A 60,948-nucleotide genomic window follows, 5' to 3' on the forward strand; every position below is an offset into this window, starting at 1 on the left:
ATGGGGAGGTGAGTCTGAGGCCTGAGGGTAGAAAGTATTTGTGAGTGTATTTGTCCTTGATTTCAGACTCCTGTAGCTTCTCCACGACAGCATGTGAAGAAGTTGCGTTGTCCTTGGTGATGTTGTGCGCTCTCCTGATGACCCGGGCTCTCATGCATCGTGTCATTAATGATCAGACTGAACTGACGCAGCAGCAGATGTTTTTGTGTTTAATTCTAATATCCGAGGAACCTGAACGTACGCCACCACAGCTTCTAATTTAAAAGCTCGTATTTAAGGCTCAAGTGTCTCTTTGAGATTTCTTCCAGCTGTAACTGACAAAACTTTTTTTCCCAGTTCATCATTACATAAATTACACTTTAAAATCGACTTCAAATCGATTTCCTAATTGATAAATCTTTTATCAAAGTAGAGTAAATACACTGTGCTTCATTTAAGTGTTACAGTATGTTCATATTAATTGATTCATTGCTTCTTTAATATAATGTAAATGTCCTTTTATACTTGGGGAGTTTCTTCTTCGGGAAATAGAGAAAGTAATTCCAGGAAATGCTTCATGATGAATAAGAATGTGTTAGAAACCAAGGCGCCGTCTTCAGCTGATGGATTCTGTGCAGGAGGATGTGAAGTGTTGTCAGTTTAGGATGAATTCAGACTTTTGTTCATGTCCAGTGCAACAGCTGCAGTGCGTGTACGCCCCCTGGTGGCTCATGGCATTACAGATGTCAGAATGAAGTTCCCAGGAGTGAGAGGATAAAACCAAACTAATGAGCTAGTGCTGAAAACTGCAGAAAAACCTCTTTATTTTCATTATTTTTTATTATAACATTATTTTTTTAAAAAGTATAATATTCTTGACCTACACAGCTGTCAGATATTCACGGATTTCTTATTTTATGGTCTTAATGGTCTAAAATCTCACCTTGTAAACTCTGTAAATGTAATAAAGACAAAGGGAGGTGGAGATCGTCATGTTCCAACACAAAGTCTTTCTCTAAACTCAGAGGGCAGACATACTGTAGATCACAGGCCTAATCTGCCATGAATTGGCACTGAGACCCAGGACTAAACAGCAGCCAGCATCGTGCCCAAAATGCACTTATTTTCCTTACGAAATTTCATTTCTTTAAAGGATAGTTTACTAAATGTAAACATTCTCCTAATTTACTTGTTCTTCTTTGCACTAAAATGAATGGAAAAAGTCTGGAGTTGTCGTTACTTGTAGGCTGTTATGTCACGTTGCTGGTCCTGCTTCGCTTGAGGTCAAATTGGGCCGAATGTGACCCCCGAATTAAAATGAGATTGACGCCCTGGTGTAGATGTACAGCCAACATGTACCATGATGATGCCACCACAAGGGGTCAGCAGAGGAGCAACAAACAGGATGTGGAACAAGATATGTGAAACAAAAACACCACAAGAGTATAACAGAGTTTAGTTCAATTGTCAACTAAACTAACAATCCAGATCTAATATAAGCTGAACTCAAGCTGAGAGGATCAGATAGAAATATAAACACAGAAATCAGCTGTAGCTACAGACAGAAGAAGCTAAATCAATGAACACATCAGCAGCAGATTAAAGACATTTAGATGAGACTGTACTTCAACATGCAAACCTTTAATGAGTCGTCCCAGCAGGCCCCAAAGGATGGATAGGAGCTAAAATAAAGACAAAACCATCTAGAAAGCTTCTGATTCTGCACCGAATAGACCGACATTAACTTGCAAAAATGTCCATTTCCAGACTTTCAACAAGACGTCATCAGAATGGCATCAGTCTGCAGAGAAGCCCCATAACAAACAGCTTTCATTGTCTCAACGGGCATTTAAAAACACGATACTTCATTTGTATCAGTCAGTGGTTCATAGGATGAGAGAGTTGACGCTGCATCATAGACTTTCATGGACAGAATTCTGCACTTCCTCTAACATTCATCTGAACTTAACTTCCAACGTCTAAAACTTGCCCCTGAACATTAAAATATTTGTACACGATAACAAAACTGGAGCTTTTATTCGCCGTATACGAGTACAAGGAAACAACTGCAACTTGATTAAAAACAGATAAATAAATGAATAAATACAAATATTAACATCTGATGTATTTTGAATGAACAACAGCAGCAACTTCAAAAATAAATGATGCATAAGAAGACATTTTTTATCTAAATAAGTTTTCTAGATTTTCTAAATTAGATGTTATCAGTTCATTTTTAATCCATTTTATGCCATTTCTCCACAATTGATTTATTAGTTTGTTTTTACAGTAAATGTGTCCCATTGGTTGTACAATATTTTTCTATTTTCTAAAGTTACATGTGTAAAGCTACAAAGATTTTGTGTAATTTAATCTGTATTTCTGTAACTCCAGTTTAAATGATTATTTCTTTATAGTTTCAAGTCATTAGTTTTGATATTTTGATGAATACTTTTAAATTCAAACTGTAAATGTGGAGTCTCTTTAAAACAGTTTAAAGCTGCACAGCTGTTAACGTTAAATCTTTTAGCATATTGCGCCTCTGGACACGTCTCATCATTAGTGTCACAGTGAGTAAAACCTTTGAATCAGACTAAAATAAAAAGAGGATAGTTAGAAAAATAGAGCATTTTAAGCATTAAGATTACACAGGTCCTGATAGATGGAGTCTGAAGGTGGAGACTTTCTCCACTCTGTGTCCATTTATAGAAAAAAAGTGAGAGGATGTGTCTCTGTACGTCCAACACCTTCAGTTTTGTGTTTTCATCCCTGCATCGTGACCACAGTGCATCCATTCAGAGCTGGTGTCATGTCAGAATGAATCTTTTGGAATTTGTCTACTTTCAGGAACTTTATTAGAATATGTGTTAATCCTAAATACCAGGAGAGAAGCTGGTCGCCCTCACAGGCAGCATGTGGACTTCCCACACCACAGTTTTAGGACTCTAAGACTCTACGGGCAGAGAGGGACAGAGAGGGACAGAGAGGGACAGAGAGGGACAGATAGGGACAGACAGGGACATGCTCCTGGGAGTTGGAGTTTACATTTGTGCATCATTGTCAACACCATTTACTATTTTACTTTTTACACATTACATTTTATTTATTTTAATCTTATTTTATTTTATCTTTATTTTATACTCATTTTTTGAGAGTTTTTTTATGTGCAACAAAGCTGCTGTGACAAAAGTAATTTCCCTTGTGGATCATTAAAGTCTGATCAAGTGTAAATTAAATTTTAATTATAATAATCTCTACAACTTCTGAGATTTCCAGATGTGCAATTTGTAGGTTTTTAGTTAAAACTGAACTTTGTTGCAAACCTGTAACTAATTCATGACGCAATCAAGCTTCAATATCTTTTAAATTAAATAATAAAATGAACCCAGCAGGGTGAAAACAGGACTTATTATAGTTACTCTGGGTAGAAGAATGTTCTTCAGTTTCTGCTGAGGTGAAACAGTCTGATCTGTGCGTTATAAACTGTTACTGTTACTTATCAAAAACACATCAAACTACTGAGATGCTCATTGGATGGAGCTGGATTAATATTATCAGATGAAACACAGTAGTTTATTGGTGAAAGTGAAAGCGGCGACGACTGAAACGACCTGGGCACAGAGTTAACGTTACATGTGACTTATTTCAGCTACGTGAAAAATGATGCATCATTTGGTAAAAAATGTTTTCAGAGCTGATGGATTTGGTCAGAATTACTTAATTTAAACCATTAAATATGTCAAGGTGGATGAGATATATTTCAGCAGCAGCACATGAGGAGATGTAGGAAATACAACTCATAATTTCCATTAATTTCTGTTTTGAACCACATTACTGTGGGAGGTCATGGACTATACACGGGAAAAAACAATAACATATTAATGACAGTCCTGCATCACCTTTCTTCTGTTGTCTAGGTCTCCCTTGTGCCTCCAAAACAGTTGAGACTCATCAGAGAATGGACATGGACCTTGTGCGGGGGTCCTGTGGTGCAGCAGGTACAGGTGGGTCGATGTCATTCACTTCTCCTGTCAGTGGTCATAATGTTGTGGCTGATCGGTGTCCTCTCAGTTTTGCATGTGTTGGTTGGTTTGTTAGAAATGTCTTTGTCCAAACATAGTTTCTGTCAAGGTGTAGTAAACCATGGTTTAAACTTGTCCTTCTGATTCTCTCCATGTTAACCAAACCCACCCCACACACACACCCCCACCACCACCAGCACCACCACCCCCCCACCAAACCGAACCAAACAACACGTGATTGTTCCTCACATGAAGCTTGTGCCCCATAAAAAGCTCTTGGCAGCAGAACCCTGAAGAACTCCAGCTTTATCTTGAGGTGTCAGGTTGTGGCCTCCGTCCTCCAGCCCCTTATAATACTCTCCGGTTTCAAAAGGTTTTCCATAATCCTCACAGACCAGGGGAACGCAGCACATGTCACATCCCCACGGCCTCGCACTCACCGCCGCCTCTGAGCAACAATACACAGTTTGGCATCGGTGCGAGTGAGCTGCAGTCGCACAACAGATGGTTTTCTAACGTACCCACAAACATTTTAGCCAAGCTCTTACAGTGAAATTACAAAATACGTTGTAATTTGTATAAATTTTAGCAGATTTCTTGTTCGGATTTTCTTTTCTAACTAAAATATAATTATACTTGGTGAAAAGTTGTCTTAAGTTAACAGTAAGTGAGTCATTCGATCTGTTTCGAAAGGTAAAAGGAGCATTTTTGATAGTGTGAATCATAACTAATCATCAAGTTTACTGTCAGCCCACTACAACTAAGAATAAGAATAAGATAAGAAAAGTATAAGAATAACATAAACGGATAATAAAGGATGGAAATAAGATAAAAGGATAAGAATAATATGAGAATAATAAAAGAAAATTATAAGAAAAAGATAGGAAAAGTATAATGTAGGAAAAGATAGTAAGAATAATACAGGAAAAATTAAAGAAATTAATAGTTATAATAATAATAACCTTAAAAGGAAAATATAAAAATAAGAATTGCTCTCTCATGTGACCCACTTGCCTCTGAAGGTTTTTCCTTATTATAAAAAGGTGTAGATCAAACCTGGTAGAAGAGACAGTGTGAACATATTGTCATATATTTGTACTGTTTGTTCCTGTTTGTTGTCACATACATTTCTTTAGCATGAAAACACAAAGTTTTGTGGCTTCTGCAGCATCAGCAACATCCTAAGACCCCCCCCCCCCCCTCCCCCTCCTCCTCCTCCTCTTCCTCCTCCTCCTCCTCCAACCTGGAGTTCACCGTGTTCCTCTGACACACACACAGGTGACCCCCACAGGACCACGCGGTGCATACACAACAGCAGTGTACACGCACCCTCCTCCCTCTCCACTGTAAATCGTGGGCCCCTCTGACAGGCCACATTAAGAAGAGTCTGCTCAGCATGAACACATCATAAAAATGGACAGGCAATTTCTGTTTTCACCAAATAGCCAGCCGAGCTCGTTCTGCATCTCTGGTTTTAATACACTCGACAAGCAGCTTAGCAGCCGGGGAGAGAAAGAACTCAGGCCTCAGGGAGGGAGGGAGGGGGGGAGGGAGACTCTGTGTATGTACAGAGAGGGGGGGAGAGAGAGGGGGAGGGAGGGGGGAGTTGTGCCTTGCAGCGCTGCTGAATCAATTCCTCCGTCTGAATTATGAAGCGCAGTTTGATTAATATGTAAATTCAGAGGGCGGAGGGAGAAAGTCCGGGATAATTCTCTTTGTGGATAGTAATTAATCACCTGTTAAAGTAAATTAATACATATATCAATTCTGTCAGGGACGCGCTTAGTTCAATAGCCCGTAAAATTGAAGTTTGAAGTGTTAAGGGGCTCTACAGGAATGTTATAACTAAACATTTCAAATCCGCCAGATTTAGTGATCAATCAAGCTGGGCCCCGTGGCCCCGTCCTGGCGCACAGAGAGGAGACGAGTCCTGGACACGACCACAGCAAAGAACCGGACAATACGGGACGATATAAGACAATACAGGACAATACAGGACAACACAGGACAACAGGACAGGACTGACGATGATGAAATAATCAGTGGACATGTGTTCACTGATTATTAGACTGGATATAAATAATAATAATAACATATTATTAATATAATGTTATTATCCTAATGCCTCATTCACATAGTTTATTATTATTTCACATTATTAGTACGTAATAAAATGGCAATCATAATAATTCCACTGACAATAATAATAAAAAAAATCCCTCAAACAATAAATATATAAATAATAATAATAAGAAGAATAATGTTCACATTTTATTGCTATACTTTATTTAAGTGTTTTTTAATTACTATGACTTAGTGCAGTTATTCCTATAATAACTTAACCCTAAAACCCCAATACACTTGAAGCACAATTTCAACCAAATAAAATGATTATAAGTAGTAGTAGTAATAGTAGTGGGAGTAGTGGGAATAGTGGAAGCAGAATAAATAATTAATTTTAAAATGCTGCTGTAATTAAAAATAATATCAGATATAAAACACACGTTTTATAAAAGTTCAATAAAATTATTAAAAATGTAACAGTGTCAATACTACTTCTACTAATAAGAAGAAACAGAAGAAAAATGTATAACACGCTACTACTACTACTATTACTACTACTACTACTAATAATAATAATAATAATAATAATAATAATAATAAAGCTTGTAAAGACATGGGTCTAATGACAGATTAGTTATTGAGCTGGCAGCTCGCAGCTGGTCCGGTTAGTTGTTATTGTTGAGGTCCATCAGGATTTAAGGCAGGAGGCGGTGTCACGTCCAGTAGTTTAAACAGGGGGTCGTGCATCAAACTTCAATTTTCCGGCCGATTGAATAAATGATCACCCCCATCACCCCCATCACCCACCACCATCACCAGCCTTAAATAAATCCATGTTTTCCAGCATGTTTCCCGATTACTGAATGAAACAGTTGCAGAAAGTCAAATTCAAATTATCTTACAGATATTTTCTCTTCTCTTCTCTCTCTTATATTGTCACCTTCATTAAAACAGCAGAAAAAATCCACTACGAGTAATTAGGAAACATAGACAGACGGTGGAAAACTGGAGCTCAATTTTCTCATCTGAAATATTTTAGATTATATTTACTTTCGTTACTAAAAAGTCAGACGAAACAGAAATGAGTTTATGATGTCTCCTCTGCTGAATAGCTGCTTCCAGCCACTGATCAGATGTTAGAGTTAATTTGTCCGTTTTTGTTTAAAGACTCACAGGATCTAAAGCCAACGTATCCAAGGGGCCTTCATTTAAGTAAACGGCTGCAGATTCTGATGAAGTGTGCGTCTGAGAGCTCTGTGATCTCCAAGTCAATTATTTCAAGAGTCCCGCACAGACACAAAAAGGGTCCGAGCGGCCCTCTGAGCCCCATTCACATTCATGACCGTGTTTTAACACCGCGAGGCCGGCGACCAGCGAGCGTGTCCGCTTTACGCGCGACACACACAAACAAAAGCGGGGCTTGCTACGTTATTGAAAAGACGGGTTAAAGTCAATCCATCAAAGTGACTCGTAATTGAGAGGAGAGTCCTGGAACCATATGGCCTCGGCAACACTGTCCCCTGGTCGCCTTTGTGTGCGCAGAGAGGACCGAGCTGCAGAGAGACAGGGAGACACGCTTGTCTCCATATTGAGCGCAGCTGGAGAGTAGAACCCCCACCACACACACACACACACACACACACACGCACACACACACACACGAAACCTCTCCAAACCTCCTTTTTCTCCCAGATCGTGTCTGTCTTCGAGAAGAATGAAAATACACGCGGGGGGTCAGAGGGGAAGCTGCTGTTTTAAATGACTTTGTTGTAAACGACGCACGGTCCAAAAACCTCTAACACGTGGATTATGAAAATATTCCACCAAAACCGCTTCCAATAAAAATTACAATTTACAAAAATAATTTATGTAAAATTATTTTTATTGTATTATGTCCAAGTATAGACAAGTTTACATTATTTATACAAGTGTCTCTAGGCTATATTTAAAAGGCACTTAACGGGAGGACAAAGCATTCTAGAAACTGATTTATTACAAGCTGCAACACATGTTCTGTGAGCGATGCTCATCTCACTAGAAAATGTCAGAAAGCTAAAAAAAAAAGAAAGAAAGAAAGACTCGAAATACCAAAATGAAACATGCGGCCAAATCTTCCCTGTGATTGTTCCAGCTTGTGTCTGTGTGTGTGTGTGAAGGTGTGAACCTCCGTGTCACTGTTTTCTGCGGCTTCTCTACATCATCACTTTTCGTCAGCGCCCGAGAGATGACATCCTCTAATGTTTCTGTCAGCTGTCATCGCGTTATTGGGACACTTCGCACGGACGTCCGAGGCCACTGACAACGTTTTAGTCATCCACGTCAATCTCCTCGTCTGGATCCTCCGAGCAGCACTTGCTGCTGGGCGGGTCTGTGTACGGAGGAGACGCGGGAGAAGGAGGCGACGCGTGCGGCCTGCTGGAGTAGAGGATGTCGGTAGTGTTATTCTGGGACGTGTAGGACACTTGGTCTCTCTCTGCGCGTCCCGGCGCGGAGACCACCCCTCCGCCCAAACCTGTCTTCTCCAGCTCGGCCAGCTTGGAGAGCTTCTCCAGAGCCACGGCTCCCACAGCCGAGGCCGACTCCACGTCCGCCTTCATCTCCTCCAGGTCCCGTTTAAGCTTCGCCCGTCGGTTCTGAAACCAGGTGATGACCTGCGCGTTGGTCAGGCCGAGCTGCTGGGCGATGTGGTCCCGGTCTGCGGGGCTCAGGTACTTCTGGTACAGGAAACGCTTCTCCAGCTCGTTGATCTGATGGTTGGTGAAGGCCGTGCGGGACTTCCTGCGCTTTTTAGGGTTGTTCCTCTGACCGAAGAAGGCCAGGCCATCTTTGCCTAAAAGAATGAAATATTAAAAGTTATAGAATAAGAACAATAACATTAAAGTTAATACGATTAATACCAACCAACTAAAATTACCTCCAGTCTGAATAACAGAGCATAAGATTCCTGTGTCTTTTTCTGGACCTAGTTCTTAATAAATTCCTCTATCGTGCATTTATAAAATAATAATTATTCAAATAATTAAATCACTAAATGAATAGAAGACTATCACATAATACCTCTAAAATACTACAGGTGTTAATGTGCACGAAAAACAGGGGTGAAGACTGATTTTGTACATTTACACAAATTAAAATGTGGGTTTAATTTGGAAAAAAAAAATGTGCTCAGCTTAATTTTCAACAAAGACAACTGTTAGTAGATTTTGCTGAACGTCACCGCGTTTTTTTTTTGTAATCCAAAACAAGCTGCAGTTAGTATTAACTAATAATAAAAGAAAACGAATTAATTAAAATTTGCACTGTCCCTCGATCTAGACTTTGAATTTTACTCGCATTTCAGATAAATTAAATTAAAAAGATAAACAGACCTAATAGTGACAAAATAGACAAATACTGAGAGTGCTTTTGATTCCCACAAAATTAGACAACGAAGTGAATAAGAGCGGTGTTTACCCTCAGCAGCCTGCAGGACGCTGACCTCCAGGCCCTTGAAGGTTTTGCTGGCCAGCTCCTCCAGTGCGCACAGCGGCGACGACTGACAGAGCAGCGGCCCGCCCGGCAGGCTGTGGCCCGCCGAGAGCAGCTTCTCCCCGGGAGAGATCAGACGCCCCGCTCCGCTCAGGGAGTAGCTCCTCCGGACGGACGGCTTGTTGAGGATGTCCTCGATGCTGAAAGGCGTCAGCGGCTTGTTGGAGTTGGCCGGTGGAGGTAGATGATCCAGCGGACTGCGCCCCCTCTCCTCCAGCTCCACCGGGCATTTCGAGGTGTCCTTAGAGGTCATGGCTGCTCGGTGGGTCGCAGTTTTAAAGAAGAACGCTTCAAAGCCCCAAATGATAGTGGTGAAGACAGTTGTGCACGGAGAGAACAGGAGGAAAATAAAACAGCTCGGATCACAGGTGCCTCTGCAGCCTCATGTCGGCCGCCTGGCTGCGTGGACACTTCTGACTCCCAGTAAGAGTCCCGCCGCGTCTCTGAGCCGCGCTTCCAGAGTAGCGCACAGCGAGTCCAACCCATTTGGTGGACGGCGATGCACAAGGAGCAGCAGCGACCACTGCTAACATGTTATTGCTGGCTGGAAGGCAATCAATTACTACTCTCCCTCCCTCTCTCTCTCTCTCTCGTTTTTTTCTATTTCTCTGTGTGAGAGAGAGACACAGTCAGATCACGGGGAGAGGTAATTAGAGGGTAAGAGAGGAGGAGTCCAATTAGAAAGTAGAGCAGGGCCACTCATCGCTTTCCACTTAGATAATTTGTCACAAAAAAAAAAAAAAAAAAAAAAAAACAAGCAAATGTTTTCTCTCCTCGTCATATTAGCCCCATTTGCTCACACTTTGTAATTGGCACCGGATCATCGGCGAGCTCGAGCCAATTCGGATTAACTCGCTCTATGGCTGCGTCAATCTTCAGGCCAATTACAATCAGAAACACAAACGATGAGCTCTAAGCCGCTCAGCAAAACGGAAGAAAGGAAGAAAATGAAATCAGGCACAGGGCTGTGACACGCGTTATGCTCCAACACAAAACTATGCCCCAGTGCTGCTCACCGCGTTTTTTATGACCTTAAGTTTGATCTTTATTTATTTATTTATCTCATTTTATGTTCGTAGGTCTAAAAACTATTTTATTTGCTTGTACATAATGCGTTTTTAGGTGGCGTGTGCCACTTTTAGTATGAAAAGTGCTTTACAAATAAAGTCTGATTTATTTATTTAGCTTTTCTACTAATTTATGTCTATACAAATTTAACCCTTAAAATATAGCGAGTGTCAGTATAAAACGTTTAAAGTGTCAGTTGTACAGAGGTGTTGATGTTTAAATTTAATTTCTCATCGAAAGTGTGGCCTCAGAGGGAATATACTATAATAACAATAACAGGTAGCTATAATAACATTTGGCTCTGGAAACACGACAGTTGACTGAATAAGCTCTTAGAGTTGCAGCTAAATTAGATTCCAGTGGAATAAGCTTGTAAGGAAATGTGTATTAGTTATTATTAAATAATAATTATTTCATTTTCTTCTAAACTAACTGACTATTTCATATCATTCAAGGGAAATAAAAAATGCATTTTATTGTATAATAGAAGCGTCTAAGCAAAGACTAACTAAAAAGAGACCTTTCCTTAGTTACTAGGACTGAATGGTCTGACACAGGTGTGTTTAGTAGCTTCAGGCTGTAGGAGGAGGTGGTGACATGAAAAGATGAGATGTGAAGTGGTGGAAATAAAAGCTGAAGGTCGCCTCTTTTTGCTGTCTCTACCTGGAGCAAGGCTGTTGAGATTTAGAGAACAATTCACAGAAGAGTTGGAGTTGGATCTTCCTCTCCTGTGAGTAGATGAGCATAGATGACCGTTAAACCTCAGCTATCTGAGCGTTATGTGGGGGAAGGAGGGGACCTGTGATGAATGTGTCGTTACTTGGAGGCTGCTGAGAACAGGATATCTGGAACTCAGAGAACTCAGAGCGAGGTGCTTCACACGATCGTTGGTCCTACATTTATCAGAGTGGAGAAAGGGAGCTCAGATGAACAGACAGGAGACAGAGGCAGAAAACGTTCCTACAGCACAAAGAAGACAGAGCATTTTGGATTTAATTTTATTATTTAAATGTCCTCTCATCAGTATCTCCAAATGGATCCTTATGAAAAAGCCATTGGGGTCATATCAGCTCTTCAACACCAACACAAGCTTAAATATCACTCCAGATGTTGGTTCATTTACACTTCTTTTTAAATTTATCACTTCAGATTATACCTCTCATTAAAAACACTTTCCTTGACCCTGGTGTCCCACTCAACCCTCCTTTTTTATTTCTACGATTCTTTAACAATTCTTTAACAAATCAAATATGTGGCCAAATAAACACGGGATCAGGTTTTAAAGAGTACAACTCATATAGGCCAACATCATTGATCACAATATTATTTTACATCACAAGAAACATTATTGGGGCTTAAGGGACCACACTAGGTTAGTGTGAATCTTTCAGTAAGTTCTCGTCAATAATGAATCTTCCATTTATGTATATAAAAAAGTTACTCATGGAGTTCCACAAGGTTCAGTTCTAGGGCTTTTTTTATTTTTTATTTTTTTAGCTTTTGCCTTAGAGTTCCATGGATCATGTGTAATGTCTTGATATAATAGGAACTTGTATTTGACGCTGTGCACATAGAATTTAATTTACTTTAAATGTCTTTTAACATCACAAATATCATGCACCATTTACATGTATCTTGTGCAGAAAGTTTAAGAAGCACATTTGGACATTAAGCCAGTGTTAAATGTGTCATATATAATTAATTAATACGTTTCATTCGGTCAGATCAGCATGCACAATCTGAACAGACACTGTAACATCATAAAAAATAATCTACCTGTGCAAGTCTGAATAAATAAAAGTCAAGGTGTTAGAGACATGATCCCAGTCTGGGCCCAGAGGGAAGGATGAAGTCATCTTCTCAGCCTTGCTCCGGCAGTCTGCCGCCTTCACAGACCGTGGGCCGTGACTAAAGTGATTTATTCATTACTGATGACTGATGACAATAGACTGATGTGTTCATTAATGGTGAGCGGCACCACCCGACCCTCCTCTTTCCCTCCCTCCCACCCAGCTGCAGACTGTGACAAATCTCCACTTTGATGAGAAAAAAAACTTGTTACTCCAGTTTCAGTGTTCTCCCCTTTTTTTTTTTTGATCTCGATTCGTAGGAGACGTGAAAGACGAGGAGATGGTTGTTTATGTGCTGTATGTGACCTCAGACCCCGTGAAACTCTAAACAGCAGTGGCTGGGTTTCAAGAGTTTAATTTAATTATAGGAGGAAATTTCAATATTAAATATCGGATCCTTGCATTTAGGTATTAACTTTTATATAAAGGCAGGTATTGTTTTATAATGTGTAATTTAACATAAGTCATTAATTGGTTTTGTATACTTTCTCGTCTGTGCTGGTGCAACATGGTCCCTTTAACATTTTGTGGTTATTCGGTGCTGTAAGCTAGCAGGGTTGTGTTGTTGTTGCATCGCCTATAAACATATAAATAATCATACAGTATGTCCAATAAAATGCTCCTTTATTATTTTGATGGTGAATATAATAAGAGTCAGTTGGCTTATTTTAAACAAAGAATCAGTAAGTACAAAAATATTAAAAATAAAAGGAGTTAACTTTAATAATAATGACAACAATCATATAATATATAATAAGCACAGAGAGGAGGCCTGTTTGGGGAGGACCTGCCCACGATTAAACTTTCCACCTTTTACCAACAGTAGACATGTTCAGGCAATGCAATGTCGAATATGATTTTACAGATGTGTCGAGTTCTGCGTCGGTGTAACTAGTTATGTGTCATTTGCATGTCCAGGGTAAGGAAAATGTCACACTTTGCAACAGTTAGTGTTGAACTCTTGGTTTTGTGCCTGATGTGCCAACAACCGCTCTAGCTGGGTTCACATGGAGCCAAGTATTACATTGGGTTTGAAGCCCAAACTGAATGAAAATGCTTCTTATAAACACCTCAATTAGAATAAACACGACTGAAACTTAATTCAGTTTCACAGGGGCAGAATATTCCTTTTCTCAAACTGATGGAGAGTTCTGTCTGAGCATGCTCCGTCTTGATGTAAATGCTCAGTGATGTTTCCTCAACGGGTCTGCGGCTTGTTTTTAATAATAACTCTGGAAGAACTAGACATTATCGCACAATTAGACGTCAGAAAAAAATAGAAATATTGAAAAAAAAGGTCCATCACAAATTAATTGAAGCCGGTTTAGACTGAAGCGTGGAATGAATTCGGAACCACTAGAAAACCTTGAAGACTGACTACTATAAGGCTGAACAACACAATAGCAAAAGTAGATATGACCCCACAAACTTTCCAAATCAAGCTGCTTTAATAATAAAACTGTAAAAACAATAGTAACTACTGCTGATTAGACCAGAGACCTTCACACGTCTGTGTTTCGAACATGTAAAATAAAGCATATCTAAACAAATAAGCAAATAAACAAAATAATCATTCAGGAATGGACACGATGAATGTAAATAACACTAAATGAAAACAAAAAATAATATATTTCTGATAGATTACAGATACAGATTTATTTTATCCCACCCCTTCAAATTAAAAGTAGAGGTCCATGTAAACATCAGCTCAGAATATGGAACAATTTGGGCTCCATATATGTAAGGAGGTTCAAACACGTCATTTTTCAAGCTAGAGACAAATTTGTGGTGTTCAGCATCAGCGCCCTGATCCGAGTGGAAGCAGTGAGTGAAAATGTGTTCCACAGCAGATTTTGCGCATGTGCTAGTTTAAAGAAGTGATCCGTGACAGCTAAAACATCCACTCTCTTCTCGTCGGTGGCAGATGTCCCAAAAGCAACATAGGCTACTTCCATTAGTTCAGAGCTGCAAGTGCTTTCAAGAGGGACATGGTCATTAGACTCTAGGGTCTTTCCAACCGTGCAACAATGATGGATGTTATCACATTCCATGCATGTCCAAGAAAACCTTTGCTGGACAGGAGACAATGTGCAAAGCCTGTCCTTTATGATCGTGATGGAGAACTTGGGTTTTCAGGAACCTTCGAATGACAAACTGCTGAATTGTTTGGTTCATTTTCAACTTTTTCCACAATGAGCTTCCCCGTGATGGAGACCTTTGACCAGCAGTTTCCAAAATCCATTACACTCAGTACAATTGCTGCGTTGCATTTACTTTGGAGGTCGAAAGTCGGAGCTGGGAATGACGTCACACCAGAGTTATCAGCGTTCCAGTTGCAGAAGTTGGAAAACAAGATGGCCGCTATTATTATTACTATAACGTCACATTAAATTTAGGCTGTTTAAGTTGCACAAATTATAAATCAAATCAAATTTGAACCAACAGTTTTTTACACAAATTACTAATTAATGAATTACTGTTTAGACACGGGGCGGCCATCTTGGTAAATGCGTAGTGAGGATTCTCCGACTTTCCAAGTAGGAAATCGAACTTCGGTGGAAGTTCCAGTTGAAAATCCCGACTCGGATCTCTGAAATGGAACGCACCATATGTTCACAATTTGTGGGTAGTACTCCTACAACACTGGATGCAAAATACAACTCTGCTAAAGATGTCATCTTGCTCTTGCAGATTAGCAGGTTGGACCAGTCATGTCCTATTTTGCAATTCCAGAGTTGCAGCTGCAATACGTGGAGAAGGATTCAGACAGATGGTGCATTTCAGCTATCCCATATAACAACAATGCTCTTGATGGTGCTGAGATGTAGCCTGTTTTTATACAGGCTATACATATCTGCACTTGACTTTCATCACATAATAGTCTACGTTAAAAATAAAAAAAAAGGAAGTCGTGCAACCAATAGTGTGCATCCAACCTGTTCCAGTGTTTTCAGTTGCTGGGAATGGAAGTAATTCCACCTTCAGTGGCGCTGACTCATCATGCTCTCCTCAAAGCTGTCCACCTTATAGTGAAATCAATTCACATGTGTTGCCTTAAATTTGCTTCACCCTTTAAATGACAGCGTACAGTCAGCTATCAGCTGGTGAAGCTGTGTGTTGATTAAAGAAATCTTAGATATATTAGAAACATTAATCATCACCAGGTGAACATTTGTAAATTGCAATGTCGCAAGGTTACTATATGGACTATTACTCCTCCTCTGACATCACCACTCTGCAGAGTACTGACTATATACCAGGATAAATCTCAGTGAGCTGCTGCAACGGTGGACATGTGGACTTGAAAAGGTATATTTTTACAGGTCTTGTTCGCCTCATTACCGACAGCATGAGAGCTTGTTCGGGGAATGGCAAAAATAAAGCCTCAACAACAACCTGACCCGCGTATCCTCCGGGATGAAAAGTAGTCCATTTGACCCAGCCTGCACGCCACTGCACCGTCCATTATTAGGACCTGGCAGCTCATTCCGGTGTTACTGCCTTTTCTCATCTTAACCGAATGCCATGGCTATCCAGTCACCGTTCCCTGGATCCTGGGGTTATTTGCCTTTTAGTGTCTCACATGTCGGCTGGGCAGGAGACTACGAGTTTGGGAATTAATAGAAAATCCAAGATTCTAGATTCTGCAGCTTTGGTTAAAAAATTTAACCATTTTAACCATCGTCTTGTCAGACATGTTTATAATTCCTGAGATTTTAAGTTAAAAGTTGGCCTGCCTCTCATCCACACACACACAAACACACTGGGCAGGTCTCTCACACAGTGTGTGGAGGTCAGATTACTATCTGCCTTCGACTGTTAAATGATAGACTATAGTTACTACACACAGCCTCCTTTATCGGCTGATCATTAGGACTGTAGCCTGCACAGGAAGCCAGACAGACAAGGAAACACTGCATGCGTGTCTGTGTGTTTATGAGGTTGTGAAACTGGTCCTCATCTGTAATTCTAACTGGACATTAGATTATTGTTGTGCTCCGTGAAGCGAGACAATCACATAATCTCTACAGTTAACTCTCCACATACAGTATATAATGGCCACACATTACTTTTAACTGTTATTCTTATAGTCAACACTTTGTTCACCAAAACCCAATCAGACATTTTACTAATATTCCTCAGTCCAAGTCTTAACAGTTTAATACATTGTTTCTCAAAGTTTTCCTGCAACCCCCACCCCCCTTTGAACGTAGCTCCTTGCCCCCTAAAAGGGAGCGCTCCCCCTACTTTGGGAACCACTGAGAAATTTCTCTCATTAAACAAGATATTTACTCAATTTGAAGGTGGTAATTAGTCACTGCTGTCCCATTCATGCCACAAGAACAATCTTTCTGAGGCAGGTGTTGATGAAGGGTTGGATTCTGTGTCTCCATGAGCAACAAACAGCAACACAAAGTAGGAAATGTTTCACCAGTTGTGTCAAACAAAACAAGAAGGTGACCAAGGCACCTCTGAGGTCCAACATTTAAAAAAAAAAAAAAAAAAAAAAGCCTTTATTAAAAGTAGCTAATGTATTGTGAAAAATAAAATGCACCAGTTGTGTTGAAGATCCTGATCTCGATGCAGGTGCTCAGGACTGTATCATCTCAGAGGTTCCTTATCGGTAGGAATGTTGATCTTTCCTATTTAGCCTCATTAGTATCTGTTCTACTCTGTTCTTCTGGGATGGAGGGTGATTAAAGACAAACAGCACTTATGTCAACAGAGCAGTAACAAGTGAATCCTTTTTACCTTCTTCTGCACACAAGGATCAGACACACTTTACTTCTCTGCAGCTGATGTGTGCATTAACCTTGTTAGGTCAAATAAGTTTTATTATTTTAAAAAGTCCTGCATTTGTGCAGCCTCTGGTGCATTCATACATGTTGGTGCATTCATAAATTGTGATACATTGCTTCCTCCTACACAACTTCATTGTAATTATTAGCTATCATGTCGTTGCTGGTATTTGTGACTTAAAGCAAACTGTGACATGCCTTTTATTAGCTTATGCTGTATTTTATTGCAGGAAATTAATGAGAAAAAGTCAGATGGGGATAAACTGAACAGAAGCTGGTGATGTTTTAGCTCATTTAATCTGTGGTGCACCAAGGAACCCCAGTGGAACCATCGTTTTAGCATTTTACATATAATGTTTATATTATTATTGATCTTTTTCATGCAAATAATTATATGTACATTCTCTCCAGCATAAAGTTTTAAAATGATCTTTCTCATTTGTTGCCAGACAATTGTAGAGTTTTAACGGTATAACTTAGAGAAGACAGAAACTGAAACGTTTTGTGAGCACAACAAGAATGGAAGCTGAAAAGATATTACAGAGAATTATATTTGAAAATTCGTTTTCAAATTAGATTCCAAAGTTTTGGAGAACAGGGTTCATGTGAGAGCTACATTTTCACATTTCCCTTGCTATTCCAACTCACGATAAAGAAGAAAAAGAAACACAAACTGAATCTTGAGCGAGAACATCGATGGAAGAACAAAGGGCTGAAGAAGCTGATGGTGCGGAATTGGCAGGGAGGCCATTAAAAACAAACGAACAGAAGGGTGAAGCCAGGAGCTAGAGAGTTGTGCAGGGCTGACAGCTTTCAGTGGAGAGGCCCTGACTTTACTGTACACTACACCATAAGTGTCATAGCCTGCACCGCATGACGCTTGTCTAGTTGCAGGGAAAACAATCACAGTACTCAGTCAAGCCATTAATAACTGCGAGTGAGTTCGTGTGTGTGTATGTGCATCACATGTGCCTATTTGTGTGTGTGCTGCAGGGTGTTAATTTCAAGCGATGGGATGAGTCCTTGGCATCCCAGCGTGATTCATATTAAAAGTCAATTGGCCTTAAAATTTGGCCGGCCTCCCAAAGTCTGCACCAGTGAGACATATCTGTCAGCTAATAGCAGAGCAGCCCACAGTCATGCTGGCTGAAATTGAATCTGACCACAGAAGCCAATGGGCCAGAGACAGAGTGTCACAACAACTGACCATTACGCTGATGACAACCTCTCCGCTAACTGGCTCACACTTCCATCCAGACCTCTGTCTTCTCATACATGCTGCTGGTGGACAGTCGGTGGCGCGTCTGCATGCACGCACAATTGACACATTGAGATTTATAAAGAACAAAGCTCCCCGAAGAGCTTTTAAATCTGTAGCGATGCAAGGATGTATTAGCGGTTGTAAGTACAAGGGGAATGTGTCTCTGTAGTAACCTCTTGGCCTGTAACATTAGCGAAAGCTATCAGCATCTCCTTGCTCGTAATTTCTCGCCTGTGTGCCTGTTTGGTGAGGTATGTCAGCGCTGGCTGGGAAATAGAAAGAGATGTAGGCAGAGAGGCTATCACCCTCCTGCTGCTGCTGTGATTTCACTAGAACCTCAACTATAATTACTGTGCACGCTATTTTCTGTAAGAGCAAACTTTACCGCTTAGGACCCGGGCATAGGTTAGCGGTGGGAAAACTTCTCCCGGAAACTCTCTTTTGGAACCGCTACACTTTTGCCCCGATAAAGTTAAAACCGAGGACTAAAACTGAACATTTTAAACCCTTTTTGTCATCAGCAGAGTAAAATGAGACGAGACATTGTCTGCTTTTACAGCTCAGATGATCACAAATGAGAAATTTAAAAAGGTTAAACAGAAGAGCAGTCATTTTTACCATTTTTGGAGGGTAAAAATGACTGGTCAGGAATGGGGAGGGTGACAAATTTGTGTCGTATTTCTTTAACAAGCAACTGATTGTCAGTTAGAAGCAAGGGCTCCAATAATAGCTTGGTGCATGGTTTACACAAATAAATACTGACCTGGTGCATTTATTTCCAATAAATGTGCTTCGTATCTTTTAAACAAACACAAATTTGTGTATCTGTGTTTACGAGACCCTTTGTATTAATGCATGATGCATGTCGTAGCCACTTAATCCCCAACCCTTACTACCACAAGTGTCCCATCTCAACCCCTAACCTTAATGACAGAGTAAACTTTACCCTTGAATCTTAACCCTCAGTAAAAACAAATGCTATGAAATGGTCTCAAACTGTTAATGTTGAAAAGAAAACCAGATCACACATAAACACATCCAGTTATATTTCCGTTTGACATTTGCCAAAAAACTCTAATTGTCAGGTAATTTTATGTAAACGACGGTTAAATTGGAATTTGTGATCCAAGGGACTGCTGCATCTGAAATGAGAAAAGATTTGAGCAGCTGAATAAAATAATATTACAATGACTGCTATAAAATACAACAGTGCATCATATTTCAGTCAAAGCCTAGAGTTCATGGTGAAAACACATGCAGCGTCCAGGCTGATACTAACAGAGCAAATGCACCAGAGTTGGTTTTAATCAAAGCAAACCTGCACAAAGTGGAGAGGCTACCCGTCTATCTTCATTCAGTTTCATCCAGCGCCAACAGCGTCCCCTAAATCCAACCATTACTACAGTGAACGCTCTCTCTGCCGTACATCTACCCTTCCTTCCTCTTGCTTTCTCTGCATCCATCTTGGTAGCAGATGCTCCAGGCCTGGGGCAACCCCCTCTTACTACGTGAAGCGAGCAGCCTTTTGTTAACATTTCATTCTTCTCTTTGCCAGTGACAGAAATGAAGCTCCATGGGAGTGAAACCCCGTGGACTATGAAAAACCCTCGTGTCCCACATTCGCCCTGCATTTTCCTCCACGCACAGCCTCATAGTTTAACAGAGCTGACCATTAAATTATGCTCTTATTAGCTGGGGACTGATTATTTTTCTGTCTAATAGTGTTATGTCCTCACGGAAAGTCAGTTTTTGGGGAAACTGTTGCAGAATGAGGCAGAGAGAAGAGAAAATAAGGCATGTATTGAACGTTTAAAAGCTGAAATTAAAACTTTTGTTTTTTCTGACACAGTGAAGTTAACATGTCCATATATCCTAGCAAGGCTACATGCTAGCGTTTGGCTAATGCCCACACGTGAACGATCTCTCCAGCACTACGCTACCACACGGGTAATGTATTTATCATTAATCTCATCAGTGCTGTCTTTCCACATCATTTCAAAGCTCCTGCATGATTCCTAGCACCAATTTGATGGTAATGAACCCGTCAACGCACACTACTGCTTGATGACTACACTGATAAATCACCATCGGCTGAGTTTTGCGACAGGCCACATTTGATCCTATTAGATCATTAGACCGGCCTCATTCTGTTAAATATGCGTAAAGAAGCTGTGTAGAGACTGATGGAGGATTTGGTTATGATGATAAAATAGTCTGGACGGCAGATTTGTCAAATTATTTGACCGAGTAACAATGGTACACTGTGACACTGTGACAGCAAAATAACAAAATTCATGTAATCTCTTTAAATTCTTATGTATTTAAGCAAATTTAAAGCGTTCTCTAGCTTGGAAGTCACAAACTTCCCACCCACAAATCTGGAATCGGTTTTGGAATAGTTTCTGCAGTTTCTGCAGTTCTCTGTTGTGTCTCTTCTTCTCTGCTGTTTTTCTCTAATTAAGATTTTACAATGCGTAAAACAGCGCCCTCCTGGCCAGATATGGTATTGCACTGTTGTCAGAGGGGACGCCAGGCAGAGTTGGCGCCTCTTGGTGAAGGAAAAAGGATCTGCTGCTGAGTCTGCTGTCATTGGCCAGGACTGTGTCAAATAAAGCCGTCCACCTTTGGCTTCCCTCAGTCCAACGTAGCACCACCATGAGAATAATGTGAGATTAGCAAGTTTGTGTAAAATCTCAGTTCAAGTCCAACAACATACAACTATTCCATTATTTTTGACTCTTATTCCTGTGTTAAAAAACTTGAAGGATAGTGGGGAACCATGTGGGCACATCAGGGTAAGAAGTGATGCAGATGAAGTGATGCCCCCATCATGCCTAGTGGCTTCTTTACAAGCCCGTGGGGTAGGGCTGACCGTATCGATCTAAATATCAATAACATCGATACCATGGCTAGTATCGATGGCAGGTCGATACTAGTGTGATAGGATCGATTCTCTTCTATACGTCCAGTAAATTAATCCTCATGCAAGTTCATGCGAGTTCAACTTCTCTCCAAGTCTGTGTGCGTCAGGAGCTTCTCCATCCTCACCTGTAGCAAAAGGTGGATATGAACAGAGTTTGACACTAAAATCACAGCATCACAGCAGCATCACAAAGCTGGAACTGATGCTGTTACTGAAATGGAGTCGGTACAATGTAGAGAAGAAAACTACTACACAGGCTGGAGACTCTCTTCATTGGTGGACAATGAATGAACCTCTCTGCGCAGTTTTTATATTTATTATTACACTGTTGCTTTTGCTTGCATTGCTATACTTATAATTTGTTACATTGTTCCTTTTTTTCTTATTTTGCACTAATGACTATATTTCCTAAAACAACTGTGTGCAGTAAAAGGGGAACTGTTTGATTTTCACTACTTTTTATTGCAATTAGTTATTAGAAACAGGTTTATTTGACTAAAATATTTGTCCTGTGTTTTATTATAATCACAATCAACTAAAGTAACTAAAAGCAAAATTACGACATTATTCAATGATCATGACATTTCAGGTAAAAAGTATCAGTATCAGCGATACTAGCCGTGTATTTACTTGGTATTGGATCGATACCAAAATTCTAAGTATCGCCCAGTGCTATGATCTGTGGATGCTGAAGCTGCTCTGATCCAGGTTCAGCAACATTCTGCCCAAAGAATGAGGTCAGCTGACTGCCTGAAAAGGCTCTGATCAGTGGTCAGACTCTCCCATCATCAGTACAAGACCTTGGAGAAAAATAAACACAACACCGGAGCTGAGAGTGAAGCTCGGCTGTGCAGACTGGCTCCAGTGTTGTGTGTGTACTTTCCTGTTCGGTGTGAATGAAGACGTCTGTCATTCTGCGAAGCGACCACCAATGGATGAACGGTCTTTCACCGACACTCTCCATGCTACAGGAATGAGGAATGAGAGGCCTCGTAGCATCCTCATTCACACACACACACACACACACACAATTACACACAGACACACACAAGCTGTCTCCCAGCATAACTAATGGGAATATTTCACGGTGGTGACAGCGAGCGGCATGTGTGTGTCTGTCTGAGCATTATGGCTGTTTTACGATAATAATGAGAACAAATGAGAGCCATCCATTTCCTTCCTGACTCCTGATTGGTCCTGATGGCCAATATGGTGCTGGGCAATCCATCTTTGAGTTCCCCCCGCCCCTCCTAACGACTAGCTAACGACCCGCTGGGAGAGCATCAGCCAATGGAGTCCCGGCACCGAAGGCTTTGGATGGGGGAGGCCGTGGTGTGGAATGAGTGGAGAATAACACCTAAACACAGCTCTGACATTAGTGTATTATAGTATTATCATCACCACTACTACTGATGACAGTTACTGCAGAAATATCAGTGGTGTTACAACTTTGAGCACTGGCGTAACAGCTGTTACGTTTCAAATTAAAAGGTTTCATTTATGTTTAAAGTTTGTCCTTCTGCTCTCACAGACAGGACTGCTGCTCGTTCTCCTTGTATAGGTCTTATTGAGCCAAAACATTAGGTACACCAGTGAAAACAGATGCATTCTACACCACGGTCTTTTTAAATTTGTTTAAATGCATATTAACATGAATCAAACACATTTTAGTGAAGGGAAACATCAAGGTTATCTCTCAACAGAGCACAGTTTCCCACAGAGCACAAGCTGAGACCTGTCAATCTCAGCCTCCTGTACACCGTAGGCCACGCCCCTATCACTGCTGAGCCAATCACAAGGCTGCATATTACACGCCTGTTCAGTCCCCAGGTGAAGCCGCCCTATCAAATTTTTAACTTGTATTATTTGCTTAATATTGAATGCAAAATTCTAATCATGTATATTTATGAATAGCACTAGACTGAGTTTAATGTAGGACACATATATTAGGTAGCGGGTTCTTACTTCTTCCCTCCATCAGTTTGCACATAACTGGTGATTTCTAAATATGTGAAAGGTGCAGAGAATCTGCTTTTGCAATAAGAATATGGTCAATGTCATTTACTTCTCCTGTCAGTGGTTTTAATGTTGTGGCTGATCATTAACTTTGATTATCTTGTGACAGTTCAGTGTTGTGCTGGGAAACCTTTGGACCTGACATTCATTCATGTGGATGTAACTTAGACATGTAGCACCCACCTAGACCAGATCAGACCCCCCCACCCCATAGAAATCACACTCCTCAATGACAGCAGGATGCAGCCTGACACACACACAAGAACAGTTTTCGAACAACTTTCACTAGATTTCATGTTTTGGGGGCACAATGGAGACCTGCATAATATTAATTAAATAATTAATATTGCTTTCTACATAGCAAAAAGGGGGCTGCAACAAAAAGGCAGTGCCACTCAAAAACACATGAAACAAAGAAACAGGAGGAACATCAGGTGCATCCAGGATGTGTGAACAAACCGGTGGGATGAGACATTAAACTCATCATTTAATGACAACTCACAACTAACATCTCATCACAGGGATGATCAGCTGTGACTGATTAAAGCTTAAGATTAAATTAGCTCATCTTAGATATCATTCTCATAGACTTCAGCGACTGTTGACGTACGTCTGTAGTCCTTTTGAGACAGAGAAGCTGATTATGATTTTTCTAGATATCTCACAGTTTTTATGGAGCTTAAATAGTGCAGCATTTACCTTTTGACCTGCAGACTACTTGTATCGAAGTTTCTTCTTTTCAAGCTCCTTGAATAACTCAGTTATAACGTCTACATCAGTGCAACCCAGTGGACCAAAGAAGAACGAGGTTCACTAGAGGGCAGCAGGAGCCTACAAAAAAAATTAAACAAAATGGACACGGTCTGCAAGAATCCATGATAATAAACAAAGCATTAATGTACGGAATAAATGAAAGTGTGTGTCGAGTTATTTAGTTTGAATCATCAGTGCTTTCACAATTTATTCGTGAGCAAAATAAATTGTTTCAGGTTGAAACACAAAAAACATGAAACAAACGTGATAAACTGGAACACAAAAATCACATTAAGGTAATTATTGCTTCTAATTTTGAACAAATGCATAAATTTCTCTAAAGTGACAAGGTTAGAGACAACAAATAGCTGAAACTTCATTCTTTTCATCAATTTTACATAAACTCAATAAAGTCAAGGTAAATAATATGATCTATCGAGTGTTTTCCCATCACCCCACTGTTAATGTTCCTTTTGTTGTATTGTACAGTGAATATATTTTTTGTATAGTTTGTATATTTTATTGTATATATGTTTCTGATTTATTTAATTTTATCTTATTTTATTTTTTTATGCAACAAATTCCTTATGTGTATAAATATTCAACAATTCTAATTCTGAATCAACCAGTAAAATAGTTCATGAGATATTTCATGTGCAAAAAAACCTCAAATCAGATTTATTTGACATTTTCTGTATATTTTGTACTCTACGTTGTATTTATTGGCTCAAAGCATGTTCGGTGTTCATGGGTGCGGGAGGACTCAAACTAAAGCTGATTCACTTCCCACTAGTCTGGACCTGGGACTGTTGACAGGGTCCCCAGTGGGTTTCTTGCTTCTGATGCCAACATTTCCTGCTGCTGCAGCCTCGTAGTCACAGGAAATGCGATGAAACACTTTACGTCTTTACTTTTTAACAGCTTATCTGGTTGAGATGTTTCAAGGAGTAATGAGGGAGAAGATGAGGAGCTGCAGGCTGCACTCCTCTCACTTCTCAGCACGGCCCCTTCATTTTGTCCTGCTGTTAAATCAGATCTGGTCACAGAATGAGGAGAAAAGGATGATCATTGACGTTTCTTTTTTATTAAAACAAGAATAATCTGTTTGGCTTCACCTAGAGTTATGTGGCCCATTCAATTAAACCTCATTCGCTTCTGTTTTTGGTTGATTTTCCAGATTTAGGATAAAAGACAACAAAAAAAGAAGAGTATATGACCAGGAACATTGCAACGATAACAATGGAGCTTGTGCTAATATACTAGTACTGCTTCTTTTACTTGAATGACTAGCGTGAATTCCCTTAAGCTTTCAGAAATGCCTTTAATCCTCTCCAGAGGTGGGTGATCTGGAAACTGGTGCAGACGGGGCACATGCCTCGTGGGCTGGAGCACAGAGGCCGACTCCAGATGTAGGTGGAGTTCGGTCGAGAGCGTGGTTAGATGTTCCAGGCATTCTGGTCGGGTTATTTCTTATTTGTTATCTTTCTCTAACTCCCCCATGATGTTGCTAGGCTGCATTTTGCTGCTGCTAGACCTAACGAGAGCCACGCCGCTTTCAATTCAGTTCGGTCTGTCTACTGCTAATGATTAACATGGAGCTGAACTCATGGATGAATCCAGGACAAGTAACCTTCTCACATGTGAGGGTCTGGGACACTGGAAGGGATCTGAGACACGCATACGTTATCACAAAGTGAAGGTTCACTGTTGACAAAGTCACAGCAGCACTGTCACCTAAAGGTCATCCAGCAACACACTAAACCTGTGCATGCAGGAAATGGAAACTGCATCTTACAGTTGTGGCTCAACATTTGTCATGATCTGGTTCTGGAACCTTTTTATTATCCAGTTTGGTTTCCTGCTTTACTTTGTAATCAGGTTTCTTGTTGCATTTAAGTTTTAGTTATTGTCTTTTGTCTTTTGTGTGCTCTCTCGTTATTCCATTAACCTGTGGGTGTGTATACACAGCCCTCCCTTTCTCTTTTGTTAAGTCATCTGTGGTGTTTCCTCTGTGGAGTTCCCTGTTCACTAGAGTTACCACTCAGTTCCTCATTGTTTTGCTGCGTCCCTGAGCATTTGTTTGTTTTTGTGAATATTCTGCAGCACTTTTTATTCATGATTGAGTTCTATTAAACTTCTTTTGTTTCCACCACAGAACAATGTTATATATTACATATTGTACTGGTGATTGCAAGAATGTGGGTTCTCTCCGGGTACTCCGGCTTCCTCCCACCTCCAAAGACATGCTCGTTGGGCTGATTGGTGACTCTAAATTGACCCTAGGTGCATGTGAATGGTTGTATGTCTCAGTGTTAGCCCGGCGATAGGCTGGAGACCTGTCCAGGGTGTACCCCGCCTCTCGCCCGATGCCTGCTGGGATAGGCTCCAGCAACCCCCACGACCCTAGTGCAGGATTAAGCGGTAACGGAAGATGAGATGAGATGACGTAAAAGCCGAATTAAGAAATGAGTCTCGAGCCTTTTAGTCACTCAAGTTTGTAATTGTTTTAACCCCCTAAAATATATTGTCTTTATTTTAGCCCGACTGAAAACTTTAGTTTGCAGTCTTAAAACAAATTAAACCCACCCCTGCAGCATGTGAACCCTTCATCTGTTAATCACTGATTATCCGTTTTATTTTTATTTCATTTTTGCAAGAATTAACTAATGCAAATCCAGACTATTTAACTGAGAGTCTGTTTCAGCACATGTAAAATCTCTGCGGTGTGATTCACTCTAATGCCATTTCTATAATTCTTTAACGTATCGAGTGTTTCGGTTTAATTGGCACTAACGCAACAACCCACTGAATCACCTGCTGGCAAAGCAGCACAAGGAACTCTGTTGTTGGCTTTGATATAATTTAATAGCACATTAGAAACACTCCAAACCATGATGCTATCAGTTCATATTTCGTAGTTTCACTGTGTTAATTCCCAGCGTGTGATCTCGATGGAGGACCACCTACCTCTGTCCTTAGCCCTAACCCTAACCTCCTGGTATGTCATTTAATTTAAGCTTGAAACTCTGCCACTGCAAAATGTGCCTGCATTAAATAAAGTAATTCCATCATGTAGCTCTTGTTCTTGACTGTGCGGGGACGCATGTGAATAAATTCCCTTTCATTAGCTTCAAATGTGCAGATGCATACGGTCCAAAAACATGACCTCACCTTCAGCATTCATGCACATCACCAGTGCACTCGTTCATCATGCTGCATGCACACAACACAGGCATGTTTTACTTTGTTAGTATAATTTGATGTATATCTAAACTACAATTGTGTAGAATTTCTAATCAAAGTTTAAATCCGATAGTCTAGCATTCTGACTGATGAGACTAGTCATCCTGCTTGGACCTACTGTATGTTTGTAAATGCTTCGCAGTCATTGCTCTCATTGAGACACTCGTACACTAATTACAACTCGGGTTGAGCAGAGAAGTCATCCAGGGACTGGACACCAGTCTTGCAAATAGTGGCCACTGTCTGTAATTCCTGAGTGTCCTGTTGATTCATGTGGAAAAGAGGTGGGTAGAGGAAACCGTCTGTGTCATGAGGCAGGACATGGTGACCTTCTTTACCCACATGAAACTTTCTCTGACTGTACAATCTGAAACTTAGGCTCTACTTAACTTCAAAGCTCTCCTTATGCACTTCCTCTCAAAGCAAAGTGAATAGAACGAAGTAGGGGGAGTTTGAAATTCCTCCCGGACACATTTTTAGGTCTTTAGAAGAGAACATGAAGAGATTCGCACTTGCGATGCACCTGATAGCAGCAGGTTATAGTTTGCAGGACTACAGGTCTACACAGTGACATGCAAGGGAAGAGATGCATTGTTCATAACACTGAGAAGTTTCCTCTGCATCCTCCTCTCTGACCAAGGACTCCAACTCCAACCCCAGGACAGAGCCAGCTTTCCTGATAAGTTTCTTGAGTCTGTTGGCATCAGCTGCCCCCAGCACACTAACTCCAGCTACCACATCATGGTAGAACATCTGCAGCATAGCTCTGCTACAGGACCTGAGTCTCATGAGCAAGAACAAGCAGCTCTGATTTTTCTTATGTAGCGTGTCAGTATTGCAGTTTTTCTCAGATCAGAATTGAAATTCTCAAAACTACCTGTTCAGTCGTCACATCATTGTGTCTCTTGTTCAGTTTCTCGTTCCTTTGAACAAGTAGCAAATGCTTTGATGCATCCATGCAAATGATTATTTTTGATTCTCTGCTGTTTCCTACATTATCAGGTGCTTATGTCATGTTGATTAAAATGTGTTATAATGGGTCTCTGTTGAATAGTCTTTGAATAGGTTGTTGCTGGTAATCTATGGTGTTTTGCTATTTGTATGAATTGGTTTGAGAGATGCAATTTCTGTTTCACAAACGTCGAGGATGATTTGAGGATCGTACCAAAGCGACTGAGAAAAAACTTATAAGTCCACTCAGGTTTATTGTCTAGTTGTCTACCTACTTCAACACCCAATTGTTAATTTGCTGCTGGTTCCATCCACCAAAGCTCCTGTACTCAGATTATTACACCACCAACAATAACAGAATCATCAGAGAACCTGAGCAGATGGCAGGGAGCAGTATCTGAACTAGACTATTCTGTTCAAATTAAAAACTAAACAAAAAAAAATCTCAGCCTATTTTCCCAAGGTCTGTGTCCATTGGCCACATACTGTTCAGCAGGCTTCAGGCCAGCTGGTGGAATTTACAAATATTTAGTGTTGAGCTGAGTGTAATAGCGAGCGCGTTAGTTCCAGATGGCAGGATTTCTTCTCCAAACAAAACCAGCCTTTCAAGCCTCAGCACTGGACATAAAGTCATAGGGTTTTGTAAACGTGTAATGCGAGGCGGGTGATTGTTACCCAGTGATCAGTCGCAGCACACACTGCCCCGCTTCTTTAAACTGCAACCAAAATTATGAGCACATGACTGAGGCGGTGGTTGACTGTGGCTAAAATGCATTTGAAGATGAGTAACCTGAAGACGGGACGGTGGAAGAACAGTTTACTTTAAATATTTGAGGGGATTTTTTTTGGTGCATTACATAAATCCCTCACCTCCCCTGCTCCCTACTTTGCCCCGCTCTAATCTCCTCGACCTTCCCCTTTTATTCCCTCCTCATTCGCCCCCTCTCCTCCCATTTCTTTACTTCTTTCTTCTGACGTCTTTCCTCTGCTTTCTTTTCTTTCTAACCTCATCTCACCTTCTTTACCTTCCGTGACCCCTTCTCTTCTGTCATTACCATTGTTCTCATCTCTCCCTCTTTCCCCCTTTACCCATCTTCATCTGCTTCATCTCCTCTCCATTCATCCATTTCTCTCTCCTCCTCCTCTCCTGTCCCATCTTCACTCTATCTCTATCTTTGTAAATTCACTTAGAGGTAATTGCTTCCAGCAGGCTTTTCTCTCGGTCCGTCACGCTGCTCTCCGTCATGTGATGACACTGTGTGGGCTTGTTATTGGGGGCCCGTGGACTTGTGTTTTGGTGGAGGAGAGGCCGGACCCACTGCACATGAGCCGCCAGCCCTGCAGCTTCGACCTGTGGTGACGACGGATGCTGCTACAGCCATGAGATTCTAGATAGAGAGAGAGAGAGAGAGGAACAAACACCCTGCAAGTTTACTTTTTTGGGACCGGGTGAAAGAATTCCTAAATGGCTGAGGAGGTTTTAATCCCGTCATCTGGGAAAATCACATCGGTAAGTTCAGACTGACTGCATGGCCAGGGGCCGTCACCACACTGATCCTCTATTGTTTCAGACGTACAGTCCCTGCAGCTAATGGCATTTACTACCGACTTGTATTTGGCCTGAACTTGGGACATGGCAGAACAGTAGCTTGCTGAAGTGCAAGCTACGTTACAAACCAATCTAATTATATGAAAATATATATATATATGAAAGTTTAAAATGTGAGAGTTTTGATATTTTTATAAAAACTGCTACTTTAGTTTGAAATAACTTACTATGTTCCTAAATCTCATAGTTTTTTGTGTTGCTGAGTCAGTCGTTGGTCGTCATGCTGAGGTTTCCAAAGATTTAGGCCAAGTCGGCCGTGCCATTCACTCAGCAGTCAGTAAAGTAAATAAGTGAGGACTGTGCAGAAATAGCACACTGACTCAGTGAGAAATGAGTAATGGCAGTATGATGGGCAAGGCTGAAGGCAGGAGACTTAATCTGAATCACATCTGTTGACTTTTCCCATCATTTGTGTAGCTGTATATTTTAAAGGCTGGCATGATGTTTCATCCGTTCCCGTTTTGGCCCTCCAGCTGCCTCAGCGCTGGCGCCCAGCCATGCCCTTTGGTTTGGTTGCAATGAGGAATGTGAGCAGCGAGAAATTCTAGAGGAGAAGCTTCATTACGAATTAAGAACAACTCCTCATGCTTTCCAAAAGGACGTCTGTATGTGTAGTAGTTAGACAAACGTGGGAACGAAAACGTTTTCTCTTCAGAAATCTAACGGTCGTCAAAAGTATTCCTTCTGAAAACCTGTTTTCCGGTGTCTGTGTTAATAGTTTATTCAACTATTTATTAATGTCAAGTGTCAAATAGTAAAACCAAGTGTTAGTGGTTGTCTTCAGGGAGAAATCTGCTCTCAAATCTGCTCTTTTCCCTCTTTGTTTGATTTTGTATCATCTGTGAAAGGAGATGTTATCCAACCTTCTGTCTAAATATAATGTAAATGTAGTACTGAAGAAGACTTAAAACTAGTGACTAAGGCCATAGACACGTGCCTAAAATGTTTAAGTATGTAATTCTGACTGTTCCAACCAGTGTAGTCGAGTCTAGAAACAAAGCTGGTGGTTCAACTGTATGATTGAAATCAGCACAAGGGAGAGAGATTTGTGGTTATGAACTCATCAGCCTTCATAATCCAACATTTCTCTCTTTTTGATTTAGTTTTTCTGAACCTTTTATTAGACAATCCTTCAGTTAAAACTGTAAATCAACATGGATACAAACAATAGTTAATAATAATGCCATACAGACTGTTGACTGAGATTAAAGGAACTAATAAGTTAATGTAAATTGTAAGATAATTGAATTATAACGAAGGACTCAGTGTTGTACTCTTCCTCGTTCTTTGACTGCAGCACCTGACCCGCTCTCTGCTGGCGGTGGCGTTTCTTACCTCCTTTGGCAGCTCGATGCTTTATGGCTACAATTTGGCTGTGGTCAACTCCCCTGCTAAGGTAAGTTTTCCACACACCCATCAGATTCTTATTTCACAGGGCATGTTGAAGCAGCCCCATGCCTTACCATGTATGATACCTGGCTAAATAAACCGGTGGTTAATCCAAATACACACCTTATACATACATCCACCAGTAAAAGTTTAACCCCCTAAATGTTTAATCCACCCATGCTTAAACTGAAATGACAAGAAAATCGACCAAGCAAGCAATCAGTAGTAGGTAGGTTTTCAGCTGAGAGGTTAGTAGTCTGAAAGCCACACTAATTCCCCTGTTCACAGTCACTGTACATCAGCAATTTCCACATTTTCAGTGGTAGAAAGTTGACAGCAAAGTCTCACACTTTCCTGCTCTGCTTGGTTGTAAGAATACCCAGCCACATTCACGGTTATTATTTTTTCTCGGTATCTACGCACCACACAATGAAATCCATATTCTGTCCTGGTTAAATTATCACTCTTCTTCCCCGTCATTTAGGTTATCCAATTAGTGGTTAAAGGGATATGCCACCCTTATGTGAAATTTAGTAATTTTTAAATTACTCCAGGCATTGTCCTAAACCGACATTGCAGCTATTAGCTTTAGCTTAGCATAGGCACTGTAATGTAGCCTTGTCAATTAGCCAGTCGTTCTCAAAAGTGATAAATAAATTAACCCCTAACCCTAACCCTTAACCCCTAACCCTATGTTCCTCATTACTTCGTATGATCTGTACATACACACTGAGTTCAAATGTCAATGCAGCTAACATGAAGGGATTGCCCTGCAGCACCTGAAAACCCACAACTTTCATCAACACCAGTAAAACTCAAAAATATCCTTATCCTTTCCCAGTCTTTTGGTCTAATTAGTGGTATTCTACAGATAGTCAGTTGGACTATGTGTGTATTTTCCAGGAGCTTTTTACAGGAACCATGAATCACTCAAACAGCAAACATGAAGATGAAGATTTAGCTGAGTATGCTTGAGCTGAAAATGTGTGCATATACTGTATTCGTGCTTCATGTGCGACAGAGTCTGGTTATGTGTGTCACACATACAGGGAATGTGAGTGGACGGTGAGCTTAAGTGAGTCTGTGAAGGGCTACTTGTTGTGAGGAATGTGAACTGCATGACATACAATGCCTTATTCGAAGGAATGCAGCCTCTGGCCCCAGTTAGGGAGGACGAGGGTACAGTGGAAGGTGTTCAATACTGAAATACTGACATAAGTAAGAAAATGTTTGTCAAACCCATTCAGAAGAAATCGGTAAACGGCTATGTGACACTTCTGTATAAATTGCTGTACTGTAAACAACTGAAATTGAACGCCTTCATACCTTTTTATGGTTGAACTTCCTACAGCTGTGTTCCCTGAGATTTCTATGAGGCCCTATAGTGGTATGTGTTACTGGGCCCTCAGTCCTATAGGAGATTCAGCCTCCATCTACCCAGAGATGCATCCCTACATTCTCCATTAAGGCTTATTTATTGTGGGAGTTGGACCAAGCTTATGTGTTGTCCCCTCTCATGTTTGTGGGTGGGAGAAGAAAGGTGATCTCTCAACGTTTTGCAGATGATGTTCTCTTTTTATCAACTGAACAGTTTGTAGTTGATAATGTCATGCTCAGAATGGTATGGTCAAATTTAAGTAACAGCAAAGGATGGTGAGCTCTCTCCAGAGAAACTGAATGAATCTACCCAAGTGGAGGAATTGAAGTATCTTGAGGTCATATCCATGAGCGAAGGGAAATGTATTGTAGTGTAGATCAGCCACAGGCTTGAGAAGTGAAGTAGATTTTCTTTGTAGGGTGGTGGGACCTACACCTTCAAGACAGGGTGAGGAGTTTTAGAGTCACTAGTCACTCCTTTGCATATAGAGGAGCTAGTTGAAATGATCTGGGGACCTGGTTAGGATGCTCCCTAGCAACCCCATGTTGGAGGTCTAATTGTTTAGAGAACTTGAGCTCGGTCCAGATCCCAATGTTGAGATTTAACCTCCAAGTTGTTCTTGCAGTCACCGAGAAGTTGGTAGTGTGAGTTTGTAGGTAGTGGGATGACTGGACCTCTCTTCTTTTCTGGTTGCCACCATGACCCTGATTGGATTAAGTGGTTAAGAAGTTATACTAACACCATGCTGCTGGTTAAGCTGGAGGAGACAGGGGTTCTGGGCCTGTAGGAAGTATAATTCACTGAAAGTTTCTAACGACCTCCTTACCTCCATCATCTAGACATATGATGTGAACGACGTGATTTGGTGTTGAGAAAGAGTGGACTTTGTAAATGTGGTTATTAGGCAGGAGGCTTAGATACAGACCGTACTAGAGCTCAGTTTCAGGTTTCATTTTGGCTCGACTGTTCCACTTGATAGCCGTCCTCTAGTAATGCCAGTAAAGAAGCTTGGTAGACCAAAACAAAGCTCATACTGTCTGCTGCTATTCAGTGTAATACCTGCACTTAGCCTAGCCAAAATTTTGAGTTATGCAAATATTTGTATCTCCAAACCTCCTCAGTTAACCTTTCCTCTCTTTATTTTAATCTTTGTTGATCCAAAACAATCAATTAGAAAATTGTGGAGATGGAGAGGCAGCGAGAAATACTAAAGCAGAAACAGGCTACTACCAAGTGGACCAATCACAGCTCTTAGGATTTGTATAAGAACTGCACATAACAACAACATTATATGGTTGTAAAAACCAGTTATGGTTCATGCGCAACACACTGATGTTTGTGCATTGGTTAGCTCCTGTCGAACATATTTAACTGGTGCTGGTGCGTCCAAATCACATGACCAGTTTAAGACGACGTAGCAGAAAGACTCACAGCGTCACTGAATCTCCGTTTCAACTTTTGCGTCCGATTGACCAATCATTAAATGATGTGTCAGTGATTGCTAAGGGTAGTTTTGTAAATGGTTGTAAATAGTTCTATAAAAAGGCCTGATACATTTCCTGCATTTTAATGTAAATAGTTATAAATAAGCTTTGTTTTTTTGCTAAATTTGTACATAAGCTTTTCAAATGTACCCGATACATTTACATTCTAAGTTGTAAAAATGGTTCATTAAACTTGTTTGTGGTTTTCACAGAAAAAAAACTAACTTTTTCCTACTGGGATTTTATGGTTTTAGTCTGGTTTTAGGTCCAATGTGTTAATACAGTTTGTCAAAATGAAAAAATAATTGTAAAATGACACAGGTGAGGTTGTGCTGAAAAGAATGAAACCAAACAAGGCAACAATATAAACCATTTTTAAGATGAAATTTAAAGGTAAAACCAAAAGTAGTCAAAAACGGCCAATTATACTCTGGACTCCAGAGGGTTAAACTCACAGGAGGCAAGAGACGACCTATTAATTCATTTAGCATTTACATTTCAACTCATTTTCATCATTTCATTGGTCCTTTAATAAAACTGGAGTAACATCGCTTTAAGTATTTTAGGAAGACATGCAATAACTTGTATTTAAAATAAAAAAGTAGTTTTTCAACTAATTACACTGACTGCGCTGGCGATGAGTGTTATTTTCCATAACTTTCAACTGATCTGAACCCCAGTTCAATAAGCCAGCGAAAGAAACACATATCTCATGAGAAATCAGTGAACCAAGTATTGGACATTTAATGGAAAGACAAACAAGGACAGCCCTATGTTTTAGCATTTATGAGAAGATTAAAATAATTTGATTAGAACTTTGGACATGCATCATTTTCTCATGCTACATTTTGAAAAAAAAAACAAAACAAAAACAAACAAAAAAAAACAGCAATGAATTCTGCTATCAATGAAAAATATTTTTCACCTCAAGCATTTAAACAATTTGGGTAAAAAAAGGTTTTGTTGGTTCATAAATCTAGAATTTAACAGTAACAGTGTCTATCAGCTGGCCTTTCTCCTGCCTTTGGGACAATGTGACAGTGATTCCACCAACATGTGCAATCACATGGTAAACTAATTAGGAGGGTAAGGTCAAAAAAAGTCTCTGGGATTTGATTACACAAAGAGCTGAAAATGTCAGTAAAGGAAAAAAAAAGAGAGAGAGAATTTGTATTGGTCTTGTGAAACCACAATTTTCTCAGCCACATGATTCACAAAGACAAGGATTCCTTTCTAGTTGGGAAGGAGTGTTCTCTGATTTTTTGGTTGAGGTGGGACGGACCAGATGCCAACACATATATACATATACCTCCACACATATATTCAGTATAATGTCTCGTGCCAGGATTATCAGCACTGGGTGAAGGGATAAGCTTCCTGCTGCACAAATTCAGTCGTTTCAGTGAAACAGTGAAAGTTCAGATCTCCAGTCATGTGTACACCTTGGTATCTCAAAAAGTAAAAAAAGGCTTAACCGAACAGAATGAACTCCAAACTTCATGTAATTACCAAATAATCTTGCATTTATACAAACTCTGGCCTTCCCTCCTTATAATTTCTACCATCCCTTTTCTTTTTAGTACATAAAGGACTTCTACAACCAGACAGTGGTGGGTCGTAATGGAACAGGACTCAGTGACAAGACCCTGACCCTCATGTACTCCCTCACTGTGTCCGTCTTTGCTATTGGAGGCCTGCTGGGTTCCCTCATTGTGGGGATGCTGGTCACTCGCTTTGGCAGGTAACAGATTTGTCTTCAGTTTGTTCCTTGTATTGTCTTCACATACTGTAGCTCCATGGTCCTGGAGTAACATCCTCCACAAAAAAAATCTCTTTTGACCTTTGAGTTTCTAGATTACAGACCAATCTTTCCCTAAAAGAAAAAATGTAATGAACCAGATATACTCTAAGTGCAAGAGCCATAGAGGCCGAGATCTACCAGTATAGACCAGACCCAAGATGCAGACTGTGTAAAGTCCCAGTGAATGATGCTAGTCAAGTTAGCATACATGGAGAGGCACAACCACATGGATGGAATAGTGCACAGGAACATCTGTACCCAGGATGGAATAAAAGTATCCAAATCCGAGTGGACTTCAGCTTCCAGACTGACCAACAGGTCCTGACGAACCAACCTGGACATAATGGTGTTGGACAAAGAGCAGAAGAGGGTGGTGGAGATGTGGCGATACCAAATGACGCCAACATCATAACAAAGAAAAGAAAGAGAAAAGGTTGAGAAGTACCAAGGGTTTAAAAGAGCAGTGACGGCCAAACTGGGAAAGTGGCTCCAACAGATCCCAAGAACAACACCTGAATTCTCAGTCCAGTCAACTAACTATTATCCTGCACATGTTACAAATATCACGATAAAGTCCCATTGCTTTTCCTTACAAAAAGTTTAGACATTCAGACAATTCAGCATCTCTAAACTCCCAAACTAAAACTATTTACACAATATTACATTCACATCCTGAATATTATTCCTCAGCAGGCCTCGGAGCAGTTTACAGATCACGACACGTCTCCACTTTCTCCCATTGGTCAAACCAATTATACAGTCTATGGCGCAGATACAGAAACAGTTAGACACTTAGACATTTAGTGCCGCCACCATCTCAACGCACATCACTAACGCATAAAATACTCAGATTCTGAAAGGCATGCTGATAAACATGGCGCTGTATATCTAGTGTCTCATATTTAACCCTTTAAGACCTGAACATCAGCCCGTGTGCAAAAAAATCTTGCAGTATTTGAATAACCATAACTCACCGATAGACAAAATTCAAAGTGTGTCTATACACTGGGAAGTTGTGGGTTTTTTTGGAGAAAAAAAAAAGGTGCCTTTGCGGTAATGACGATGCACTGCTGCTGTCGGCTGCAGGTTGGGAAACACGAAGATGAGATGAGGTAGAATCATTCCTCTGACCTCTGTATTCAGAGCTGCTTCCTCGATCCCCTGTTGTCATTCAGCATCTATGACTTTATATCAAGGGATTGGGGCTAATGCAGCCAACTAATATACTGCTGCTGTCTAGTTCATAAATATCTCAATCAAATGCTTTAATTCAGTTTAGTTTTATTTGTCATGCAAAAAAAAGATAGTTGCAGTTGGTTATTACTGCAGAAAGGTATAGGGACAGAGGAGGACAGAGAGGTCAAAAGCAGAAACTACAGGAGAGACCATGACAGTGGAGAGGTGAGAGTAGGAGAGCTACTTCTGGTTCCCTGTAAGCGCAGACATACAGCATCAAACCTGGAGGCTGGTTCATTTTGTCTACTTGTGTATCTGTCTGTGTTTTCAGGAAGGGGACAGTCGTAAACACAACAGTGCTGGTGTTCATCGCTGGCACACTCATGGGCTTCAGCAGGATATGTGGCTCACCAGAGATGGTCATCATTGGCCGCTTCATCACAGGAATTCACTCAGGTACAAGCGCACATGAATAAACCCAATATCTCTCAAAGCCAGATCCTTAATGAGGGATGTTTGTCTGCCCGTTAACTTGACTTTATACCGATTTAGGTCGTGGCACCAAAACTATTGAAGTTTTATTTCCATTTTTCTTAAAGTAAAGAAACCAATGAAAAAAAATAAATAAATGAATAAATGAAAGCAGAGATCAGAGAGATTACATATTTGTGAGTTCTAGGATTACGAATTAATTTCAAGCTCAAATTAATCCATCTGTTCAGAAGTGGTTTTTGGGATCAAGTCGTTGAGTGCTGGGTCTTGTTTGAAAAAGTCAGGACTTTGTCACAGTCTGGTCACATCATAACACATGTTCATGGCACACACAAAGGCGCTTTCTGAGGAGCTCAAAAAAAAAAAAAGAGTTGTTGTTGATCATCAGACTGGGAAAGGTTATAAAACCACCTTTGAAGGGTTTAAACAGCAGCCAGAACAGATTGAGAACAAATTTAGGAGGTTTAAGACGACTGTTAGCCCACCAACAAAGATCACTCCACACAGGGTAACTTCTAATCAACTAAAGGTCTTTCTCTTTCTCAAACTGACTCATGTTAACGTGTCTCTGTTATCTCTGTTTGCATCCATCCACAAAGATCTCCCTCTTTGCTTTTGCTCCTCCAGGCATCTCTCTCAGCGTGGTGCCAATGTACTTGGGAGAGATAGCTCCTAAGAACCTGAGAGGCTTTCTGGGTCTGGTGCCGAGCATCTTCATTGGCACCGGAGTCTTTGCCGCCCAGATCCTCGGCCTGCACGAGCTTCTGGGGAAGGTAGTGGAACACAGCTTTCTAACAAACACCAACAAGAAGAGGAGAGGATTGAGGCAAAAGAGGAAATATATATCTATATATATATATAACTGTGTTTTAACTGTCACAGGAGGAGCACTGGCCTCTCTTTCTCTCAGTGGTGGTGGTTCCCACTTTTATCCAGTTGATGCTGTTGCCATGGTTCCCGGAGAGCCCCCGGTACCTGATGATGGAGAAGCACAATGCCCATGCCACCATCACAGGTCAGTGTTGTGGTGCCGCTGCTCATTAACAAGCATTAATATTACAGTGGGGGAAATAAGTATTTGATCCCCTGCTGAATTTGTAAGTTTGCCCACTTCCATAGAAATGATCAGACTCTGGTTTTTATGGTTGTTTACTGGTTATGGGTATAGACAGAATATCAGTCGAAAATGCATAAAAAACACACAATCTAAAAGTTATAAATTGTTATGTATTTTATTAAGGGAAATAAGTATTTGATCCCCAAGCACAACACAAGTCAGTACTTTGTAGAGAAACCTTTGTTGGCAAGCACAGCGATGAGACGTTTCTTGTAGTTGGTCACCAGGTTTGCACACAGCGCAGGAGGGATTTTGGCCCATTCATCTTTACAGACAGTCTCTAAATCCTTCAAGTTTCTTGGCTGCCTCTTGGAAACTCGGAGCTTCAGCTCCCTCCACAGGTTTTCGATCGGGTTAAGGTCTGGAGACTGACTAGGCCACTCCATGACCTTAATATGCTTCTTCTTGAGCCACTCCTTTGTTGTCCTGGCAGTATGTTTTGGGTCATTGTCATGTTGGAAAACCCACCCACGAGGCATCTTCAGTGTTCTTGCTGAGGAAAGAAGGTTTTTGTCCAAGATGTTACAGTACATGGCTGCATTCATTGGCCCCATAATGCGGTGAAGTTGCCCTGTACCCTTTGCTGAAAAACAGCCCCAAAACATGATGTTTCCACCTCCATGCTTAACCGTGGGTATGGTGTTCTTTGGGTCATACTCACGTTTTTTCATCCTCCAAACACGGCGGGTCGAGTTAATGCCAAATAGCTCAACTTTGGTTTCGTCAGACCACAGCACTTTCTCCCAAGCCTTCTCTGAGTCATTTAGATGTTCACTGGCAAACTTAAGGCGGGCCTGTACATGTGCCTTCTTGAGCAGGGGGACCTTGCGGGCACTGCAAGAGTTCAATCCATAACGGCGCAGTGTGTTGCCAACTGTTTTCTTGGTGACGGAGGTCCCAACTGCTTCCAGATCATTAACAAGCTCCTGCCGTGTTGTTTTAGGCTGCTCCCTCACCTTTCTCATCATCATCCTCACTCCATGAGGCGAGATTTTGCGGGGAGCTCCAGACCGAGGACAGTTGATGGTCCTTTTATGGGTCTTCCACTTGCGAATAATGGCACCAATAGTTGTCACCTTCTCACCAAGCCTTTTGCTGATGGTTTTGTAACCTATACCAGCCTTGTGCAGGTCTACAATCTTGTCCCTGACATCTTTTGACAGCTCTTTGGTCTTGCCCATGGTGCTGTAGAAGTTGGAATGTAAGAAACTGATTCTTAGAGCAGGTGTGCTTTATATACATGACGAGTTAAGATCAGGAGTATTGGTAATTAGTTGACTGAGCACAGCTGTGTGCCACATGCGCACCAGCCAATCTGTAGGAGCCTGAATTCTAAGTGAATTGTTGGGGATCAAATACTTATTTCCCTTAATAAAATACATAACAATTTATAACTTTTAGATTGTGTGTTTTTTATGCATTTTCGATTGATATTCTGTCTATACCCATAACCAGTAAACAACCATAAAAACCAGAGTCTGATCATTTCTATGGAAGTGGGCAAACTTACAAATTCAGCAGGGGATCAAATACTTATTTCCCCCACTGTATATAAAAAAAAAAAAGACCAAATATATAGTTTACACACTTTGACATGGCTTCCTCTGTTTATATCACGTATTAAAGATGCTGATGAGTGGTGTCCGGGCTGTCTTACTGACTGACACCACCATATGTAGACAGAGAAAAATGATTTCCACATCTATCTTCTTTAGCTGCTTATGTTACCTGTGCCACTTCACTGACTTCAGATCATCTCTACACGATAACCATGCTTCTCTACGTCACCTTTCTCTCAGCCCTCAAGTGGTATCGAGCCAAATGCAACATCCAGGCTGAGATCGAAGAGATGCAGGAGGAGCAGCGCTCCCTGTCCTCGGTGGAAACGCTGTCGGTGTGGAAACTGATGCTGGACGACACGGTGCGCTGGCAGGTGCTGAGCGTGGTGGTCATCAACATCGGCATGCAGCTGTCCGGCATCGATGCTGTAAGGACACTTTGTAATGTATTAGAATGCTTTGTTTGGTTGGTGCCAGACTCTTTGTCAGTTCCTGAGGTGTCCGAATTCAGCTTTATACCGATTTAAGACTGTTGTCCGAGGTGACTGAGCCTATGAGTCAGTAGTTACACTGATCTGCCACAACATTATGACCACTATGGACTGGAAAAGTAAATAATTGATGATAATTGATCATCTTGTGACAATTCAGTGTTCTGCTGGTAAACTTTTGGACCTGACATTCATTCATGTGGATGCTACTTAGATGTGTAGCACCCACCTAGACCAGACCAGACACCCCCGCCCCATAGCAATGACACTCCTTGATGGCAGCAGGATGCAGCCTGACACTCCAAATTCACAAGATCCGAAAGTGATCAAGTATCAGTGGGATGATCCACAGAGGCCGATCCCCTCAAAGACCTCGCACTAACAACACCCTCAGAAGGTCCATGTCCATGCTCTGATGAGTCACAACTGTTTTTGAGGCACAAGGGAGACCTACACAACACATCATGGTCATAATGTTATGCCTGATCGGTGTAAATCAGCGATGATATTTATGTTGACAGTGATGAAGGTGATGATGATGAACGACGTTCCCGTGTACACTGAAGCCACGGTGGTGATGGTAATGGTGACTGAGTTGTGGCAGATGCTGCAGGTGATCTTTAGTCTGAGGAGCTTGTAACAGTTGGCCAGGCCTGGGTACATGTGTCTGGCACCAGCTGCGCGTGTTGGTGTGTTTAACTACCTCGTCCTCTAACCGTCGCCGTCTGCCGTCTCCTGTTAATACGCCTCCTGTCCTGTCGCTCTCTTCCCCCCCTAAAGCCTCAAACTGAACTGAGCTGAGTGAGAGTAATTGTCTCTCTGTGGTAAAGCTGTACCACCTGTGCAGGCTACAGGTCCCGAAAGCTGAAAGCCCGCTGGCTCATTTCAGGTTTTACACCGTTATATTTTTTTCTCCAGGCGTTTTATGTCACTTTATGTTGAGAAACGTTTGCTTCTCTGCCAAGATGCTCAAGGATCCACTTGGTTCCATAAATGTGCAGCATCTCAGTCAGTGCTGATCCTGAATTAATAGACAAAACACATAAAATATATATCGACATAGGTTAGACTTTATTCATCCACAAGGGAAGTTGCTTGGTCGCAGTAGCTCAACTGCACATGTAAAAAAAATAATAATAATAATAATTATTGAAGGTCACTAATAAAAGAAAAATAGGTATAAGGTGTAAAAATATAAATACAATATGATAAATAACAAAATAATAATGATCAATAATAATGAAATAATTAAAGAGAAATTTAATAAAATGCCCTTTATTGTCATTATACAGTGTACACGGTTCTCTTTTTCAGTGCAAAACATGCAAGTATGTACAAAACATGGCCAAGAATGTAGTATTTACAAAGATTTACAGATAAATTTAAAATACTAATAATAAAAAAATATTGAATTCTATACAAAAATGATAAAATAAAATATGTATTTTTTTTGTAGCAGTAGTAAAAGTGTAGCAGCAGTCAGCGTGTATTGCACAAGGTTTTTAGAATAGACAGATAGGACATAATAGCAGCAAAATAGTAATATAATATAATAGTATAAGCAACTTGTACAAATTGACTGAATATTACATAATTGACATGTACTTTTTGTCTGTGACTAGCAGGTTGCTAAAAGCAACATAATCAGTCAATCACAAAGAAGTGATTAGTTTAGAGCAGAGGTGTCAAACTCATTTTAGTTCAGTCTATCAATAATGACAACTCTAGATTTTTCCCTTTATTTCAGTGCAAATGAGGACAAGATGTGATGAAATATCTACTTTTACAAAACATTTTATGAGCAACCTGATATTTTCTTTCTAAGCAAAAGTAGCTCATTGCTGCCATCTGCTGTTTACTTCTGGGTCTCAGTGTTGTGTTACGTCCAAAACTCTTACTAAAACCGTGCGACCCCTTGTGGACACATTAGGAAATTAGTTGTTACTTTTATTGAAAAAGTGCACCTAACATCTACTATGCCATTCTGGCAGGACAGATTAGAAGATCTGATGGGCTGATTTTGACCCCCCTGCTTCAGAACATAAAATAGAGCAGCACGAGTTCACCACTAAAGTCAAACAAGTGGTAAAACAGACACTCTGTTCCACAAACTATATTTGGAAACATGTTTTAATCATATTGAATTTCCACATGATCTTTATATGAGAGTCAGCCCTGTATATACTCATACAGGTGGCTTTTTTTTTAAATGCTCTATGTGCTATGACGTAAACTGAAATTACACTTTATTAGGTGAAGACTCGCCACAATAAATACATCTGTGTTTTACACTTTTCACTCACTTAACATGTGGCTGCAAGATTTAAGTTTTATTCTTATCACGACAGATGCAAACCAGATAGAATTCAAACTAATAACTGATTCTTAGCATTGTTGATCTTTAATTCAGACCATGAAAGGTATTAAATAATAATAATAATGAGATTCCTCTAAGGAGAAATCTCAGGATACACACTGTGCAGCCGTGTAGCTTTCATGAAGGTATGAAATGTGGCTACAATCCCTAAAATATTGTCTATGACAATGTACAGAATTTAGCTATTTAAATCTAAATGTTTATCTTCTCACCACAGATCTGGTTCTACACCAACGACATCTTTATGAATGCAGGAATCCCGCCCCCAGAGATCCAGTACACCACGGCAGGAACAGGAATCATAGAGATCATCGCCGGACTCATCGGGGTAAACACAGAGAGACGCCGTACAGCGTGGCTGGCGTTACATTTTACTGGTGTTGTGTCTTCAATGATTTGAGAAAAAAATATTTATATATGTGTGTGTGTCTCCTCCTGTAGTGTTTCACCATAGAGAAGCTGGGTCGCAGGCCTCTGATGATCGGAGGTTTTGCCATGATGGGTGTTTGCAGTGCTGGGATCACGTTAGCCCTCATTTTACAGGTGTGTGTCTGTGTGTGTGTTCTTGTACAGCTATCGTTCTGAGGACCACGTCAAGGTTTATTCCTTCAGAGCGAGGACATCACTGAAAGTGAGGACATTTTGGTCGGTTGTTGGAAAAATACAGAGGTTAAACTGTGACACCAGATATTCTCTCTTATCTTCATCACCAAATAGTGGGAGGAAGGTCCACGGATATGGCATTGAGTCATCCAACATACAGCTCCTTTGTTATGACTAGTTGAAATCCTGTCTGTTCTAGGTTGTCTCCATTCTAGGACAGGATCTAACCTCACTATCGTCAGTAGATTCTGTACTTGCTGCAAGTAAAACTTTGAAACGAGACTCCAGTGACTCCAGTCATTTTCGATTTTCCGTAACATTATTCATGCAACGCTTTATACTCCATTATTTACACCAGCTTTCCTGCTTATTGTCTCATCTACTCACCCACACAGACTAGCTACAGGCCACTGAGAGTGTCCAAAAATGAGTCAGTTTCCCCATTTCCACGATAATAACTACATGTGACTGAAGTGTCCTCCTCCTGTTCCTCCTCCCCGCAGGCTCATCTGTCATTCATGCGCTACGTCAGTGTCTGCTGTGTGGTCGGCATCATCGCTGGCTTCTGTATCGGTCCAGGCAAGTTCAGTCCTTCTGCACTGCATATTGAACAGGCTTATTTAAACAGCAGATACATATCTACAGTATATATCTATATCTACAGCTATTGCTCAGGTTAAGTGAATCATTCTCCAAAGCTAAAATTGACTTAAAAAGTTAAAATGTCTAGTTTAGTACAATTGTACTGTGCAAAATCCAAATACATTGAATGTATCATGGTAGCAGGCAACAATTAAGACAATATTCTGGCGCCAATGATATTTAGGAGTTTTTGTTCAAAATGACTTTAAAACAGCATATGCATAGTGTGTTCTGATGATAATGGAAAAACAAAACACTTTTAAATGTTTGTCAATTTTTAAATTATTGTCAATGTTACTCCAGATTTTCTCCCGTCTATTATGGGTGGAGGTAATATTTTGAATCCATGACAAATAAAAAACAAAACAAAAACAAATATACAATCTGAAAATGTGCATGTCTATAATTTCAGTCTGATTTATTTGAAACAGGGATGGAATGATTTTTGCAACATCCTTTTTTTTGTTATTATTATTTGGCTACTTGTTGCTACTTTTTTATTGTCTGGCACACTCAGTTCTGACTTGAACCCTGAACTAAAGACTTGGTTTATCCTAAAAGGAACAAGGTGCATGGTGTTAAGAAGAAATGCTGCCCTCTGGAGGCCACACCCTAAAGAAATATAAAATATGTCGTATCTGCAGAGTCAGATCTGACTCAGAGTATATCAAGATAGAAATCTTTATTTTTAGACATAGATTATAGAGTAATTCTTAGAAGTCACACTAAGCCTGGATACAAATAATGCAGATTTAATGATGTAACATAATAATAAGTTTTGTTTTGGTTTTATTTCTAATCAGCCTTTAATCAGCCTTTAATAATCATACTGGTACTGGACCATACTGGTATAAAGACGAATATAAAAATAATTAAATATATATAGGAATATATACAATATATAAACCTGACAGACACTAGTTTACCGCCTTAAATGAACTGTATGTAGCTGTATCAAACAGAGGTGATTGTGTATTGATGATTTATGTGTTTTATTTTGCTGCTATTCCAGCTGGGGTCCCATTTTTGATCACGGCCGAGCTGTTCAAACAGTCCCACCGTCCAGCCGCCTACATCATAGGAGGGTCTCTCAACTGGCTCTCCAACTTCACTGTAGGCTTCGTCTTCCCCTTCTTACAGGTGAAAGCTCCACTCTGAACTACACTGCATGTCTTTTCTGGGGGTTTATATATTACTAGAGGGGTGCTAAAGACTCACAAAGGTAATCCAATGAGAACTGAGTGTAAGGATCAATGATTACACACTGGGTCTGACTCCAGTTCTTATTCTTAAACATATTAGAGAGCTCATTGCCATAAACCTCTGATTAACTGGACCATGTGTGACAATAAATCAGCAATTTAAATATGTATATATCCCACTGGGGTGTGACTGCAGTCACAGAAAGGTTTGTATCCTGCTTCCGTTCAAAGTCGTTGTTGGTGCTGAAACCATGAGATGTATTTTGTAGCTAATCTATGGATTTAAGTCAGTTCTAGTAGGAAGAATCTTAATCTACAATTAAAATCATCATAACTCGCATAATGTTTTGACTATTTATTTCAAACTTCCTTATTTCAAACTATTTCCATCCTCTTCCTCCAACTATCTGCCGACGGTCAGATGTCTGCGGGGTCTTACGGCTACCTGGTGTTTGCCGCCGTCTGTGTGTCCGTGGCCGTCTACGTCTACATCGTGATCCCGGAGACCAAAAACAAGACGTTCATGGAGATCAGCCGCATGTTCTCCAAGAAGGAGGCCGTCCTGGAGACCCAGTCCCTGATCCACGTGGACCAGCTGAAGCTGAAGAAGATGAACGGATACGGCGGCATGGAGCACGCTTCGCTGGAGTTTGACAGCTCTTCCTCTGTGCCTTAACCGAGACCCTCAGAACCACTGATAACTTTGATATGAACATTTAAACCAAACAACACCTCATGCTTGCTGAAATCTGTGGGCTCTGGCTGAGAGAAATGGGATTTTTTTTCCACTTGGATCATACTCAGGTTCTAAAGAGTGCTCAGTAAACAGTGTAGTATGCTGTTATGGTATTTGCAACATCCTCTATCAGTTAAATGTTCTGCTTCGTATCGGCTTAACCTTTCAAACAACTGTCACGATACGTTCTTTCTTTTTCATCATGTGCAGTTTTAAATTTATTGAGACAGAAATTTATATTTACAGAAAAATGAAATCTTTGCTCATCATAAACACTTTTGACTAGAAACTGCTTTTCTTCATCTGTCAAGCTATCGTGGATATTTACAACGCACAGCTTAGTATGGTAGTAATTTTGCCTAATGCATCTTTGAAATGAGTTTGGCTTATCTAGTAGTCAGCGCTATAAAAACCAAATCCAGTTGTTCCTTAAAGCAGCGATGAACCCTTCCCAATGCATGGCTGCACCTCAGTGTGACCTCCTCCTCTAACCCTTGCCTTTCCCCAGGGATTCATGTGTTATCGGATGCTACTTTAAGGGTCAAGTGTCTGGGAGGATTATGCAACCCGCTAAATTTACTGGTCATGAGAGAAAAACCTACAAATGATGTGTCATGTTGCTGCTTTTTTTGTGTAAAAGACATCACATGATTTTGATGAGACTGAGGCTGACTTCCTGTTGCCAGCAGGTGGCGCAATGATTTGCAGGTGCTGTATGTTCATGCTGCGACATCTTCACTTGACAATGTATGTCCAGTGAGTTCAGCCACAACAGTATGACCACTGACAGGAGGAGTAATTAACATCGACCATCTTGTGACAATTCAAGAAAATGTTTTAGGAACATCTCAGGAAAAAAAACATGAAGAACAGCACAAGGTGTTGACCTGGCCTCCAAATTCGCTAGATCCCAAACTGATCAAGTATCTATGGGATGATCCACAGAGGCCCCTCCCCTCCCTACACAATATTAGAAAGGTGGTCATAATGTTATGCCTGAGTGATAAATAATGTTTAAGAGCATCCAGCATATCAGCACGGTCACAGATGAACCACTAAACAAAGATAATCAGAGCTTGAAGACACAGCTCCAGCAGCTTGTGAGAGGAATTAACATCTTAAAAGCATATTTTAATATTTTGTATATTGCAGCAGAAGATGCTCCATGATGTGAATTTTTTTAACACACCATGCTGTAAATTTATATTTCTTGTAAATGATGAATTAATTTGTTTATTTCAGAGAATTGACTGTGAGCTGCGTGTGCTAAAATCTCTCTTGTACAAAAAGCTATGTACAGTTTGTTTGCATATGTGGAAAGACCTGTATTCACCTCTGAAAACCACATCAAACATCTGTTCACTGATGCAGAGAAACTCGTCCACGCCCTTGCTCATTGGAATCTCCCCAAAAAACCATCAGAAACTTCAATTCATCCAAAAAAAAGTGCAATTGTGATGAAAGTTCACACATAAGAACATATCATACCCATTATCTCCAGAAGCTCATCCACCTCTGCATCCATGGCAACGGCCCAGAAAACCTTAAAGACCTCCTCACCCTCCACACATCAACTCACCTCCTCCTTCCTTCCCCAGACTATGGAGATCAGGGCCTTTTCCTCCCCTGCTCCTCGTGTCCAGAACTCCCTGGATGTTTTTTTTTTTAAATAGGCCCGTTCAGACAGGCCTTTACAGATTGTTCTTAATCTCCACAGTCACTGGACTCCTTCATTTTTATTTTGTTTTAGAGGCTGTTTTTATTCCGTAGCTCTTAGTGTTTTTATTGTGTATTCTGTGTTTTTACTGTACTCTGTAGCACTTTGAGCTTTATAAATAACATTTATTATTATTATTATTGTTTAAAGATGAGTGCATAAATTAAATAATGCTGTAATACGGTGTGTGTTTCGGTGATTGAACTCCATCCCTCTGCAGCATCACACCACATCATTGTTCTGATGAGCTCTGTGCAGTGATGATAAATCTATGAGCCCATCCTGAAATAACTGGGAAACTGAAATGTTCCACGTGTGTTGACTAAAACTTCAGTCTTGTTCAGTAACTCTAGAGTGATGTGTCCCTGTACCAGAGAAGAGGAGTTGACACGTTTCCTTTCTGGTCAGCTACGACATCTCTGTGCCAAACTCAGTTTGAGGATTTCTATCAAGTGTTTGGGTTCTCAGTTCATGAAGAGTGAAATATCTCAGTTTTATTTCTGAAGCTTGTGCAGTTTCTTTTTACTCTATGGGCCAGATCTACTAACTACTAAATACTACTACAATTAAACTCATTGCACCACAAAAAAATGTACAAACTGATGTACTAACAGCGTGTGCTAAAGGTTGCATCTTTCAAAGGTGTAAAATAGTGCAACCAGTTAGCGCATTAAACTCAATGAATATGCAACCTGGGGCGTTTACACATAATTCTGCATGCAAATATATTAATTTAGCAAAGCGTTTTATCAAACCTGAAAGCTCTGGGTCTCAGTGTCTGTTATCTGCACAAATTTGCGACCCCTAGTGGACAAATTAGGAGTAGTTATTGAAAAATTGCCCTTAATGCTATGTCATTTTCAGAGACCAGATTAGAACCTCTGGGCTTTGGCCAGCTGGACGTATGTTTGACCCCAATCCTTTAAAGGATAAAATAAAACACAATCAGAGCAGCACAAGATCCCCTCTAAAGTCAAATAAATGTCAAAAGCAGTGAAAAAGACTCTGACTGTTCTATATTTGGAAGCATGTTTTAATTACATTGATTTTCCACATGAGCTTTATATGAGAGTTAGTCTCTGTATCCAGTGCATCTTCATACATGTGGCTTATTTTAAATGCTCAATGCACCATGAGATAAACAGAAACCAGTCATTTAGAAAAAATAATTGACACTTGACACACAGATGAAGGCAGTAAATCCATCTATGTTTTACAGTTTTCAGTCAGTTTTCAACACGTGACTGAACTATAGCAGCAACTTTTATTGAAAAATCTATGTAATTTTTGCACTTTGCACATTCATCCCGTGGTCCAGAGTAGATCTTCTGGATGCTCTGGTTGAAGTTCTTCTCTGTTCTGTTCTTGTTATGCAATTGTGAAATGAACTCACCATTAAAGTCTGATCAGCAGAGTCAATGCATCCACCAAAATAATTTTAGACTACATCTTACCATCAGCCGTCCCTGTGATGGTACCGAATGCTCCATGGAGTTTCTAAAGACGTAGTCCTTCTGTTTGATGCAGCCTTGTGTTAAACTGTATTAATGTGTTATCTTCAACCAGTTTCAGCCGTAACATGTTGTAGCCCTGCCTTGTTCTGTGTGAGAAGCAAGTAATTAAAACATAAATATAAACTTTTTATGTACAGGAGCTCATGTCTTATTTGCTGATGCTACAAAATTCTGAAAACCCAGACAATACGAAGAAGACCTGGGACTTTATGTAGACCTTGTGTGCTCCGGTAATCCAGCTATGCCCTCTGTCCTCCCCTGTGTCCTCCAGCTCCCTGAGATGGTGATGATAGGAGTGTAAATGCTCTGGCAAATAGCTGATGAATGTGGCACTTGTTTGCTACAGCCTGTAAGTGTTTTGTCAGTGCGTGTGTTACGACTGGGCTGGCCTGATCTTTATGCTTTCGCACCACGATGCCACACAGACAGCTTTGTGTCCATGCATATGCTCCCCGTTCACCGGGAAAGTAGAAACACCTGCCATCCCTCTTCTGTCCCGATCACATTAATGCAGTGACAACGGATGAACTTTTGACTTTAAATCAAGAAGAGAACGGGATGAACCATCCCAGGAATGTTACCACCTGCCGCTGCAGCATTATCTGAGAGTCCAGGATATATTCTAGTTTATATTCTAGTTCGAGTTTTAATGCAGACTGTCCCCGTCTTCCCGGGTCTGTTTTAAATGTTAATCACCACTACCTCGCCCCCAGGGCTACAGACATAGCTGCAGATGCTACTATGCTAATGCCGCTGCCCAATAAGCATCTGAGCGGTTTCTAGAGCAGAGCTGGTTTCTGCTGACTGCTCCGCCGCTCACATGTTTATTCTCCCACATCATTAAAGCCGGTCGCATGTTGATTGAGGCCTTTCATTCCTCAATGTGTATGTGTTAGGGCGTTTTTTTTCTACCTGCTGGCTTTGATGTGGATGAGAGTAGTGCATGTATTGTGGAAATGTGAGACTATTGTCAGGGTCAAAGGTTAATGATCAACCATTTAATGGTACCCTAACAAACCTGAGGTGCATTCAAGGCCACAGTTTGTCTGTTTGTAGAAACAGATACTTTAGGTTTAATTTATCTCTGTCTTTAAATCCTCTGAGTTAAATTAGCAATAATTACCTATAAATGAGTTCTGTTTCTGAGTTTTGACTTTGGCTCATTCATTCTTTAACATATGTTTCACCACACAGGACAAAAAGATAAATTCATCAGGTAACACGACTTATGATCGGAGAAGGCAACGTAAATAGGTGTAAAACATATTAATGTGAAGCTTGCATAAATAAACGGAATTTGATCAGGAATAATACATATATTCATAATTGAATTAATTAACACCTATGAGGGTTATAAACTCTTAGACATGATGCATGTGATCCTGTTCATACGTATAATTAAATTATTTGCTGAGTGTAATCCCTCCTGTCTCTGTGTCATGATGCTGCCGTCTTATTTGTACTGAAATATTAGTGTTGGGGCTCACAACTGGTCTTGTAATTAAAAAAGTACGTAAATAAATAAACAGCGCTCTTAATTTTGTGCCACTTTTATCCTCCTGATTCAAAACTGACCAGGCCTGTTTCATTAGTTATGAATCCTAAATTAAAATATATCAACCAATTCTGTGTTACACATCTTTAACTGAACTTCTCTCTTTACATTTATATCCAATTATGGGACCGAAACATTCAAAACGGGTCATATTTGACCTGGAGGACAATAGGAAGGATGAAAACTATATATATAAACTTAAAGTGCTGTATTTATTTCAAAGTGTCCGTGAAAGTTCTCAGTCCTCCAAGTCACAGTGTATCGAAACACATTCTTGAAGAACGTTTGCCTCTTTAACGTTTATATATATATATATTTCAAATGCATCTCATTTGTCTGTGTCACAGAGTCTGTTTGGCATCCAAAAAACACAGCTTGTCACTACCACAAACACTCAAACTGTAAATTATTTCACATCAAGCACACATACACCATCCTTTCTAAAGGTTCGTCTCCAGCTGGAACCGTTCTTTTAAAGTAGTTTTTTCCCCCAGACTGCTGCACTTAGCAGAAGCCGCCACTAGACGACACTAGTGAAGCATCCAAGCGGCACTGGCTGCCTCATGATAAAGGGCTGGGAAGGAAGCAGCAGGTGGAAGTGGGACATGCGGTGTGGCAATAATCTCTTGTCTTCATGCTCACTGTGAGGCCTGTCCAGACCCCCAGACTGGGCCAGGCTCCCGTGCAGCTTCCCCGTGTTTGATCACGACATTATTGTTCTGCAGGGTCACAAAAAAACATCACCCCCCACCACCTCCTCCTCCTCCTCCTCCTCCCCTGCCTCCCCTACCTCCTCCTCCTCCTCCTCCTCCTCCTCCTCCTCCTCCTCCTCTACAGTCCTTTCACTGGCAAACATGGCGCAGACGTGTTATTACTCCGTTCATTTACGACTCTCAAAAAACCCAGAACGCAACAAATCACCAATACACAGCTCAATACGCAAGGTGGCCCTCGGTGTCTGTGCCTCCAAGTCCCTGGGTCCTTCTATTGTGCGGAGGGAGTTTACCTTGAAATTTATTTGAAGTCATTGTGCCCTACAGCGGGTCCATTGTGTGCTGGGTTCTCATCTCAACAAGTAGCAACAGTTCGCAACTACCTGTAATGGCGGCTCCCCCAACAGCACTCAAAGGAGAGGCCTGAGTGTCTGCCCCTATGAATAACAATACAACTGTTTCCCAGTTGCGGCCCCTGTGTTTGGTCCCTGGGATCCCAGCGGGTCTATTGGGCCCTGTGAAGGCTCTTTACGGTCACTAATACACAAAACACCACAATGGCAGCTTCTCCAGATGCTTCCATGATTGGCTGCAGCGTGCCTTTAGCCTAGGTGTTAGGAATACGAGCAAGTTTTTTGGGTTTTGGAGAGCAGAGCGCCGGTTTGACTGGGTGTCAGTGGCTGTTAGCTTACTACATGTTTGTTTTTGTTTTTTACATGACTTTGGTGTCTGAGTAGTTGGAATACATCATGTTTTGTTTTTACCTTGAAACTCTTGCCGCAGGACATTTACAATCCGGCTAAACCAGAGTTTGACAGGACCAAGCTTTCATGTCCAAGTGTCGATCAAGAAAAGCCCCACCAGATACACCAGACGCCCTCCATTCCTCCTTGACTATGATAGTAACAAGCGGTGTGGTCTTCTTAATTTAACTAAAGTCCAAATACCACAGCTGTTTTTTGAGGGGTTGCGGAGATAATAACTCATTTAGACACACATGCACATGTTTAAAATGTTCGAAGATAAATTCATTCATTCATTCTTCTCCTAGGAGTGTTTTTCTATCTCTTGTGCATTTGTTCATATGCAAATTTTGCACGTTTTTCGCTTACACTATTGCATTTTGTTTTATTTTACTAGTGTTTTACTTATATTTTATTACATTCAATTATTTATTGTTTGTGTGTATCTGAGCTACTGTCACCAAGCAACTTCCTCTGTAGATCAATAAAGTCTAAAAGTAGGTGGCATTGATGTATGTCGATACTCTTTGTGTCTGTTGACTGTCTACTTTCACGAACTTGGGGACAAATAAAGTGAATTTATAATCTTCCATTCATAATTTTCACTTCACAACTTTTTTTTCGCCAGGAATTACAAAATGCATCGTGTATTCATGGAAACTATGACCTTACACAGTTATCTAATCTGTCCTCCACACGGTTCAAATCCTACAAAGCATTGCCGCTGATGCTAACTCGGTGTATAAAATGTTTTGTATCACTACACACTGGGACATGTTTGAAAGGGGAAAAAAAGTGACAGATTGCATTTAATTACACAAGCGAGCAGAACTGTGGCCAAGCGAAGGAAGTGGAAGTGGAAGTGGATTCCACCTCGATACTCTCCAGGCAGAGGGAGAGGAGGAAAGAGGTTTTTCGCCACTGACAGCTGACTCGGTAAACTGGAAATATATTACAACCCGCAGAGACATGTTGTGTTTTGTGCCTTGCAGATTAACTGGAGCTTCAATAGATGTAGTGGCAGGGAAATGAATGCGTGCACTTTAACAATCGCTGCAGCTTTCAACTCGGTTCAGCGGCTGCAGACTTCACACAGCAGGTTTCTAAAGAAAATGGAGTAAAGGAGTAAAATATAAACTCTTACAGTTTGGACATTAATTGATTTTTCTCAGCAACATTTGGTCTGTAAGGGAGCACGGCCAAGGTCATGACGGTTTGACTGTGCTGGGCCAAGGAGGCTGTGGTCAGAGGTGTGTCCAACCTTGCTGGGAGAAGCTCGGTCCACGTAGAGGCCAGCACAGAACTGACCATCTGTAACCTGTGATTTCAGCGGCGGCCACATTCTGAACCTGGCCAGGAAGATACGGCTCTGATCTGTGAGGTTGACCGAGGTCAACTTCGAGCCCGGGAGTCTGTCAGGAACTTTCTTTTTTTTTTTTCTCAACGCTTGTGTCACACTCTGAGCTCTGAGGGTTGCATCCAATTATGTCGCCTGAAAAAATGCGTAACATCTGATGAGGGAAGCAAACACCTGGCCAAGGGTTCGGGATACAAAGGAAGTGGCAGTAGTTTTAGACTGGTCATGCTGACCATAGGCTTGGAGCACACAATGCAGGGAAGTTGTGGTTGGTTAAATTTGAAGTAGCTAGACCTTTTTAAAACACCAGCGCAGTATCTTCAGTAGGATCGTCCTGCAGCAGACTGGTTGAGTCAGTATGCATTTGCAGACATGATGCGTATTCTCAACCATATGAAGTCAGTCTGATGCTTGAAAGCAGCATCTGCAATAAACCATCGAGGTGCTGAGCAGACATGCAGAAATGTGGTTGTGCTAATTTGTAATGCAGGGCGAAACTAAGCTAACCCTTGATTCCGTTACAAGATATTCAGGAGCATGTTTGAATTTTAGAAACTTCTCAATATTAGCTGGAGCTCAGACAAAATGGCAAGAAACCAAATGAGCTAATAGTAGCTAACTATGCTAATCAATCTAATATTTTGGCTAATATTTGTACTTGATGTATTTAAACTGTATTTGTGCGTCAAGTGTTTTTGAAGATATTACAAATGTGAGAACGTTATTTCCGATCAGAGATTAAATAGGGGAGCTGTGGGGTAGTGGTTAGAGGCGCCTCCCCTTTGCGTCCACGGCTGCAGAGCCTTGAGCGACCACCTAACCCCAAAATTGCTCCCCGGCCATGGTCTGCTCAGAGGCTGCAGCCTTAAACTGTAGACGCTACTGTGTGAATGAATGGCCAAACAGTAGGAATACAGTTTCCTCTCAGGGATCAATAGAGTATAAATTATAACAAGTTGAAAACGTTGAAATGTAGGTTCTTGTTTTGTTTTTGGTTATGAGGTTGCTCCTAGCTGTGTTCTCTACGATAGCTACGTAGTTCTGCTACTTAAACTGCAAAGTTGTCATTACTGCCAATGATGCTGCATTACTACCTAGTCTACAACAATAAAGAATTTTTAATCATTAGTCTTGATTGAGATGTCAGGACTTTGTGTTGACGTGTATCCTGACTGATCCAATCAGACATGACCAGCTTTGAGCTCAAGCCTGAAGACGCATCGAGGACACATTGTCATGGGATGGTAGATATTGCGTTAGGACCCAAGTACAGGACAAAGGGAGATGAGGCAGATGTTCCAGCAAAAAGCGGAGCAGAGGTGGCAGGATGACAAAAATGGCAAAAGCACGGGAAGGAACAGGAGTTGACTAAAACATGGCATGGAGGGTAAAGAAAAAACAAGAAGACTAGACGGTACAATAGGAAAGAAAAGGGTTATATATACAAGAGGTTTGAGGAATGATGGGACACAGGTGAAACAAATCAGGGCAATCAAGGGAAAACAACAGGAGGAACACCAGACAGGAGACCAAGGAACTCAACAAAATAAAATGACACAGAGGTGGTCTGGGTCACATTGTGACCACATTCTCTCAGCATCCTTCACACATTACTGCTGTTCTGCCTGACAGGTTTCTGCTCATTGGTAATGAGAACATGTTGATACCTTTTGTCCTTGTAGAATGAATGAATGAATGAATGAATAAAAATTAAATTATGATATGTGTAACTCTTATCTGCATGTGGTTAATCCTGTGGAGTTAGGTGTAGTTGTAGTTTATTTCCTCAAAAATGGCCGGTGTCTTCATTTACCTTCATTATCAGAGAGTTTTCTGCTGCAAAGGTTTGAGTTATAATCCAGTAGCATGTGCTCTTTTTTGGTTACAGTCCAGGTCTTGGCAGAGCCATAGATAATACACACAAGGATGACAAGCGGCATCACAAATGCTTATTCAAATCAAAGACGCAGCGTTCGGATCATGGGGCTCAATCTTGAGAATGAATGAGTGACGTCTGCAACGACCACAAGAACTTTAGTCTAAGAAGACATCACGTTCTCCATCTTTCCCGTAACAAAGAATCCACGTTCTTTTTTCCTCATCCAGCTCCATGTGTCCCAACCAGTGTTTTCCACCCTTGGAGAAGCAAAGACATCTCATCACAATTTGTCCAAATCACAGCGCAGCCCTAATGTAATGACCAGGCCACCACAGTTATGATGATTACAGCATCAGCAGTGGCTCGCAGGCCACAATAATGACTGGTGGGAGCTGGCAGGACGGGTAGGAAGAGAACGAGTGAAAGGAGAGAGCGTGAAGGAGATGTTTTGCTTGTTTGCTGTATTTTGGAATGAAATGAAAATGGATTATTGGCAAAAAAATGAAAAAAAAAATAGCTGGTGAGACTCGAGTGTCATAGTGATATATTCAAGACAAACTCAACAAGATTTAGATTTCAGCTTAGTTTCAGGTCTTCTCTGCTGTGATATAGCAACTTTACAGTTTATGTTTTGCAAAACCAGCAGCTCTTGCTCCTATAGGCTTTACAACTTCACAGTTTTAACTCAGCCGGTAGCTTAGGGGAAAGTGTTGGAAGTTTAATATGTGTAAAAAATATAACCGACACATTAAAACTTATTTTCATTGATGCGTCGGGGTCAAAGTGTAGATGTGAAACAGGACATTTGAACTTGTGACAGGAGAGAGGGATTTTTTTTGGGAGGGATGGAGTCACCGCGGACACAGATGAAGGAAAAATCCACAGAAGCCGGTGGGGCTCCACGGCCTGGAGACAAACAGCAGAGAGCGGCTGCACCTCAACACAAACACATGACCACACACACACAAACACACACATGCATCCAAGCGGCGTTTCCGACTCCACACAAACAAGCCAACATCAGCTATTTCAGTTATGTATGCTATGCTCTGTCACTCCTCCCTCGTGCACACACACTCACACACAGGTTGCTATTTCATTCTCTGTCTGGTGGCTCCTACAAACTGCCCTGCAACCATTCACAGTTCAGCTGTGCTGCACTGAGCTGGATAAGTATGAATGGGGCTCTTACCTTCGTGCACGCATACAACTTTTATTTGTACATGTCAGTTAACTGGATATATTCTGGAGCTTTTAACTACGTCTCTTGGTCTTGCTTATCACAAGGGTTTGCTCGGGTGCCGTTGTGTAATTTCGATCTCCAGTTTTTCATTGAAAGAGACGATTGCTGCTTCTAAGAGTTGGGGAGCATATTCAACATGAACAGCATAAACATAAAGATCATACACCAATCAGGCGAAACATTATGACCACCTTCCTAATAGAGGACGTGCATTGACGTCATTTCCTGAGTGGCAAAAACACGGTGAAATGTAGCAGTACATACAGAGAGACCCGGAAAATTTTGGAATATCACTTCAAATTAAGGACAATTGGTCTCAACTAAAGCAGTCGGGTCAGTGCAGGTCAGAAAAAGTGTCTAACAACTACAGTAAAACCAATAGATCTCTTAGTTAAGTGGCCTATGATTAAAATGATGATGATGATGATGTGACGATTATCCTGTAGGTTTTATTCTAAGAGGAATCAGCTTCCTATTGTGACACAGTAATGGCGGAAATTGTGAAATCCTTTGCATATGACTCTTAAAATAAAACTTTTTCCAGATATGATGGAGAACTCCCTTAAACGTCTGCAATGCTTTAGTTTTTTAAATTAAAACTTAATTCGATGAGAGATATCCCAGTTGTGAGCATCTGAAACATCTTGAAATCCCCTTCTTTTCCACACAAAAACATCCCAGGATCTAAAGTGTGTGTGTGTGTTTGTGTGTGTGTGTGTGTGTGTGTGTGTGTGTGTGTGTGTGTGTGTGTGTGTGTGTGTGTTAGCAGTGATTTAGTGACTCCTCTCATTAGCATACAGCTTCAGCCATAGATGGATTGCTCCTCTGTTGGTCTCATCCTACAGGTGATTGATCTGCTAACAACTATTTCCCTTACAGACCTTTGATTGTGTGCTGGTTGTCATTGCCTGAAAGGACCAGAGGGTGTGTGTGTGTGAGTGTGTGTGTGTGTGTGTGTGCACGGGTGCATGTGTGTGTGTGTGGGTCAGCTGGGGGTCTTTCAGCTGTCTATTAATGAGCTCTTTACATATTCATTCTGCTCCTGTTCAACAAAGGCTGCAGGTTGCCTCTGTCCCTGTGACTGTAGTGCAGTGTGTGTGTGTGTGTGTGTGTGTGTGTGTGTTAGTGAAGGGGAAAAGGAAACAGAAAAACTCCAACATTCAGCCTTTTCTACCTCTATTCAACATTTAATTCTAAAATCTGGGATTCAAGGAACAGTTAGGAATCTTTTCATTTTAATTTTCATGTTTATTTTCATGTGTCACGTTTATATGATGGTGGGGCAGGTATACTGTTTTATAGGCACAGATAGTTTTGCATTACTAACATCAATTTTCAATCTGTCTGGATGTAAACCACTCCACGAATCTTGCAGAGGTCTTTACAGTAAAGCATAATTCAAAGACTTGGAACAAACTGATATAACTTGACTTTCCTTTCACCTCTGATCTGATGATTTCGGTTCAAACCAATCATTTGTTCCTCAAACATTACAAACAGTGCCTTTCATCAGATCCGGTCGGGAAATAAAACTGTTAACGTGTTTATGTTTTCCCATCTAGACATGCATTCAACCCTAAAAAGGTCCTGGAGCTAAGAACAAGAAGACACATTTGTTGTGGCAGGCCCAGAGGGACACCGTCCCGTCCCTGAGTCATTTGCATCATTCTCCAGTGATGGGGAGAGCGGGAGAGAGCTGACAGCTGTGTAGATAACAGGGCCCTGGTTGCTGTGCTCAGGGGATTTGATTGACAGCTGGGGGGAGGATTGATTGATAAGGACCCCCCTGCTATTCCCGTGACAGCTCCTCAGTCAGAGAGCCGACTCATCCAACATCAGATGTATCAACCGGTACAGCCCGCTTCCCACCCCCCAACACACACAGCCAAAACATTTAGTTTGCCAGCCCCTAACCAATCCATTCACCTCGGCTTCAGCCCGTCCCGCTGTTTTGTAAATGGGCGACACTGGTGTGGAAGCTTTCTATTGAGAAATGTTCCTATTTTTCCTGCTTCAACAAACAAATGACGATACACATCATCAGAGCTTGTATTGTTCACTTCATCCCGAGGTGACCAATCAACATTATCTGCAGTTGGTGGGATGAGTTTTCCACTGCAGTTTCCTTAAAGACATTATTTGCATTTTGTACGTGAGTATGAAGAGGAACTATAAGATCAAGCTGAGTGAGCTGGTTCGTTGGTGTTACGATGGTAAACAGAGCTGGAGTTAAATGAGTAGATGCTCGGATCGTGTGCAGGTGCATGTGCTGCAGAGGAAGTCGAGCACAGACAAACACAAATCCAGGGATCACATTTAAACCATCACTGGAACTGAAAGAGTCGGGTTTATGTTGTCTTTCTAGTATTTAACCAATTTAAAAACAATAATACATTTAGAATTAGAAAATTGATAAATTTTGGTTTCATTCATTGATTAAAACATCTGTGTCTTTAACCCAAGAATCAATTTACAAAGAACTTAAAAATTAAAAAAACAACAACATAATAAGCAGCAAAATAATGATAATAAAAAAATAAACAAACTTCTGTCATAGATGTATATATTGAGCTGAAGGAAACACGTTCTAATAAAATATAGCTGATGATCTTATGTGACAGTTTGAGAGTATAACAGGAATCGCGGGCAGGTTGGAGAATTGTTCATCCAGGTAGGAGTGGACAACTGGAGGAGGACATGAAGACTGGGACAGGTTGATGAGGCCAAGACAGCAGATGTAGGTCAGGTATACAGCACTGCAGGCCAGAGACCCTCACAAGAAGATGGAGGGAAGGGGAGGGTAAAAAGGGAGACACAACATACTAATATAAAAGAAATTATAAGACATTAGAGGGCAGGAGCTTGGTGCCAGTGAATAGAAAATAGAGGACATGTCCTCATTGCATCGTCCCCCAGCGGCCCAGGGCTAATGGAGCATAACTAAGGGACGGTTCAGTCCAGCTCTAACTATAAGCTTTGTCAAAAAGGAAAGTCTTGAGCCTGACCTTAAACGTAGAGACGGTGTCTGTCCTCCGAACCCAAACTGGGAGCTGGTTCCACAGGAGAGGAGCCTGAAAGCTGAGTTTGGACTTGGAGTCATTGGTTTCTTCGTTCAGATTGGTCCATAAACTGATTCCTTACACAGAAACACAACATTCCACAAGTTTAGTCATAACTCATTACACATCTTCTAATGACGCTCAGTGAACTCAGTCTCTGTCATTCCTATACCCTAACCCTAACTCTGGACCAAAGTCAACCTTACAGGATGCTCTGTTTCTTCCAGTGGATCTACTACATCTTCCAGACTGTGTCAGCCACTGGTTGACTCCTTTAATGTGATGTTGAGCTTTTTTTTAATTCTACAACAAATATTACATATGTTTTGTTTGGAGGTGACAGTGCAGGGATGTTATTTTCGCTAAGACAAACGGTTGCACGACTTTTCTTTTTAACACAGCTTACCTTTACTGTCACGTCAACCCTGGTTAATATCATCATCACCCTGCTTTGACTAAACCACATTCATATGTAGGAGTGTCTGCTTCTTTTCTGCTTCTACTAAGTAGTTTTATTACAGCTTCCTTGTATCAGAAGTAGATGAATAGAATTTTCTCCAAACATCCAGCCTCTCTTCTCTGCGCCCTCGGTCTGACAGGCCAGGTGTCAGACTGAGCTCCTTGTTAACCCCGGTAGCTATTTCAGTCTGCTGAT

The 60,948-nt window shown here is 40.9% G+C and overlaps 2 protein-coding genes across 2 annotated transcripts; one reads left to right on the forward strand and one right to left on the reverse strand.

The window, feature by feature from the left end:
- Positions 1 to 8,368: 8,368 nt before the first annotated feature.
- On the reverse strand, positions 8,369 to 10,606 carry lbx1a (ladybird homeobox 1a). Its single transcript, XM_047603496.1, has 2 exons — positions 9,519 to 10,606; positions 8,369 to 8,895 (listed from the first exon to the last, which is right to left on the reverse strand). Exons 1-2 carry the CDS (start codon positions 9,844 to 9,846, stop codon positions 8,372 to 8,374), a joined length of 852 nt encoding a protein of 283 aa, XP_047459452.1. The 5' UTR covers positions 9,847 to 10,606; the 3' UTR covers positions 8,369 to 8,371.
- An 18,807-nt stretch (positions 10,607 to 29,413) lies between these two features.
- On the forward strand, positions 29,414 to 48,412 carry slc2a15a (solute carrier family 2 member 15a). The gene is made up of 12 exons (XM_047602115.1): positions 29,414 to 29,967; positions 31,364 to 31,462; positions 35,898 to 36,058; positions 37,626 to 37,750; positions 38,414 to 38,559; positions 38,669 to 38,801; positions 40,703 to 40,890; positions 43,548 to 43,658; positions 43,772 to 43,873; positions 44,437 to 44,512; positions 45,588 to 45,715; positions 46,199 to 48,412. Exons 1-12 carry the CDS (start codon positions 29,923 to 29,925, stop codon positions 46,451 to 46,453), a joined length of 1,569 nt encoding a protein of 522 aa, XP_047458071.1. The 5' UTR covers positions 29,414 to 29,922; the 3' UTR covers positions 46,454 to 48,412.
- The last annotated feature ends 12,536 nt before the right edge of the window (positions 48,413 to 60,948 follow it).

This window comes from Mugil cephalus, chromosome 13, assembly GCF_022458985.1.
Source record: "Mugil cephalus isolate CIBA_MC_2020 chromosome 13, CIBA_Mcephalus_1.1, whole genome shotgun sequence".
NCBI classification, from domain to species: Eukaryota; Metazoa; Chordata; class Actinopteri; order Mugiliformes; family Mugilidae; genus Mugil; species Mugil cephalus.

What these genes read in the sequence shown, in the direction of transcription:
- slc2a15a (XM_047602115.1), top strand. Translation starts at nt 29,923, where the DNA reads ATGGCTGAGGAGGTTTTAATCCCGTCATCTGGGAAAATCACATCG. An exon ending in TGCCCATGCCACCATCACAG is followed by an intron (nt 38,802 to 40,702) that starts GTCAGTGTTGTG and finishes CCTTTCTCTCAG; the next exon opens with CCCTCAAGTGGTATCGAGCC. An exon ending in CGTTAGCCCTCATTTTACAG is followed by an intron (nt 43,874 to 44,436) that starts GTGTGTGTCTGT and finishes TCCTCCCCGCAG; the next exon opens with GCTCATCTGTCATTCATGCG.
- lbx1a (XM_047603496.1), bottom strand. Translation starts at nt 9,846, where the DNA reads ATGACCTCTAAGGACACCTCGAAATGCCCGGTGGAGCTGGAGGAGAGG. An exon ending in CGTCCTGCAGGCTGCTGAGG is followed by an intron (nt 8,896 to 9,518) that starts GTAAACACCGCT and finishes TCATTCTTTTAG; the next exon opens with GCAAAGATGGCCTGGCCTTC.